The sequence below is a fragment of the Leptodactylus fuscus genome, chromosome 8, assembly GCF_031893055.1.
Source record: "Leptodactylus fuscus isolate aLepFus1 chromosome 8, aLepFus1.hap2, whole genome shotgun sequence".
NCBI classification, from domain to species: Eukaryota; Metazoa; Chordata; class Amphibia; order Anura; family Leptodactylidae; genus Leptodactylus; species Leptodactylus fuscus.
Genome location: NC_134272.1, coordinates 19,280,713 through 19,350,271, shown reverse-complemented (window position 1 = coordinate 19,350,271; position 69,559 = coordinate 19,280,713). Strand labels below are relative to the sequence as shown.

At 46.0% G+C, this 69,559-nt stretch overlaps 6 protein-coding genes across 9 annotated transcripts in view; 4 read left to right on the top strand and 2 right to left on the bottom strand.

Annotated features, from left to right (window-relative positions):
- Window positions 1-13,447: 13,447 nt before the first annotated feature.
- Window positions 13,448-25,454, bottom strand: APOBR (apolipoprotein B receptor). Its single transcript, XM_075285353.1, has 6 exons — window positions 25,393-25,454; window positions 25,119-25,256; window positions 21,123-21,219; window positions 14,675-20,958; window positions 14,229-14,536; window positions 13,448-13,553 (listed from the first exon to the last, which is right to left on the bottom strand). Exons 1-6 carry the CDS (start codon window positions 25,447-25,449, stop codon window positions 13,481-13,483), a joined length of 6,957 nt encoding a protein of 2,318 aa, XP_075141454.1. The 5' UTR covers window positions 25,450-25,454; the 3' UTR covers window positions 13,448-13,480.
- A 1,548-nt stretch (window positions 25,455-27,002) lies between these two features.
- On the top strand, window positions 27,003-40,019 carry CLN3 (CLN3 lysosomal/endosomal transmembrane protein, battenin). Its single transcript, XM_075285576.1, has 15 exons — window positions 27,003-27,080; window positions 27,393-27,471; window positions 28,170-28,260; window positions 33,003-33,053; window positions 33,226-33,305; window positions 33,476-33,561; window positions 33,640-33,712; window positions 37,528-37,671; window positions 37,812-37,924; window positions 38,011-38,057; window positions 38,179-38,247; window positions 38,327-38,382; window positions 38,761-38,854; window positions 38,930-39,076; window positions 39,162-40,019. The coding sequence occupies exons 1-15, from the start codon at window positions 27,026-27,028 to the stop codon at window positions 39,279-39,281; spliced, it is 1,305 nt and encodes a 434-aa protein (XP_075141677.1). The 5' UTR covers window positions 27,003-27,025; the 3' UTR covers window positions 39,282-40,019.
- A 2,295-nt stretch (window positions 40,020-42,314) lies between these two features.
- Window positions 42,315-47,807, bottom strand: LOC142216675 (sulfotransferase 1C2-like). 3 transcript variants are annotated; one of them, XM_075284690.1, is made up of 7 exons: window positions 47,629-47,807; window positions 44,865-44,990; window positions 44,676-44,773; window positions 44,175-44,301; window positions 43,008-43,102; window positions 42,748-42,928; window positions 42,315-42,445 (listed from the first exon to the last, which is right to left on the bottom strand). In XM_075284690.1, exons 1-7 carry the CDS (start codon window positions 47,798-47,800, stop codon window positions 42,333-42,335), a joined length of 912 nt encoding a protein of 303 aa, XP_075140791.1. In that variant the 5' UTR covers window positions 47,801-47,807; the 3' UTR covers window positions 42,315-42,332. The 3 variants fall into 3 exon arrangements, with proteins under 3 accessions (XP_075140791.1, XP_075140792.1, XP_075140794.1); XM_075284691.1 differs by having other exon boundaries at window positions 44,676-44,770; XM_075284693.1 differs by lacking the exons at window positions 44,175-44,301; window positions 44,676-44,773.
- A 3,331-nt stretch (window positions 47,808-51,138) lies between these two features.
- Window positions 51,139-60,095, top strand: LOC142216674 (eukaryotic translation initiation factor 3 subunit C). Of its 2 annotated transcripts, none has more exons than XM_075284689.1 (21): window positions 51,139-51,242; window positions 53,073-53,201; window positions 53,292-53,357; window positions 53,462-53,651; window positions 53,995-54,120; window positions 54,239-54,299; window positions 54,391-54,503; window positions 54,584-54,708; window positions 54,885-55,059; window positions 55,149-55,252; window positions 55,341-55,482; window positions 55,567-55,692; window positions 56,028-56,124; window positions 56,328-56,515; window positions 56,600-56,824; window positions 56,903-57,266; window positions 57,347-57,506; window positions 57,590-57,655; window positions 58,385-58,472; window positions 58,838-59,003; window positions 59,907-60,095. In XM_075284689.1, exons 2-21 carry the CDS (start codon window positions 53,101-53,103, stop codon window positions 59,990-59,992), a joined length of 2,769 nt encoding a protein of 922 aa, XP_075140790.1. In that variant the 5' UTR covers window positions 51,139-51,242; window positions 53,073-53,100; the 3' UTR covers window positions 59,993-60,095. The 2 variants fall into 2 exon arrangements, with proteins under 2 accessions (XP_075140790.1, XP_075140789.1); XM_075284688.1 differs by having other exon boundaries at window positions 58,838-59,015.
- A 1,436-nt stretch (window positions 60,096-61,531) lies between these two features.
- PRODH2 (proline dehydrogenase 2) lies at window positions 61,532-65,238 on the top strand. The gene is made up of 10 exons (XM_075284195.1): window positions 61,532-61,735; window positions 62,073-62,266; window positions 62,702-62,822; window positions 62,923-63,006; window positions 63,127-63,207; window positions 63,323-63,469; window positions 63,598-63,764; window positions 64,117-64,227; window positions 64,781-64,869; window positions 65,069-65,238. The coding sequence occupies exons 1-10, from the start codon at window positions 61,532-61,534 to the stop codon at window positions 65,236-65,238; spliced, it is 1,368 nt and encodes a 455-aa protein (XP_075140296.1).
- Window positions 65,239-66,838: 1,600 nt separating this feature from the next.
- The window catches only part of LOC142217087 (ADP-ribosylhydrolase ARH1-like), a 4,308-nt gene continuing 1,587 nt past the window's right edge, over window positions 66,839-69,559 (top strand). The window contains exons 1-5 of the mRNA XM_075285278.1: window positions 66,839-67,085; window positions 68,256-68,479; window positions 68,554-68,652; window positions 69,242-69,347; window positions 69,466-69,545. Of these exons, the coding sequence (XP_075141379.1) occupies window positions 67,075-67,085; window positions 68,256-68,479; window positions 68,554-68,652; window positions 69,242-69,347; window positions 69,466-69,545 (520 nt within the window). The 5' untranslated portion in view covers window positions 66,839-67,074. The remainder of the gene's footprint in view (window positions 67,086-68,255; window positions 68,480-68,553; window positions 68,653-69,241; window positions 69,348-69,465; window positions 69,546-69,559) is intronic.

Sequence of the window (69,559 nt, the reverse complement as noted above, 5' to 3'; positions counted from 1 at the left end):
TGAGGTCACATGACTGTGATGTCATCAAAGGTCCTGTAGCCACTGGTATGTAACATCTGCAGATAAGGTTGAGTCTAAATCCTAGTAGCTCCGCCCGCACCGGAGTCTGATCAAATGGTCATGACGTCATCAGAGGTCCTTTAGCCCACTAGGATGTAGCATCTACCCTGCAGATGAGTGGCCAGGATTCATTGTGTCTTATGGAAGATGCCTGTTGTATGGAGGAGAGGAAGCTACTGTAACGTGACACACACAGGGACCTTCCTTTAGTTACTCTGCCTAGTAATATCAGGCATTTGGGGTTATTAATTTAGTTTCAGTAACTCCATGTGCCTCACATTAATAACAGTTAACCCCATCATGTCCCTCATATTAACCCCTGTGTGCCCATATAAGGGTTACTAATATGTAAGACACATCAGGGTACTAATGAAGGACCTTAATTATGAAGATACCTAATTATTACCTCCATATGTCCCACATATCAGTAATTCTTATGTGAGGCACACAGGGGGTTAATGTGGGACATGATGGGGTTAACTGCTATTACTATGAGGCACATGGAGTTACTGAGCTGTAATGCACATGACCAGACTTTTTATCTGCAATGGTGTATTCCCCCCCAGGCTTATACTCGAGTCAATACGTCTTCCCAGTTATTTGTTGTAAAATTAGGGGTCTCGGCTTATATTCGGGTCGGCTTATACTTGAGTATATACGGTAGATCTGTTAGTGCTATTAATGGGTTAATAAATGCACCCAAATACCTTTAGCAGTGTTTTGAGTGATTTCTGAGTTTCTCTGGGGGCTCCTAGCATCCTCTGCATTTGTTTAGCCTTCTCTCCTATCCTACAACGATCATGATACATTGCGCTTCACTCAGATCCCCCTCTCATTCCCTCCCCCTCCCTCTCTCACACCCCATCCCTGTTTCCTTAGTTAGTCCACGGACTACTAGCCCTAACTAACTAACTCAAATACTTACCTGTCTTCCTATCTGGATCTTCTGGGCATGGGATAATCCTTCTGTCCTTCTCTTCTCGTCTGTTGGAACCTGTGCAATAGAGCCAGAGTGCTCCGGCACGCCTCCGACGTGGGAGGCCAACTTCTTCTCTTCAAGTCCGCCGCCACCTGAGCAATAGAGCCGGCACTGGCAGAAGTGATGTTTCATGCCCAAAAAATCAGTACATGAAGACAGGTAAGTACCATATGAAAGGGGGGGGGGCGGAATGTGAAAATGTGCCTGGGGTTGTCACATGACTGTTTCAGTGACCTGGGCAAATATATATTTTTAATAATGTAAGTTAGTTAGAAGTCAGGTGGAGAGAGGTTGTTTAGTTTAGTGTTAAAATTTTATTTTATCCCAGACAACCCCTTTAAGACTTATCCCATACCTGTGGTTACTGAACGTTTCTGGCTTTGGTTTCTCAGAACTTATCCTGTTTTTCTTCTGATTCCCCGGTTACTGATTATGGTTTGCTCTCTTGGTTATTCCCTTTCAGCTGATTTGGCCTTATTTGTGACCTACTGGACTTGACCATGGTTTGGACACTGTTATTCTTCTGCTGTCATTTCAGATACTCTCCTGGTATTGACCCTGGTTTGTGTTTTACAATGTTTGCTGTAGGATTTCGTGTTTGGTCCTTAGTTTGCAAATGCACTGTGTTCTGGGAATGGACCTGGATCCCGAAGCAACCACGTCCATCCTGCCTCATATTGGACTGATTGGGATGACTCTGTGAACCAGCGCAGTGTTCAATTATAGATATTTTGTTTAACCCCTTAAGGACCCGGCCATTTTTTGGTTTCGCATTTTCGTTTTTCCCTCCTCACATTTCAAGAGCCATAACTTTTTCATTTTTCAGTTCACAGAGTCACATGATGGCTTATTGTTTGCGGGACAAATTGTACTTTGTAATGGCATCATTCAATATGCTGTGCAATGTACTGGGAAGCTGGAAAAAAATTCAGAATGAGGCGCAATTGGAGAAAAAAATGCATTTGCGCCATTTTCTTATGGGCTTAATTTTTACAGCGTTCACTGTTTGGTACAAATGACATGTTACCTGTGTTCTACGTGTCAGTACGAACGCGGTGATACCAAATTTATATAGTATTTGAAATGTTTTGATACTTTTAAAAAAATGATAAACTTTGCAAAATAGAAAAAAATTTTTGTGTCATCATGTTCTAACACCTGTAACTTTTTCATATTTCCATGTATGGAGCTGGTTGTGGTGTCTTTTTATGCGGGACAAGATGACGTTTCTATTGATACCATTTGGGGAAAGATCTGATGGTTTGATCACTTTTTATTCAATTTTTTATAGGAGGCAAAGTGTTGAAAAAAACGCTTTTTGGCGGTTTTTATTTTTTTTGCCGCTACGCCGTTCGCAGTACGGGATAAATGTTTTAATATTCTAATAGTTCGGGCATTTTGGAGCGCAGGGATACCTAATATGTTTATGTTTAATGTTCTTTAATTACTTTTATAGCTAATCTAGGGAAAGGGGGGTGATTTGAACTTTTATATTTTTTTTATTTTTTTAATACTTTTAAAAACTTTTTTTTTTCTTCTGTTACATTTATGATCAGACCCCTTAGGTACCTTGAAACCTAGGGGGTCTGATCGCTCATACTACTCACTGCAATACTACAGTACTGCAGTGAATAGCAGAATCCCAGCACTTCTATTAGACGATGCCTCTGGCATCGTCTAATAGATCTAGTGCAGAGACAAGCCTGGAAGCCTTCAATAGGCTTCCGGCTTGACCGCAGTGTGTAAAGGGTTAACAGCAGCGATCGGCTCGGGCACCGACCGCTGCTGTTATTGGCAGGTCCTGGCTGTATGATACAGCCGGCATCTGCCGTGTATGGAGCGAGCTCAGCGTGTGAGCTCGCTCCATACATCCCCATGCGACCCATGACGTACAGTTACGTCAAAGGTCGCTAAGGGGTTAATAGCTGTCTTTTCTCTTGCCAGTTACCTGAAGCATATTAGGAAATTGCTTAAACAGTGATTCCATCGTCTTGAAAATTGCTTGAGCTCCAATTCCATAACCTACAGTCTCTTATGATGGGTGGCGGTAGAGCCATGGCTGCCTGAACGGCATTATGGGTAAACCCAACAGGCTACTGTCATGTTATCCTTCTTCTTTGTCTTCTTCTGACATCTAAAATAGTGGCCAAGGTTTTGGTAATTCAAGCAGAAAAATCTGAAAAAGTTTCAATTTCTCCAGAATCAGAAACATTTGGGAAATTCTGAAAAACTTTGATTTGTACTAAATTAATTTGCTCATATCTAGTTACTAGTGATGTTTGGCTTCCTTCCCAGTATTAGCATTAGCCAAAGATTGTCCCATCAATCTACTTATTGTTTCTTTATAGTCGGAGGACACTTCAAGTGCCCTAGGCCAGCTGGGATATTACTATTAACTTTTTCACTGCATTAGAGCACCCAGTATCTTACCATTAACGCCTTCACTTCTCTTAACCACCAAGACTGTAACCATAAGTCCCTTTACATATCTAGACCATAAGGGATGCTAGTAACAACCTCTTTACTAATCCCAGACCACCAGGGATGCTATCATTAAAGGGTTTGTCTGGGATAACTGGAAATCCCTACACTAATCTAAACACTCTCCCCTACTTGGATGAATGGGGTGACATTAAACCATGGGGGGGGGGGGGTAGCTGGAAGGGGACATGTCTGCCTCTAGTTGCTCCCAGTTTAATATCCCCCTCTAGTTTATGCCAATTTAAAGTGGGACTCAAGAAGAGGGACTTAATACTGTGGGGCACTTGGAGGGGAACATTAGAATGTGGAGGCATATAATGTTAGCGTGACTGTAGGAGCATTATACTGTGTGGAGGCACATGGAAAAATTAATGAGAATGGGCGGAGTCAACATATAAGTGGGTGGGGCTAAATTTGCTAAAGTGCGTATAGCCCTCTAGAACCATTTCAATTTCTCATATGGCCCCATAGGAAAATTAACTGCCCACCCCTGCTCTAGACCAACAGGGATCATACAGACCATGAGCCGCTACAGTCTAAGTGCTCAGAGTCTAAGATAAGATAAGATAATCCTCTAATAGTCCCACAGTGGGGAAATTTCAGCATGTTACAGCAGCATAGTAATACAGATACAGGATAATACACAGGAATATATTACAGTCATAGACACACATATGCTGAGAAGAGAAGATATACTAGGAGTCCATAGCAGCTAAGGAACAGAAGAAGAAAGAAGGAAGACTTCAGAATCATTTAGTTCTCTGTGCGGAGTGATCTTCACTTGGGCTGATGTAGATTATACAGCCTGGTCGCGGTTGGAAGGAAGGACCTGCGATAGCTCCTTCTCACACTTGGGGTGAAGCAGACGGTCGCTTACAGTGCTGCCAAGTCCCATCAAGGTCCCATACATGGGGTGGGATTTGTTCTCCCGCATGGAGGTCACCACAGACAGTATCCTTCTGTCACCCACCACTTGTACTGGGTCCAGGGGGCTCCCCAGGACAGAGCTGACCCTTCTGATCAGCCTGTCAAATCTATTTATGTCCCTGGTTGATATACTGCTCCCCCAGCAGGCCACACCGAAAAAGATGGCTGAGGCAACCACAGAGTTGAAAAAGGCCCTAAGTGGCCCCTGGACTCCAACGGCCCCCAGCCTCCTGAGCAGGTAGAGTCTGCTGTGGCCCTTTCTGTGCAGCGCACCCAGGTGATCAGCCCAGTCCAGCTTATTATTGCGGAGCACGCCCAGGTACTTATAGGTCCTGACTATCTCAATGCATGTCCATTGGATTTCCACGGAGGTCAGAGCACCTCTCCATTTACTAAAGTCCACCACCATCTCCTTGGTCTTTCCAGCATTAATCCTGAGGTGGTTCTGCTGGCACCATTCAACAAAATCCCGGCTTAAGTCTCTGTATTCCCTATCGTTGCCATGAGTGATAAGGCCAACTATAGCAGAGTCATCGGAGTACTTCTGTAAGTAACAGCTGGATGAGTTGTGCCTAAAGTCTGCAGTGTACAGTGTGAAGAGAAATGGGGCAAGAACTGTACCTTGTGGTGCCCCCGTACTACAGATCACAGTGTCAGACACGCGGCTCCAGGCTCTCACATATTGAGGTTGGTCTGTAAGATAGTCTAGTATCCAGTTGGACAGGTGATGGTCCACTCCACCAAGGTTCAGCTTCTCCCTCAGTAGCCCTGGTTGAATGGTGTTGAATGCACTGGAGAAATCAAAGAACATTATTCTCTCAGTGTTCCCAGGTTTCTCCAGGTGAGAGAGAGCTCTAGAGATAGAAACAGAGTGGCACAGGCAGATGTACAAGCCACGGGAGAACAGACTGTGCCAACACTGCAACCAAGGGGCCCTAGAAGACGAGGCCAACTTCCTGCTACACTGCACCAAATACTCAGCTGTGAGGGCCGTCTACTTCCAAAGACTCTTTGCCCACATCCTGGACTTTACATCTGCAGACAAGAAGAGGAAACTCTACATCCTATTTGGAGAAGAGGAATCCATTGTGGAGATCGCTGCCCAATATGTGTCCACCTGCTACCAACTAAGGAGAAGAAGAGACCCTAAGGACTATTATACCCCAAATCATCCAATCTAATCCCACCCATACCCCCATGTCCATTGCCCACCTGCGACCAAACGAGGAGAACAATGACACCCCAAGGACTATTGTACCCCAAACCACTCACCCTGATGATTGCGCTTTAGACTACCCTAGACCAGAAGGGATGTTACTATTAAACCCTTCACTACCCCAGACTTCTAAGGATTTAACTATAAAGCCTTTCATTATCCTAGACCACCGGGGATGTAATCATTAACCCCTTCACTGCACTAGGTTACACTGTTTTGCACAAGGGCCCTTTGTTGCCTGTATCTGCTGCTAGTTGGGTAATATAAGTGACATCTCCTATCATGACATGATGTGTAATACTATCTGTTTGCAGTCAATGTGACCAGAGCTTTCCCATAGGTCTCCATCACATGGTGCTATGGTTAATGGCGACCACAGAGATGGATCCAGGATAGATACACAAGCAAGACTAAAGCGACTAACTAATAAAAGTGTCAAGTCAAATTTCCCTAATTGTGAGTATTTTAATATGAGGTGACTTAATAATTTGGGTAGGAAATCCCTATGTGTGGGAAATGTAGAAGGAGGGAAACCCCACCTCCAGTTCTTCTTGTAACGAGAGAAGACGACATGAAGTATCGCTAAGTATTGAAAATGAAAGTGTAAGGGGGTATAAAATCCCAGTGATGGAGACTTTAGAGCACAGATACTCAAGGAGTAGATCCTGTGACACCATCTACACTCAAGATGAATACAGTGATTGCAGGTAGGAGGCTTCAGTACATAAGACATAATGGTGGGACTACCTGGAGACCACAGGGTGCCTACAAGGAATTATGTCGTCTTAGTAGAGTAGGTAGAAGAATAGGCAACGTCCAACCAAAATGTCCAGTCATGGAGAACATTCCTGGTCATATTCAACAGATTCCATTATCCAACCTGATCCCAACCATAAGAGACTGCGTTGAGCAGTAGATTGCTTCTTCTGTGTTAGCATCAAACTATTTGGCCAGGGTCGGTGGGGAGACAAGACAAAGATCTTTGAGTTACACTTCACTTTGTAAGCCTAGTTTCTTTAGATCTTAGGCAAGTGTCTGCGAGCAGACTGGCCTCCTCCTTTCTGTGGGTTCGTCCTCTTTCTCGAAAGGAAGGAAACTGTCAACTTCTACAGACTGCCCATAGATGAGTATGGAAGGAGATGAGAGAGTGTAGAGAAGGGGAAGGGAGTGCAAAAAGTAACAGGAGAGATGCTGACTTAGAAAGGGGGGGTTGGTGACAGTCTAGACATGAGGTGGAAAGAGAGTGGTGAAGACCAGTGTCTAGAGGAACAAACTGGAAATGAATTCACTATAAGGTAAACGGAGTGAGGTCTCGACAGAAAGAGGGCAGGGAGGTCTACTATATATACAAGTAGATTGTTGTGTCCTATGACAATCCGTTCTTTCTTCTACACAGGTGGGTTCTGGTTGCCAATACTATTCTCCGGCATGGTCTTAGACTTTGCAGCAGAAGGAGCTCCTGTAACTCACGGCACAACACTGAAGGACGTCAACCTTGGTCATGAATTCAACAAGACGTTAAAATTGTCCAGGAAGCTTCTACGGGAGAGTAGGCTGTTGACCCATCACTATGTAAGTGACCACCCTCAGCTATCGCCTTGTATCTGTGACTTCTTAGGATTTCATCTCATTTTTGGTAGTGACATATAAAGTTTTGCTACCTAACAATAAGTTCTTATAATATATTCTGTATTGTGTGAATTGTATAGCTACTTCCCCATAGGCTGCATAGTCTGTGCTGTATAGTCACAAGATTTCAACCATAAGGATTTAATTGAAGGGATTGTTAAAATACTCAAGACACAATGATGTAAAGATAAATGGACTACTAGTAGGAACCCCAAGAATAAGAATCAAATTAGTATAGCATTATCAATACGTAGAAAAATGGCTCATAGGCCATTGCCTAAAAGAACGTATCCAAGACCAAATATGGCCCGTCAGCATAAGGGATCAATAGAGCCACAATTAGCTGATATCATAAGGTTAAGAATATTCCCCGGGAGCAATCTCCTGCTGATACTGTTTTCATACCATGGATCCTCGGGTTGATATAAAGTGGTGGCCCTTTATTTGATAAACCAACTGGTCACCAATATGCAATGGGTAATATATCTTAATAAGAGCGTGTATGTGTCCATGCCCCAATATCTGCTATCTATTATCCCATTGATCTCTCACCAGATGGTGTACATGTTTAATAATGGGACTACATTAGGGATATAGTTTAATGTTCAATGGCATATTAGCCACTGGGTAGCGTATAGAAGCCAACACACACATATAGTAGAGTAGTAACTGGAGCCACGCACAATCTAGCTGAAGGGTCAGACAAAGACCGATCCCGGGATCATTGCTAAACCTCTACTTGGAGAACTTACATGATAAATTCTAGGTAAAACACTCAAGCATGTCGAAGCCCGACGCATTTCTGCTGAGGATAACCTGAGCTCCTCAGAGGCATAACACAGGCAGCCCTTTTCATGAGCAAAACCCTATATAAACATTTCACGAGTGGAGGTACATGTCCTGGCCGGCCGAGGAGATTCAAACTGGACTTTGATGTAACCAAGACGTCATATTCATAGATCCATATCCTACATGTTACGTACCAGGTAACCTCAGGATTGGCCATAGTTACATCCCCTTGTCCCAGAATCTGTAGTGTAGATGTTCTCCTTAAAGTTTTTGCCTGGTAAAGGTTTTTTGTTGTCTTAATAACAACGTTCTCTTGTTTTTAGCGAATGTGGAAATTGCCTGGGTCACACTTGGACTTCACAGGGACCTCTCATAACCTCACCTCCGTTGCCATCAATGTTAGTGCTTGGCTGGAGCTACAGGTGAGTCTTGGACGTTCTCCAACCATTGCTTCCATTTCTTAACACTTAATGCCTTATCTACAGTTCTAACACCTTCTACTTTCTTCAGCCAAGTGACCGTCTCAGGTTCCTCAGTGAGGCTCTTCAGGTCTACCCAGTGTATTTAGAGGAACTAGAAAAGATGGAGAAGGAAGAGATCAAGGAAGGCTTACCATCACCTCTCAAAAGAAGCATCGCTCATGTACGTCTAGATCTTCGAGATCTACTACTTCACATCCATAGACAGGTCAGTAACACAACCATAGAAATGACTACATAGGATCAAGTAAAATTAAAGGAAGGATCTACTCCTCATTTGGTGGTCTGGCCAGTTTGACCTCCAGACCACCAGATTGGTGTCATCATGGGTGAAGGGGTCTATCCTGTCATTCTGTATATTTAATAATATGCTGTTCTTTATAGATGTCACTACTTGGACTCAGTCACACCAAAATTTCAGCCCCGGAGCCCCAAAGGACTGGCGCCACTGACTGGCACAATTGTCTGAAAATGTACCAAGTTCTTCGTACTATGGAAAAAACTCTGCTCCGTGCGGTGAGGGAGTACTCCATACTGCAACGTTTTCATGGTTGAAAGTAGGGAGAATTTTGGGTGTGGGGAATGATACTCATATTATGTGGATGTATTATCCCCCCAAATACTATGAACGATACTGCTGACTAATACACTATTACACCTCTGTACTGTAAGCTGTGGAGGGCGAGAGACGAAACTAGGCTGAGAAACTTGTGAAAGTGCCAATGTGTCATTATCCTGTAACCTAAGTGTCAGCATGTCATTGTCCTGTACCCCAAGTGTCAGTGTGTCATTGTCCTGTACCCCAAGTGTCAGTGTGTCATTGTCCTGTACCCCAAGTGTCAGCATGTCATTGTCCTGTATCCGAGTGTCAGCTTGTCATTGTCCTGTACCCGAGTGTCAGTGTGTCATTATCCTGTATCTGAGTGTCAGTGTGTCATTATCCTGTACCCTAAGTATCAACATGTCATTGTCCTGTACCCCAGGTGTCAGTGTGTCATTATCCTGTACCCGAGTGTCAGTGTGTCATTGTCCTGTACCCGAGTGTCAGTGTGTCATTGTCCTGTACCCGAGTGTCAGTGTGTCATTGTCCTGTACCCGAGTGTCAGTGTGTCATTGTCCTGTACCCGAGTGTCAGTATGTCATTGTCCTGTACCCCAGGTGTCAGTGTGTCATTATCCGGTACCCGAGTGTCAGCATGTCATTGTCTTGTACCTGAGTGTCAGTGTGTCATTGTCCTGTATCCGAGTGTCAGTGTGTCATTGTCCTGTACTCGAGTGTCAGTGTGTCATCTTGTACCCGAGTGTCAGTGTGTCATTGTCCTGTACCCGAGTGTCAGCGTGTCATTGTCCTGTACCCGAGTGTCAGCGTGTCATTGTCCTGTACCCGAGTGTCAGTGTGTCATTATCTTGTACCCGAGTGTCACTGTGTCATTGTCCTGTACTCCAATTATCAGTCTGTCATTGTTTTGTACCCCAAAGTCCAGTTTTTCATCTCAGGGATCTCACTTTCCCGTTTCCCCGCCTATGGACCTCTCTTGCCCTCCTGCCACTTCCGTTATCTGCTCTGACAATATTTATTCTATTATTAATATTATATATGATTATTTATTATTATTTATTGTGTTCTGGATATTGCACTGACATTCGGATGTTGCTGTGATGGGTAACACTCTACAACATCTCTACTTGTCACTGAATATGACAGATGGCAGTGGTTGAGGCTCTGCCAATATCACAGGAAATCCTGTGCAGATCTGTGAAGGTTTAGCTAGTTTTATAAAATATTTTTATATATTTTTACAGTTTTTTATATTTATATAAGTCTATTTGGCAGCTGATGTCCTTGCGTGGACAGACTTCGTCTTTGAACAATGTGCCCTTGGTGTTTGCTGCTATACCATTTACTAGCAGGCCTTACCAAAATGTCCAGCTTATCAATGTATGTCCTATCAAGAAATCCTCATCTAGTAACCTCATATCCGAGTCACCGCCAACTACCAGACTATTGTTCTAGACTGTTACAATCTTTACCAGCAGTTCTTGAGGACCACACACTCATCCATCATTTGTTTTGAAACCACATTGCTCATCATCAGGTTCTAACTAGTCATCTCTTCACGTACACTGTCCCACCATTCACCGATCTTGTAATAGCTCTCTTCCTTCTAAGAAATGAATCTCTTACCAATGTATTTTAGACTCTACTCCACCATTTCCTAGTCTACAAGACTGTAGTTGTTGACAACATCTAAAATGTTAATACCATTATAGATATGACCCTTCCATAACATGTTGTAGACTCCAAGAACCTTCATCAGGTTCTTTAACCAACTCTTCCTAGTCATGTTCTTCCTAGTTGTAGATAACTCTCTACCAAGCTTTAGATTTGTGTTTTGCACCATTTCCCAACTGCAATGTCCGTCATGATCATTTCCTGGTTGGCCAACTCTTTTTTCATTGGGCACTCAAAACTTTTACAATTTTTTTTAGAAAATTCTTAACCAACGTGTCCTACTTCTGGATTGTCCCTGACTGACAGACTCTTCTTCATTTCATAGTCTACAACCCTCCACATCCACATACCCTCATTGTCTTCTTCATTGCACACTCAAAACTTTTACCAGTTTTACCAACTTTTACGAATTTTACCAATTTTGTAGAAAATTGTTCACCAATGTATCCTAGTTCTGGACTGTCCCAGACTGATCGACTTTTCTCCATCATTTCATAGTCTACAATGCACCTCATCTACACGCCTTCATTGGCCAACTCTTCTTCATCGTACACGCACAACTTTGACAAATTATGTAGAACATTCTTAACCAACATGTCCTAGTTCAGGATTGTCCCAGATTGATAGACTCTTCTCCGTCATTTCGTAGTCTACAACCTTCTTCTCTCCATGTCTTAGTTGGCCAACTGTGCATCAACACATGCCAAATTTGTCATACACTACCCCGATGATGTACTGAACCTCATGTTTTTTTTTTTTTTGCCTTCCCCTGGATCAACACTGTAGGGATTGTAGGGTTATAGGTTGGACTTGATGGACTGATGTCTTCATCCAACCTCATCTACTATGTAACACTGTAAATGTCCAGTCCCAAACTAGTAACCCAAGTCATTTAAGGTGACCTAATATCTCAGAGTTGTCTTCTCATGTGTGTTCCAGCCATTTTCCGTTTGTAGACCAGTTCATGTGCTCCGGCCTCAAAGTGGTTAAATTCACACAATTACACAATTCTGTTAAGTCACGGTCTCATTTTGTGGAAGTGTTTTGTTGTTAGGAAAGGCAGTGACTACACCATGGAGTTTTCTGCTGTTCAAGGGCTCCTTCCAAAACTCAGCGTTTCATCCCGTCACGCGTTTCGAGATGATTTTGCATTCCTGTTCATAAATGTGTGAGATTAATTTATGGTAAATTATGTTTTTGGTACATTTTGTGGCCATTGTTACGACTTTATACATTTACATTTTGTTCTTCTTTTTATTCTTAATTTAAATAAAGAAAAATTCCACATTTGGAAACTTTTGCCACTTTTTGATTTGTACAATACTGAAAATGTCATTAAAATACCCACAATTAATGGGGCACGTAATGCTCGCGTTGTTACATCTTTTGTATCATGTTCCTCATTGCCCAAAAAATGCTCCTTATTCCTTTTTCCTTAAAAGGAAGGATACAGCGAGGGTGTGGAAGATCCCTGATGGCGCTGCCCAGAAGACTATTTGTTTTTGAGTCACTGAATGATAGGGGGAAATCCTAGTCTTAGTAGAAACACAACTCGTATCCTTCCCTTCCAAATAAACAACTGCCCATCCCCCATGTTTACATATATATAAATCTGTTTCACATAGATTTATATAGTCCCTGAGGAGCGCGCAGTAGATGGATATATCCATGATGAGATATCTCATGTCTAGTGTCCGCAGGGTGGTGGATCCATAGGGGGTCGGGATTGTTGTATTGGGGTCTATCTCTGACACTCTTGTCAGAGGTATTGTTAGGGAATCTGCGGTTAGCACAGGCTATAGGGGTGGTAGCTGGAACTGTTATGGGGATTCTGTGTTTGGTACTGTATGTGCGCTCTGTGGCCAGCACTATATAGGCGTTGGTAATATTGTGGCTAGCACTATTGGGGGGGGTTGTATCTACAGCAGAAGGGGGCTCTGCAGTTCGCTCAGTTATGGAGGTCTTGGGGGTGCTGTACCTAGCCTTCCATGGTGACATGGTGTGGTGGGCACTGTATGGGATCTCTGGTGCTGGCATTGTTATGGGGTGCTATATAATGTCTCTGTAGTTAGCAGTGTCTCTGGGGCTGTCACTGTTATGGGGGCACCATAGCTAGATTTTCATTGAGGCTCTGTGGATGTGTTTGGAGAGATTATGAGTACATTGACTATGGCTGGCAATGTTATGGGGTCACGTTTATGCACCTCCATCAGGGCGGGTTCACATCTGCGCCCCGGTCTCCGTTTTGCAGGTTTCCGTTTCCTGCCCGAAACTGGACAGGAGACGGAAGCCTGCAGTGATTTTTCAAACCCATTCATTTGAATGGGTTTGGAAAGTGTCCGGCCATGAGCGCCTGTGAGCGTTTTGTGTTCTCCGCGGTGAAACTGTTTTCTTTATAACCAGACACAAAGTCGGACATGCAGGATTTTGTGTCCGGTTTAAAAAAAAACAGGTTTCGCTGCGAAGACCACACAACGTTCACCGGTGTTCACGGCTGGACACTGTCTGCCAGAGATCAGGCGTAGGTGTAAACCCGCCCTCACCCTATAAAGCAGAAGTAAGTGAACCTAATAGGGGTCAGTCACAGTGATGGCGGCACTCTGGTCTCATCGTACATTTCATAGACAATCTTTATTATTTATCACTATATACAATACATTAAGTACATTCACAAGGATCCCCCTCCGGTCACTCGTTTGGTTTCTTCTTCTTCAGACGGGCCTGTAGCTCCTGCATCATCTTGGGGTGTGGGATCCCGAACCTGTTTATACAGAGATGGATAAAGAGTTAATGACAGGAATACACCCCGCCGTATTACTATAATAACTCATCATTTTATGGAGTAAACATCACATGATCAAAACATAATGTCTCCCTACAGGCCGGGCGGGGAGGTGGGGATGGTGGTGTTTATGCCACAGTCAGATCCCATTAGGGTTTCCCCCGATTGTGGTGATTGCTGGAAGCCGCACAGGGAAATTCACAGCCCTCAATGTCATTACAGAAGTTCCGATTCTCACTGTTTGTCATCGTGCCTGTGAAAAGTGTAAAATTATCTTTTGGGCTGAGGAGTCGACCTGCAGATCCTCCCTCGGCCAATGATAGGGGGGCACTTACTTCCTTTTTTAAGTTGCTTTACATTTACAAAGGAAAATTCCCTCCCATTATGATGTATCTATCTGTATATACAAAGCTGAATATTGGGGTGACTGCAAATACTGGATGGAGTGCCCCCTAGTGAGACCAAGTCTCAAATCCATTCACATTATTGACCCATTCCCATATTGAACTTGCCCAATTTCGCACCTGCCTATGACAGACATGTCAAACTAGTTGTAGGGCTTTGAAATAACGGCCTTATATCCAAGAACCAGGAAGCTAAGGATGAACAGATAAGGAGGATCCATAATACCGAGTAGAAACTAACAATCTTTACCCGCCATGCTTAGGTATCCCCTTCTTGGGCTTCACCAGGAGATCCTCCTGCACAGGCTTCTCTTCCTTCCGCTCTTCTTCAGGATATGATACTTCAGGTGTCATGGTGGGAGGTATTGAAAATATTGGCATGTTTCCAGGAAATATTGCTACTCCCATTGGCCGAGGCCTTATGACTGGCTGTGGTCGTTCGATGGGTTCACTCTCAGGTGTAGCTTGTCGCTGCCCCTGCTTACGGCGAATGGAGGTTTTTCTACGTAATTGTACACGGCTCTTCTGGGCGCTGACGTCCAGTGTGTTATGAGGGAGCTGATGGCAACACAACATATGACAACTGCATTATATCAAGTACTGCATAATGGAAATCTATGTTTAGAAAGGCATTCTCACTTTACAGCATGCTGTGAATACTATATAACCAAAGCAGATAAATGGCCAGACACTTACCAGGTTGTTGTCAACATCATCTTCTTCTTCTTCCATACTTGGTTCCATTAATGTTTCTTTGTGATGGCTAAATGAATCTCCACTCAATTCTATACGGGTTGGTGGCTCTATGACTTTTGATGGTTCTTCAGTGTGGATTGTGATGACATGCTTGGTTTGCCCCAAGTGCAAGACTTCGTCATTAGAAAGCTTTTCCTTACCTTCAACTTCAATTTCCTCCTGACTCGTATGCTCCAGTAGCTGAATCTCTGATGTTTTTGAGGATTCATTTATATCAAAACCAGTGATGTCTTCTGAAAAGGTCAAAGTTGGTGAGGAGGAAGCTTGCTCTAGGAGATTCTTCTCCAGTTCCTTACTTGGTTGTTTAGGATGCAACTCATGGGTGGTCTCCTCGGAACCTTCCTTATCATTCATTGTGATAGACTTTGGCAAGGAGTCTTTTTCGCTAGCTTCATCTGATACAACTACATTGACAGTAGACAAGATTGTTGTGATTGAGTAATCGGAAGTCATCAAAGATTGGATTTCTGATAAAAGATCCATTTCTTTATGCTCATTATCTTCTACTAGAACCTTCATACTTTCTTCTGTGGTATTGACAATGTCCAAACCAATGTGGGATTCTTCAGTGGAAACTGGAAATGAAGAAATGAGTTGATTTTCCTCAAGTTCTTTGCTAGACTCTTGTCTGAATCCAAGTTCATCTGCCTGAGAGATAACTGGGACATTATTCTGGATTTTCTCATGTTCATCTGAAATACCAGTTTCTGAAGGTATATCTGCACATACAGCTGATTCATCTAGTATATCACATATATTACTTGTGTCCAATAGATCTTCTTCATCAGAGGCAACTGTAATGACTTTTGGTGGGTGATCTACCATCTCTGCAAGAAGATCCCCTTTATCCTCAGATAGTTCTGAGGAGGATCTCAAAATTACATGAATATCATCAACAAGAGATCCAGTCTCCAACGGAATCACATGGTCATTGCCTTTAAGATCTTCAAATTGTCTTCTAGATGCATCATCTAGAGTTTCAGAAGATTGACTTATTTGATATTCTTTCTCTTTATTTTCAGAAATCTTCTCTGATGTTTGGTCTGGGATAAAGTTATTGTGAGTTTCTAATGAAGAATCAGTTTCTTTTGTTAGGACGCTGATGTCAGCAGCTTCTCCCTGAGTCATTGGGACGACAATGGTGGAATAATGTTGTTTCTCAGATGTATGTTCAAGCATTAAATTAGATCCAAGTTCTTCTGAATATGAGGAATCAGGATCTTCTTGGTGTGCTACAATGACTGTCTCAGACAAGATATCTACATTGGCTTCATCATTGGGTTGACCACTATCTTCCATTCCATTATCTGGCACATCTACATTCATAACAGATGTAATGACTGAGGGGGGAGTGTTGGATAAAAGATCACCACCTTTCTCCAGTGTTCCAGAATATAGATCTGGGACAGATACCATTTCTTCTCTGTTCACTTCAGCAGAAGATTCAGTATCTATTGGAATTTCCAGTTCCTTGACATTATCGAGAGGTTGATCTCCTAAATGTTCACTTGATTTCTCATATAGACTAGTGGAAGCTATATCTTCCACTGCTTTGTAATCTTCTTCCTTATTTTCCAAGATCTGTATTGAGGTATTGTCACTATCCAAACCAATGCCACATTCTATCACAGTCTCAGTGACAGTAGTTTCAATGAAAGGATAATGTTCTTCCTCAAGTGTCTGCTTAGCTTCTATTAGAGATCCAAGTTCTTCTGTAAATTGGTGACTTGAAGTATGTTTTTCAAGGTTTTCATGTACTTCTATGGCAATTTTCTCTGACAAGATCCCTGCAAAAGTTTCTTCATTGCATTGACTCACATCTTCCATCCCTTTATCTGACTGACCTACATTCATAGTAGACATAATTTCTAATTCCTCTGCTGGATGATCCATTGACATCATAGAAGGAACTTCAGTTAAGAATTCACCTCCATCTTGTGCCTCAGAGATGTCATCTACTTCCATTGTTTGGTCTAGCACTACTTCCTTGTGTTCTTGAGCAAGAGATCCATTGTCAAATGGAACCTCCAGTTCCTTAACCATATCTAGAGACTCATCTCTTGATGCTTCATCTGGTCTATCAGATGTTTGATTTTCTTCTGCTGGATCCTCTGAAATTTTGTCCACTGGGTATCCTGGTGTGACCAAAGTTTGGTCTAGAACTACTTCAGTGAGGTCAACGGATTCATTTTCCAATGCAACCTGGTGCTCATTGCCATTATTCAGAGGCTGGTCTCCTAACTGTCCACTCAATGTGTCATCTAGAGTAACAAAAGATTGATCTACTTCCTCTCGGCTCACTTCTTTTCCATCATTATTTTCTAAGATCTCTACTGAGGTATGGTCGAAGTCTATTTCAACATCAGAAACTTCTTGCTTGTTCTCAGGGACAGTAATTTCAATGGAAGAATACTGTTCTTCTTTGAATGTCTGCTTAGATTCTATAGGGGATTCAAGTCCTTCAGAAATAAGTTCTTCAAGGTTTTCATGTTCTTCTACAATAATTTCCTCTGACAAAATTCCTGAAGAATGATCTTCATTGGCATGACCCACATCTTCCATCCCTAAATCTGAATTACTAACATTCGTAGTAGACCTAATTTCCAAGACGTCTGCTGGATGGTCCATTTCCATCATGGAATGAATTTCACGTAAGAGTTCACCTCCATTTTGTGGCTCAGAGATATCATCTACTTCCAAAGTTTGGTCTAGGACTACTTCAGTGGGGTCAAAGGATTCATTTTCCAATGTTACCTGTCGCTCATTGGCATTATTTACAGAATGATCTCCTAACTGTTCACTCAATGTGTCATCTAGAGTAACAAAAGATTGATCTACTTCCTCTCGGCTCACTTCTTCTTCTTTATTATTTTCTAAAATCTCTACTGAGGTATAGTCGATGTCCATCTCAACATCAGAAACTTCTTTCTTGTTCTCAGTGACAGCAATTCCAATGGAAGAATAATGTTCTTCTTTGAATGTCTGCTTAGATTCTATTAGGGATCCAAGTCCTTCAGAAATAAGTTCTTCAAGGTTTTCATGTTCTTCTACAATAATTTCCTCTGACAAAATTCCTTCAGAATGTTCTTCATTGGCATGACCCACATCTTCTATTCCTAAATCTGGATTACTAACATTCATAGTAGACATAATTTCCAAGACTTCTGCTGGATGGTCCATTTCCATCATGGAATGAATTTCAGGTAAGAGATCACCTCCATCTTGTGACTCAGAAATGTCATCTACTTCCAGTGTTTGGTCTAGAACTACTTCCTTGTGCTCTTGAGCAAGAGTTCCATTGTCAAATGGAACCTCCAGTTCCTTAACCATATGTAGAGACTGATCTCTTGATGCTTCTTCTCGTCTAACAGATGTTTGATTTTCTTCTGCTTGATCTTCTGATATCTTGTCCACTGGGTATCCTTGGGTGAGCATACATTGGAGATCTATATCTGTCACAACATTATCAGTCTTGAAGCTTTGTTCTACTGTGAAATTGCCTTCGGTAAATTCAACTTCCATTTCCCCACTTAAGACAGCACCATGAGTGACCTCTGATCCCTCCATTGGTTCAGAGCTATTCTGCTCTGACTGATTTGTATTGATTACAGATTGAACTTTTGATAAGAGATCAAATCCTTTCTCTGGATGTCTACAGATAACTGCCAACTTATCGTCTGACCCCAAGCCATCTTCTGGATAAGTAGAGACACTTGTTTGTCTAGGTTCAGTCTCAGGTATGATATTTAGATCAGTGACCGTGGTTGGGTTTTCATTTGAGCCACTGACTCTCTGATTGGTTTGTCCTTTCTCTTCATCTTTAGACATGACTTCATTGTCAGAGTCCTCATAGTCTAACTGTTCAGACAATTCCTCCATCTCCTGTGTAGGATTCTGATCTTTTTGAGATCCTAGCTCCTTGTTGCTATCACTGAAGGTACCCAGGCCTTCACTCTGATCCAACATGTCATCTTCTATTCCTTGTATTTTATGTCCATTCTTTCCACTCACATGTTCTTCTATTTGCTCACTTATTTGCCTCATTTCTCCTATATCTTCACATTCCTTCCCAATCACGTCTTCTTCTTTTTGAATCTCGGTCATCATGAGGGGGTTTCTTCCTACAGATGGTTCATTGTGTTCTCCTGGGTCTTCTCCTTTTTGGACCTGGTCAGCAGTTGATGAGTCAATTCTGATGATGTTATCTTGTGATTGCTCATATTTGGACATGTCACACACTTGGACAGATGTTTGATTATATCCTTCATCTACTGTATACTCTACAACCATGTTTTCATGTAGTTCATGGAGCTCGCCTTGCAGTCTGCTAACACTCTCATGTAAATATAATTCAGCAGTCATTGATGTTAAAGCACCTTCAGATGAGTCTTTGATTTCCTCTGCTGATGGGTGATGCCATAGTTCATGCTGTTCCTTTTTGCTATCAGCATATTCAATGTTACCATCTCCATGGACATGTTGTGTCAGTGACTCTTTGCCCTCATTTACCAAGAGCTCTACTTTGGTTTCATCAATTAGTTGACATATGGCTTCCAGAGATATTGATGTCACTTCATAGTCTCCAGAATTGGATCCTTCTTGTCTTGAATGATCTGATACAAACCCAGAAGAATTGTCAACCTTATTAAAACTCTGTGTACCTTCTTCATGATGACATTCCACTTCACTGTCCACTATAAAATTAGGTATATTATCTGAAGTAGACATTGAGTTCTTGGTGGGTTCCTCTTTGTCTTTTTTCATCTCCTCAACAGAAGGAACATCAGTGGAAAGCTCTTTTGGTGACTTCTCATCAGGATTTACAACAATAGTATCCTGTGGTTGAAAGCCTAAGGACACACTCGTGTAAGTCACATCAGCTCTGGAATTACATGTATCTTCATCTGTATTCATTTCAAGATCATCATACCATATAGTATGAATTGTGTCCAGTGGATTCACCTGGTCCTCCTCAGTGGTTGTATCTGTCATTGATGTCTTATTGTCATGGTAACTGCCAATGGATCCAAGATTGTTTTCTTCACTGTTGGGTTGTGGTCTTGATAGTGAATATGGTGGAAGACCTCTGTACTCAGTAATTGGCTCCAGAGCCCCCTCTTGTATAAAATCATCTAATGTTAGGCCAATCATTTGGTCTCGTTCTTCTGTACTAGGGGAAAAGTGAACTCTTCTTTTCATCTTTTCAACCTTCTGATCTTGTTCATCATGATGATTTTCTTCTTCTGGTCTTGAGAGACTGCTAACCTCTTCTGATTGTTCTTCATCTTCTGAAGGTTCTTTGACTTCCTTTGAATCATGTGATGTCTTTTCTAGAAGTTCTCCACTATTCCCTTGTTCAATGGGTCTACTTGAATGCATTTCATCTACTTGAATGGATTTTGGGGTCTCATAAGATTCTAACATATCAATCTCTTGATCATCATCTTGAAGTAAATCGCAGTGCTGCGCTAAACGAACAGCTGTCTCCTGGAGATGTTCCCAAGTCTTCCTCCCTTCTTCTCCTTGGTCACACGGAGAACTGTCTGCTGCACTGACTGGTGTGACTAACTTCTTATGTTGCGTTTTTATATCAGGTACATCCAAGTCATCGTATTCCATCATGACTGGTGCAGTTAGAACATCTTCTGGTGAACCTTGGTCAGCTTCTACATGACATATCAAACCTCCTTCCGAGATTTCCTGATGAATAATGATGATCTTCTCTGGACTTGGAGAAACATTCACATTACTTGAGCTACATGAATTTTCTTTCATTTCTAGATTCAGGTTGTCCTTTAGAACTTGATTGCTGGTAGATGGAATCTCTTGTTCTCGATATCTTTTTGGTTCTATGTCCCTCATCAAGTCTTCAAGACTAAAGGGGGAAGAATTCTCATCAGTCTTGATCCCTGTATATTCTTCATACACCAATGTTTCTTGGTCTAACGTCTGAACTTCTTCATTGACAACTGTGTGAACTTCAGCATGAAGTACTTCCCTGACAACAGTACAAGGAATATCATCTATGTCTTCTGGTTTTTCTGGTTTTTGATCATGTGTGGTGACTTTGCTTTGGTTTTGATCTTCATGTTTCTTAATTGTTATTTGGTGGGGACTGAATGTGTCTTTGCCATCATTGATTGTGTCATGCAGGTCATGAAGACTTCTGTCTACGTTTTCTTTCCGATGTCTGACCACTGTCTCCTGGGCTTGGTTCTCTACACCTGTCGGACAGAAAACAATATGATAGTCACCAACCTATGCAGATAATTAGGCAACTTGTTTATATTATTTTAAGGAAAGCTGGGTGGCCAGGTTAGTTTTTGTTGGTATTATTTTTGGACAATGGTGAGAATATTTTTTATTTTTTTGTTCTTTATAGGGTTACCTTGCTGGATCCCATATATCTTCATACTTTCCTCTGTGGCCTCCAGAGCAGCATCATCTAGTGACGCATCTAGGGATAAGGTCATGTGATCTGCACCCTGTCCAAAGATGAAACCGGAGTTTAATGCACAAGGTATAAGAATGATGATGTGCAGAGCAAACTATTATATTTCATCTATAAACACTGTGGTTTGCAGTCTACAGAGAGGCCATTGTTGTAATAATGTGCAGAATATATCACTATGTATCAGACAGGAGATAGAATGGACATGGCAATGATCTGTAGTGACTTAAAATTTGCTAATATTATTATTATGTTTTTGTATAAAGAAAGAGGAAGATCCCTTAAAGTAAACTCTGGTCTCGCCTCACTCCTCACATGTTTCTCTAGATTTCCAGCATTATATAATTCTTATTTCCCCAGATGCAGTAACAACAAGGCTCAGGAACACTGACTACACTTCCCCGACTGGAAAGATTATAAATCATACAACTCTATATGTAATAAAAATGCTTCCGCTTCTCAACTGCTGCCTGTGTCTTGTTATGTGTCAAGTGGTCAAATGACTCAGGGTGCAACAGGAACACACAGTTATATGTTACACAGACAGAAAAGCTACCGTAATGTATTACTGATCCTGAGTTACTCAGCCACTGTGTACATACATTACATTACTTATCCTGTACTGATCCTGAGTTACATCCTGTATTATACTCCAGAGCTGTGCTCACTATTCTGCTGGTACAGTCACTGTGTACATACATTACATTACTTATACTGTACTGATCCTGAGTTACATCCTGTATTATACTCCAGAGCTGTGCTCACTATTCTGCTGGTACAGTCACTGTGTACATACATTACATTACTTATACTGTACTGATCCTGAGTTACATCCTGTATTATACTCCAGAGCTGTGCTCACTATTCTGCTGGTACAGTCACTGTGTACATACATTACATTACTTATACTGTACTGATCCTGAGTTACATCCTGTATTATACTCCAGAGCTGCGCTCACTATTCTGCTGGTACAGTCACTGTGTACATACATTACATTACTTATCCTGTACTGATCCTGAGTTACATCCTGTATTATACTCCAGAGCTGCGCTCACTATTCTGCTGGTGCAGTCACTGTGTACATACATTACATTACTTATCCTGTACTGATCCTGAGTTACATCCTGTATTATACTCCAGAGCTGCACTCACTATTCTGCTGGTGCCGTCACTGTGTACATACATTACATTACTTATCCTGTACTGATCCTGAGTTACATCCTGTATTATACTCCAGAGCTGCGCTCACTATTCTGCTGGTACAGTCACTGTGTACATACATTACATTACTTATCCTGTACTGATCCTGAGTTACATCCTGTATTATACTCCAGAGCTGTGCTCACTATTCTGCTGGTACAGTCACTGTGTACATACATTACATTACTTATCCTGTACTGATCCTGAGTTACATCCTGTATTATACTCCAGAGCTGTGCTCACTATTCTGCTGGTACAGTCACTGTGTACATATATTACATTACTTATCCTGTACTGATCCTGAGTTACATCCTGTATTATACTCCAGAGCTGTGCTCACTATTCTGCTGGTACAGTCACTGTGTACATACATTACATTACTTATCCTGTACTGATCCTGAGTTACATCCTGTATTATACTCCAGAGCTGCACTCACTATTCTGCTGGTGCCGTCACTGTGTACATACATTACATTACTTATCCTGTACTGATCCTGAGTTACATCCTGTATTATACTCCAGAGCTGCGCTCACTATTCTGCTGGTACAGTCACTGTGTACATACATTACATTACTTATCCTGTACTGATCCTGAGTTACATCCTGTATTATACTCCAGAGCTGCGCTCACTATTCTGCTGGTGCAGTCACTGTGTACATACATTACATTACTTATCCTGTACTGATCCTGAGTTACATCCTGTATTATACTCCAGAGCTGCACTCACTATTCTGCTGGTACAGTCACTGTGTACATACATTACATTACTTATCCTGTACTGATCCTGAGTTACACCCTGTATTATACTCCAGAGCTGAGCTCACTATTCTGCTGGTACAGTCACTGTGTACATACATTACATTACTTATCCTGTACTGATCCTGAGTTACACCCTGTATTATACTCCAGAGCTGCACTCACTATTCTGCTGGTACAGTCACTGTGTACATACATTACATTACTTATACTGTACTGATCCTGAGTTACATCGTACTGATCCTGAGTTACATCCTGTATTATACTCCAGAGCTGCGCTCACTATTCCGCTGGTGCAGTCACTATGTACATACAATACATTACTTATCCTGTACTGATCCTGAGTTACATCCTTTATTATACTCCAGAGCTGAGCTCACTATTCTGCTGGTACAGTCACTGTGTACATACATTACATTACTTATCCTGTACTGATCCTGAGTTACACCCTGTATTATACTCCAGAGCTGCGCTCACTATTCTGCTGGTGCAGTCACTGTGTACATACATTATTTATCCTGTATTATACTCCAGAGCTGTGCTCACTATTCTGCTGGTGCCGTCACTGTGTACATACATTACATTACTTATCCTGTACTGATCCTGAGTTACATCCTGTATTATACTCCAGAGCTGCGCTCACTATTCTGCTGGTACAGTCACTGTGTGCATACATTACATTACTTATCCTGTACTGATCCTGAGTTACATCCTGTATTATACTCCAGAGCTGCGCTCACTATTCTGCTGGTGCAGTCACTGTGTACATACATTACATTACTTATCCTGTACTGATCCTGAGTTACATCCTGTATTATACTCCAGAGCTGCACTCACTATTCTGCTGGTACAGTCACTGTGTACATACATTACATTACTTATCCTGTACTGATCCTGAGTTACACCCTGTATTATACTCCAGAGCTGCGCTCACTATTCTGCTGGTGCAGTCACTGTGTACATACATTACTTATCCTGTATTATACTCCAGAGCTGCGCTCACTATTCTGCTGGTACAGTCACTGTGTACATACATTACATTACTTATACTGTACTGATCCTGAGTTACATCCTGTATTATACTCCAGAGCTGCACTCACTATTCTGCTGGTACAGTCACTGTGTACATACATTACATTACTTATCCTGTACTGATCCTGAGTTACATCCTGTATTATACTCCAGAGCTGCGCTCACTATTCTGCTGGTGCAGTCACTGTGTACATACATTACATTACTTATCCTGTACTGATCTTGAGTTACATCTTGTATTATATTCCAGAGCTGCACTCACTATTATGCTGGTGCGGTCACTGTGTACATACAATACATTACTTATCCTGTACTGATCTTGAGTTACATCCTGTATTATACTCCAGAGCTGCGCTCACTATTCTGCTGGTACAGTCACTGTGTACATACATTACATTACTTATCCTGTACTGATCTTGAGTTACATCCTGTATTATACTCCAGAGCTGCACTCACTATTCTGCTGGTGCAGTCACTGTGTACATACAATACATTACTTATCCTGTACTGATCTTGAGTTACATCCTGTATTATATTCCAGAGCTGCACTCACTATTATGCTGGTGCGGTCACTGTGCACATACATTACATTACTTATCCTGTATTATACTCCAGAGCTGCACTCACTATTCAGTCATTGTTGTACTGGATCTCAGTGTACGTAACTGGTATCATACTGATGTCTGTTATAGGGACAGGTTCCCCTGAAGAATGCATCCAACATTATAAAATGTCTCAGATTTTGTTGCTCCCTAGTGGATAATATCTAAACTGCAGCTCATTTGCACAATGACACGGAGAATACCTTTAAGAATACTTTTAGCTGGGGGTGGCTATATAAGGTTGAGCTAATGCATTACTGGTCTGCAATGTCAGGGCATGCTGGGAGTTGTAGTTTTCCCAATTCTACAGATGCAGACCTGAAACTATGAGTCGGACCTACCTGTACCTTGGCCTCTTCTTGTCCTGCTGGAGCCATTTCCTCCTCAGGCCTAAGAGGGGTCTTGGCCCTGGCATTTCCAGGCTGTGGCGCATTGGGTGGTGCTCCGAAAATCTGCGCTGTCACATTTGTTATGTAATCCTGCAAGTGCATCAGAAAGCATGCATCAGTTCTATATAAACAGTAGTCACCCAGCTTTACCGGATCCTGAATGTCACCATTGTTATATCTCCAGCGCCCCCTAGATATGACGGACGCTTTCATCCACAATCCTTACCAGCGCACTCTGCACAGCTTGGTAGACGCGGGGGAGATGTCTCTGCAGGAACTCCATGGTCTTGTCCCTTTGGAGGGTCTCTCGAGCGGCTCTGTTCGACTGCTTCTGTTTGACGTGACTCCGCCGCAGGAAGTGGCCATAAAACCGCAGGCAATGTGTAATGTACAGCGCATTTCTCCTTGTACAATATATACTTCCTCTTCAGTCCGTATAACCCCTTCACTGCCAGAGACACAGATATCACATGTGTATAGGGATCAGGAGGGACGTATCCCCTGGGATGGGACGTAGCCACCTTCTATATCCCCAATTCTGCCGACACTGTGGAGTGACGAAGCCGACACGTAGGTCTGTGGGGGTCGTATGAGTGACATGTCCTATTTTCAGGGTACTGTTCCTTTAAATTACTGAGCTTTCACTGGTATCTGAGTCATGGCGAACAAGAGGCGTCCCTTTAAATCGCACCTCTGGGCAGAGTCACGACAATTTCCCATGGCTATGGCTACGCCACCATGTAGTCACCCTATATAGCACCGTAGTGTCATGTGACTATGTCACGACTCATGATAGTGATTTGGGTTGTTATGTGACCTGTAAAGTGGCGCAAATCTGTAAGGGCGCATGTTACAGCTCATCACTTCGATAGAGTTGAGCTGCAATACCAGATATGACCTATGGACAGATGTGGTGCTGTTTCTGGGACAAAGCAGCCATTTTCCTTTTAGGGTCCCACGTAGGCCCCGGACCTGTTTGTCAGCTGCTGCTCGGACAAGTCCATGTTGTCACCCTCAGCGGTGTTGTCACAGGATGTGGCTTTTTTTTTTGGTCTTTTTTATACACTGACCACACAGCAGAAGTAAGGACGCTGAATGCAACGTGTAGGGGACCAGAAAAGAAAGGGGGTGTGGTCGTGACACCCCTTGTGGGTCGCCAGGGGGCGCTGTCCCTCAATGCAACGTGTAGGGGACCAGAAAAGAAAGGGGATGTGGTCGTGACACCCCTTGTGGGTCGCCAGGGGGCGCTGTCCCTCAATGCAACGTGTAGGGGACCAGAAAAGAAAGGGGATGTGGTCGTGACACCCCTTGTGGGTCGCCAGGGGGCGCTGTCCCTCAATGCAATGTGTAGGGGACCAAAAAAGAGAGGGGGTGTGGTCGTGACACCCCTTGTGCTATTAGTCATCACCAACCTGTAGGCCACTCGTATTGATAAAACTACAACTCCCAGCAGGCCGAGAGAGCGGCAGCATGCTGGGAATTATAGTACCCCCGCCGTATAGCCCACCACTGATATATACTACACAGATGACCACATCGAAAACCTTCGTGTCTGATTCCAGCAAAGCTGAGTACGGTAACAAGCGCTGTTATTACAAGACTAACCCAACTTTCCCAGACTCCTGAGCATGACACAATATCTAGATAAATTTGCTGTATCGGGATAGCAGAGTGGACAGGTGTAGAGCTGCGGTTTTGTCACAGTGTCTGGTTGCCGTAAATCATTTTTTGGTGATGTCCCTTTAAGGCTTCCAGTTCTTGGTTACAGTAACTAGGAAGGGGGCGTGGCTGAAGAAGCAGGAAGTGCTGGGGGAGCAGGAAGCTGAGGAGCCGGCTCTGGGGGGGGGCGGGGGCCACATATGGAGGAGAGAAGGATGAACAGCCGGGGCAGCAGCTCTGACTCTGACTCTGAAGGTGAGACGGCACTACAAGTCCCAGCAGTCCCTGAGGACTACAGATCCCAGCTCTCCCTGCCAGCTGTAACCTCGCACGTGACTACAAGTCCCATCATTCACTACAAAGTGCAAGCCGTATACTGCTGGAGAACTACAAGAGCCAGCAAGTCCTACTGTACATCTGCAACGCCCATCAGTCTGTCCCAGGGACCAGGTTTAGTAGAACCGCAAGTCACAGAAATGACAGGGAAAGCTGATGTCTAGTGGGTAAAGAGGTTCTGCAGCAGCAGCAAGGGTTGTTATGTTAACGCTTATGTGTCCTGTCTTACAGAGGAGGTGGATGTTGGCGCAGCGCCACCTGAACCCCAGCCGGAGGGTCACTCTCCCTGGAGGAACCTGTCCGCTTTCTGGTAAGTACCCGGCAAGGGCGTCCTACAACAAAGGATAAAGTCAGAAGTGTGCATGCAGCTCTGGAGGTGACTAGAATATGAGGGCTCATTCACACGGGGCAAGAGGGGGCTGAATCCTCCTCAAAATCTGCCCCCTCACAATAGAGGTCTATGAAGACCGTTAGCGGAAAAAAGAAGCGAGCTGCCCTTTCTTCAGGCGGATTCCGCGGCTGATTCAGCCCCGGCGTCCGCCTCGCGACAGCACCCTCCGGACTAGGCTCATTCATTTGGGGCTACTCCAGAGCGGGAAGCCGCGACAGTCACGGCAGGCGCATTTTGGTCCTATTCTGACGCGGCTTCCCGCGTCAAAATCAGGACCAAAATACGCCATCCTGTGCCCCGTGTGAACGGAGCCTAAGAGATGATACAGTAGAATTCTGACTGCAGCTCTAGAGGCGGCTGGAGTATAAGACATGGTACAGTAGAATCTCGAAGGCAGCTTTGGAGCTGATTGGAGTAGAAGACATAATATACTATTCTGACTACAGCTCTGGAGGTGACTGGAGTGTAAGACACGATGTAACAGTAAAATTCTGACTGCAGCTCTGGAGGTGACTGGATTTCAGACATGATATAACAACGTCTTTCTGACGGCAGCTCTAAGTGTGACTGGAGAATAAGACATTATATATCTCATGTGCTCGCTCTCCTTCTCCTAGGTTACTGGGTCTATGTAATAACTTTGCCTATGTGGTGATGCTGAGCGCCGCACATGACATCCTTAAGACGGAGACCAATCAGACGGCAACCGTGAGTGTCCTCGTAAGAGACCTCTGGGGGACAATCAGCTCGATTATTCGGTGACCCCCAATCATTGGGTGAATGGAGCTCGCCTCAGACATAATGCTGGGGTATGAGCGGATAGGGGCAGCCTGTACATAGTGCTGAGGTGTGAGGGGATAGGGGCGCCCTGTACATAGTGCTGAAGTGTGAGGGGATAGGGGCGGCCTGCACATAGTGCCGAGGTGTGAGGGATAGGGGCGCTCTGCACATAGTGCCGAGGTGTGAGGGATAGGGGCGGCCTGTACATAGTGCTGAGATGTGAGGGATAGGGGCGCCCTGTACATAGTGCTGAGGTGTGAGGGGATAGGGGTGCCCTGCACATAGTGCTGAGATGTGAGGGATAGGGGCGCCCTGTACATAGTGCTGAGGTGTGAGGGATAGGGGTGCCCTGCACATAGTGCTGAGATGTGAGGGATAGGGGCGCCCTGTACATAGTGCTGAGGTGTGAGGGATAGGGGTGCCCTGCACATAGTGCTGAGGTGTGAGGGATAGGGGTGGCCTGTACATAGTGCTGAGGTGTGAGGGGATAGGGGCGGTCTGCACATAGTGCTGAGGTGTGAGGGGATAGGGGTGCCCTGCACATAGTGCTGAGGTGTGAGGGGATAGGGGCGGCCTGCACATAGTGCTGAGGTGTGAGGGGATAGGGGCAGCCTGTACATAGTGCTGAGGTGTGAGGGGATAGGGGCGCCCTGTACATAGTGCTGAAGTGTGAGGGGATAGGGGCGGCCTGCACATAGTGCCGAGGTGTGAGGGATAGGGGCGCTCTGCACATAGTGCCGAGGTGTGAGGGATAGGGGCGGCCTGTACATAGTGCTGAGATGTGAGGGATAGGGGCGCCCTGTACATAGTGCTGAGGTGTGAGGGATAGGGGTGCCCTGCACATAGTGCTGAGATGTGAGGGATAGGGGCGCCCTGTACATAGTGCTGAGGTGTGAGGGATAGGGGTGCCCTGCACATAGTGCTGAGGTGTGAGGTGATAGGGGCGCCCTGTACATAGTGCCGAGGTGTGAGGGATAGGGGCGGCCTGTACATAGTGCTGAGATGTGAGGGATAGGGGCGGCCTGCACATAGTGCTGAGGTGTGAGGGGATAGGGACGGCCTGCACATAGTGCTGGGGTGTGAGGGGATAGGGGCGGCCTGTACATAGTGCTGAGATGTGAGGGATAGGGGCGGCCTGTACATAGTGCTGGGGTGTGAGGGGATAGGGGCGGCCTGTACATAGTGCTGAGGTGTGAGGGGATAGGGGCGGCCTGTACATAGTGCTGAGATGTGAGGGATAGGGGCGGCCTGTACATAGTGCTGGGGTGTGAGGGGATAGGGGCGGCCTGTACATAGTGCTGAGGTGTGAGGGGATAGGGGCGGCCTGCACATAGTGCTGAGGTGTGAGGGGATAGGGGCGGCCTGTACATAGTGCTGAGGTGTGAGGGGATAGGGGCGCCCTGTACATAGTGCTGAAGTGTGAGGGGATAGGGGCGGCCTGCACATAGTGCCGAGGTGTGAGGGATAGGGGCGCTCTGCACATAGTGCCGAGGTGTGAGGGATAGGGGCGGCCTGTACATAGTGCTGAGATGTGAGGGATAGGGGCGCCCTGTACATAGTGCTGAGGTGTGAGGGGATAGGGGTGCCCTGCACATAGTGCTGAGATGTGAGGGATAGGGGCGCCCTGTACATAGTGCTGAGGTGTGAGGGATAGGGGTGCCCTGCACATAGTGCTGAGATGTGAGGGATAGGGGCGCCCTGTACATAGTGCTGAGGTGTGAGGGATAGGGGTGCCCTGCACATAGTGCTGAGGTGTGAGGGATAGGGGTGGCCTGTACATAGTGCTGAGGTGTGAGGGGATAGGGGCGGTCTGCACATAGTGCTGAGGTGTGAGGGGATAGGGGTGCCCTGCACATAGTGCTGAGGTGTGAGGGGATAGGGGCGGCCTGCACATAGTGCTGAGGTGTGAGGGGATAGGGGCGGCCTGTACATAGTGCTGAGGTGTGAGGGGATAGGGGCGCCCTGTACATAGTGCTGAAGTGTGAGGGGATAGGGGCGGCCTGCACATAGTGCCGAGGTGTGAGGGATAGGGGCGCTCTGCACATAGTGCCGAGGTGTGAGGGATAGGGGCGGCCTGTACATAGTGCTGAGATGTGAGGGATAGGGGCGCCCTGTACATAGTGCTGAGGTGTGAGGGATAGGGGTGCCCTGCACATAGTGCTGAGATGTGAGGGATAGGGGCGCCCTGTACATAGTGCTGAGGTGTGAGGGATAGGGGTGCCCTGCACATAGTGCTGAGGTGTGAGGTGATAGGGGCGCCCTGTACATAGTGCCGAGGTGTGAGGGATAGGGGCGGCCTGCACATAGTGCTGAGGTGTGAGGGGATAGGGACGGCCTGCACATAGTGCTGGGGTGTGAGGGGATAGGGGCGGCCTGTACATAGTGCTGAGATGTGAGGGATAGGGGCGGCCTGTACATAGTGCTGGGGTGTGAGGGGATAGGGGCGGCCTGTACATAGTGCTGAGGTGTGAGGGGATAGGGGCGGCCTGTACATAGTGCTGAGATGTGAGGGATAGGGGCGGCCTGTACATAGTGCTGGGGTGTGAGGGGATAGGGGCGGCCTGTACATAGTGCTGAGGTATGAGCGGATAGGGGCGGCCTGTACATAGTGCTGAGGTGTGAGGGGATAGGGGCGCCCTGCACATAGTGCTGAGATGTGAGGGATAGGGGCGGCCTGTACATAGTGCTGGGGTGTGAGGGGATAGGGGCGGCCTGTACATAGTGCTGAGGTGTGAGCGGATAGGGGCGGCCTGTACATAGTGCTGAGGTGTGAGGGGATAGGGGCGGCCTGTACATAGTGCTGAGGTGTGAGGGGATAGGGGCGCCCTGCACATAGTGCTGAGATGTGAGGGATAGGGGTGCCCTGCACATAGTGCTGAGGTGTGAGGGGATAGGGGCGGCCTGTACATAGTGCTGAGGTGTGAGGGGATAGGGGTGCCCTGCACATAGTGCTGAGATGTGAGGGATAGGGACGGCCTGCACATAGTGCTGGGGTGTGAGGGGATAGGGGCGGCCTGTACATAGTGCTGAGGTGTGAGGGGATAGGGGCGGCCTGTACATAGTGCTGAGGTGTGAGGGGATAGGGGCGCCCTGTACATAGTGCTGAGGTGTGAGGGGATAGGGGCGCCCTGTACATAGTGCTGAGGTGTGAGGGGATAGGGGTGCCCTGCACATAGTGCTGAGGTGTGAGGGGATAGGGGTGCCCTGCACATAGTGCTGAGATGTGAGGGGATAGGGGCGCCCTGTACATAGTGCTGAGGTGTGAGGGGATAGGGGTGCCCTGCACATAGTGCTGAGGTGTGAGGGGATAGGGGCGCCCTGCACATAGTGCTGAGATGTGAGGGGATAGGGGCGCCCTGTACATAGTGCTGAGGTGTGAGGGGATAGGGGCGCCCTGCACATAGTGCTGAGGTGTGAGGGGATAGGGGTGCCCTGCACATAGTGCCGAGGTGTGAGGGGATAGGGGTGCCCTGCACATAGTGCCGAGGTGTGAGGGGATGGGCCCCCCTGCACATAGTGCCGAGGTGTGAGGGGATAGGGGCGCCCTGCACATAGTGCTGAGGTGTGAGGGGATAGGGGCGGCCTGCACATAGTGCTGAGGTGTGAGGGGATAGGGGCGCCCTGCACATAGTGCTGAGGTGTGAGGGGATAGGGGTGCCCTGCACATAGTGCTGAGGTGTGAGGGATAGGGGCGGCCTGCACATAGTGCTGAGGTGTGAGGGGATAGGGGTGCCCTGCACATAGTGCTGAGGTGTGAGGGGTAGGGGTGCCCTGTACATAGTGCTGAGGTGTGAGGGGATAGGGGTGCCCTGCACATAGTGCTGAGATGTGAGGGATAGGGGTGGCCTGTACATAGTGCTGAGGTGTGAGGGGATAGGGGCGGTCTGCACATAGTGCTGAGGTGTGAGGGGATAGGGGTGCCCTGCACATAGTGCTGAGGTGTGAGGGGATAGGGGCGGCCTGCACATAGTGCTGAGGTGTGAGGGGATAGGGGTGCCCTGCACATAGTGCTGAGGTGTGAGGGGATAGGGGCGGCCTGTACATAGTGCTGAGATGTGAGGGATAGGGGCGCCCTGTACATAGTGCTGAGGTGTGAGGGGATAGGGGTGCCCTGCACATAGTGCTGAGGTGTGAGGGGATAGGGGCGGCCTGTACATAGTGCTGAGGTGTGAGGTGATAGGGGCGCCCTGTACATAGTGCTGAGGTGTGAGGGGATAGGGGTGCCCTGCACATAGTGCTGAGGTGTGAGGGGATAGAGGCGGCCTGTACATAGTGCTGAGATGTGAGGGATAGGGGCGCCCTGCACATAGTGCTGAGGTGTGAGGGATAGGGGTGCCCTGTACATAGTGCCCAGGTGTGAGGGGATAGGGGCGGTCTGCACATAGTGCTGAGGTGTGAGGGATAGGGGCGCCCTGCACATAGTGCTGAGGTGTGAGTGGATAGGGGCGGCCTGCACATAGTGCCGAGGTGTGAGGGGATAGGGGCATTTATGGGGTACATGCTTTATGATAGCATTGGCTAATATGAGGAAGTGAAACTTGTTCATCCTGAAAACTGTGAACACAGCGCCATTTATGACCTGCGTTGACAATGTGTGGGGGTGTACAGGACGAGCCACTGCCCCCATATCCCATAGGTCACGAGTTTTTCACTTCTCATTTATTTTGTAGCTTAACACGACAAACTCCAGCCGATACGACTGCAATCAGATCTCCACCGCTGTAAGTACAAGACTCCGCCCACCTTAAAGGGGATCTCCCCCATTACAGCCACTGTACTCCATAGACCGCAGACCTGATTGTTTACTAGTAGAAGACCCCTTTAAAGAGGTCTGATTGATGTGACTGCCCCCCCTAGTGATTCCTGAAGGTATAACTTCTCTGTGTGTTGCAGGCCGTCCTCCTGGCTGATATACTGCCCACCCTCATAATAAAGTTTACTGCTCCATTCTACATCCACCAGATTCCATACAAGTAAGGGATAAACCAACTATATGCTTCATCCTATAGATATATCTATACAGCTGTCTCTTATGTGGTCTCCTGGTCATCTCCTGTGATGTCTCTTCTATGATCTCCCTGTCTTGTGCTGTGCTGTCTCTTTTGTGGTCTCCAAGTCATCTGCTCTCTCTTTCATGGCTCAGTTACAGGGTGTCTCTGTGCATTGTCACGGCATCTGCCAGCTTCTTAATTGTGTCGTTCTCTGCGCACATTGCTGTTAGTTTGCTGGGTGAGTATTATATTTATTACTGACTGATATACTAATAGCTGCAGAATCTAATAATCTATAAATCATCTTATATCTCAGGTGTGGTTTTCGCCAGTATATCGTCTGGTTTGGGAGAAATCACATTCCTCAGCCTCACCGCTTACTTCTACAGGTAACACTAAGTGTACATCATAGTTATATACAAAGCTGTAGTGGGCAGTATTATAGTAGTTATATTCTTGTACATAGGAGCAGTATTATAGTAGTTATATTCTTGTACATAGGAGCAGTATTATAGTAGTTATATTCTTGTACATAGGAGCAGTATTATAGTAGTTATATTCTTGTACATAGGAGCAGTATTATAGTAGTTACAGTCCTATGAAAAAGTTTGGGCACCCCTATTAATCTTAATCATTTTTTGTTCTAAATATTTTGGTGTTTGCAACAGCCATTTCAGTTTGATATATCTAATAACTGATGGACACAGTAATATTTCAGGATTGAAATGAGGTTTATTGTACTAACAGAAAATGTGCAATATGCATTAAACCAAAATTTGACCGGTGCAAAAGTATGGGCACCCTTATCATTTTATTGATTTGAATTCCCCTAACTACTTTTTACTGACTTACTGAAGCACAAAATTGGTTTTGTAACCTCACTGAGCTTTGACCTTCATAGCCAGGTGTATCCAATCATAAGAAAAGGTATTTAAGGTGGCCAATTGAAAGTTGTTCTCCTATTTGAATCTCCTCTGAAGAGTGGCATCATGGGCTACTCAAAACAACTCTCAAATGATCTGAAAACAAAGATTGTTCAACATAGTTGTTCAGGGGAAGGATACAAAAAGTTGTCTCAGAGATTTAACCTGTCAGTTTCCACTGTGAGGAACATAGTAAGGAAATGGAAGACCACAGGGACAGTTCTTGTTAAGCCCAGAAGTGGCAGGCCAAGAAAAATATCAGAAAGGCAGAGAAGAAGAATGGTGAGAACAGTCAAGGACAATCCACAGACCACCTCCAAAGAGCTGCAGCATCATCTTGCTGCAGATGGTGTCACTGTGCATCGGTCAACTATACAGCGCACTTTGCACAAATAGAAGCTGTATGGGAGAGTGATGAGAAAGAAGCCGTTTCTGCACGTACGCCACAAATAGAGTTGCCTGAGGTATGAAAAAGCACATTTGGACAAGGCAGCTTCATTTTGGAAACAAAGATTGAGTTGTTTGGTTATAAAAAAAAGGCGTTATGCATGGCGTCCAAAAAGAAACAGCATTCCAAGAAAAACACATGCTACCCACTGTAAAATTTGGTGGAGGTTCCATCATGCTTTGGGGCTGTGTGGCCAATGCCGGCATCGGGAATCTTGTTAAAGTTGAGAGTCGCATGGATTCCACTCAGTATCAGCAGATTCTTGAGAATAATGTTCAAGAATCAGTGATGAAGTTGAAGTTACGCCGGGGATGGATATTTCAGCAAGACAATGATGCAAAACACCGCTCCAAATCCTCAGGCATTCATGCAGAGGAACAATTACAATGTTCTGGAATGGCCATCCCAGTCCCCAGACCTGAATATCATTGAACATCTGTGGGATGATTTGAAGCGGGCTGTCCATGCTCGGCGACCATCTAACTTAACTGAATTTGAATTGTTTGTCCAAAATACCTTTATCCAGGATCCAGGAACTGATTAAAATCTACAGGAAGCGACTAGAGGCTGTTATCTTTGCAAAAGGAGGATCTACTAAATATTAATGTCACTTTTCTGTTGAGGTGCCCATACTTTTGCACCGGTCAAATTTTGGTTTAATGCATATTGCACATTTTCTGTTAGTACAATAAACCTCATTTCAATCCTGAAATATTACTGTGTCCATCAGTTATTAGATATATCAAACTGAAATGGCTGTTATAAACACCAAAATATTTAGAACTAAAAATGATTAAGATTAATAGGGGTGCCCAAACTTTTTCATAGGACTGTATATTCTTGTACATTGGGGCAGTATTATAGTAGTTATATTCTTGTACATACGAGTAGTATTATAGTAGTTATATTCTTGTACATACGAGTAGTATTATAGTAGTTATATTCTTGTACATAGGAGTAGTATTATAGTAGTTATATTCTTGTACATAGGAGGTAGTATTATAGTAGTTATATTCTTGTACATAGGAGCAGTATTATAGTAGTTATATTATTGTACATAGGAGCAGTATTACAGTAGTTATATTCTTGTACATAGGAGCAGTATTGTAGTAGTAATATTCTTGTACATAGGAGCAGTATTATAGTAGTTATATTCTTGTACATAGGAGCAGTATTACAGTAGTTATATTCTTGTACATAGGAGCAGTATTACAGTAGTTATATTCTTGTACATAGGAGCAGTATTATAGTAGTTATATTCTTGTACATAGTGGGCAGTATTATAGTAGTTATATTCTTGTACATAGGGGGCAGTATTATAGTAGTTATATTCTTGTACATAGGAGCAGTATTGTAGTAGTAATATTCTTGTACATAGGAGCAGTATTATAGTAGTTATATTCTTGTACATAGGGGGCAGTATTATAGTAGTTATATTCTTGTACATAGGAGCAGTATTGTAGTAGTAATATTCTTGTACATAGGAGCAGTATTATAGTAGTTATATTCTTGTACATAGGAGCAGTATTACAGTAGTTATATTCTTGTACATAGGAGCAGTATTGTAGTAGTAATATTCTTGTACATAGGAGCAGTATTATAGTAGTTATATTCTTGTACATAGTAGCAGTATTATAGTAGTTATATTCTTGTACATAGGGGGCAGTATTATAGTAGTTATATTCTTGTACATAGGAGCAGTATTGTAGTAGTTATATTCTTGTACATAGGAGCAGTATTATAGTAGTTATATTCTTGTACATAGGAGCAGTATTGTAGTAGTAATATTCTTGTACATAGGAGCAGTATTGTAGTAGTAATATTCTTGTACATAGGAGCAGTATTGTAGTAGTAATATTCTTGTACATAGGAGCAGTATTATAGTAGTTATATTCTTGTACATAGTGGGCAGTATTATAGTAGTTATATTCTTGTACATAGGGGGCAGTATTATAGTAGTTATATTCTTGTACATAGGAGCAGTATTGTAGTAGTAATATTCTTGTACATAGGAGCAGTATTATAGTAGTTATATTCTTGTACATAGGGGGCAGTATTATAGTAGTTATATTCTTGTACATAGGAGCAGTATTGTAGTAGTAATATTCTTGTACATAGGAGCAGTATTATAGTAGTTATATTCTTGTACATAGGAGCAGTATTACAGTAGTTATATTCTTGTACATAGGAGCAGTATTGTAGTAGTAATATTCTTGTACATAGGAGCAGTATTATAGTAGTTATATTCTTGTACATAGTAGCAGTATTATAGTAGTTATATTCTTGTACATAGGGGGCAGTATTATAGTAGTTATATTCTTGTACATAGGAGCAGTATTGTAGTAGTTATATTCTTGTACATAGGAGCAGTATTATAGTAGTTATATTCTTGTACATAGGAGCAGTATTATAGTAGTTATATTCTTGTACATAGGAGCAGTATTGTAGTAGTAATATTCTTGTACATAGGAGCAGTATTATAGTAGTTATATTCTTGTACATAGTAGCAGTATTATAGTAGTTATATTCTTGTACATAGGGGGCAGTATTATAGTAGTTATATTCTTGTACATAGGAGCAGTATTATAGTAGTTATATTCTTGTACATAGGAGCAGTATTATAGTAGTTATATTCTTGTACATAGGAGCAGTATTATAGTAGTTATATTCTTGTACATAGGAGCAGTATTATAGTAGTTATATTCTTGTACATAGGAGCAGTATTATAGTAGTTATATTCTTGTACATAGGGGGCAGTATTATAGTAGTTATATGCTTGTACATAGTGGGCAGTGTTATATCATTACCTTGTCTTTATTCCTGTCTTTCTCAGTGATGTGGTGTCCTGGTGGTCTTCTGGTACTGGTGGTGCAGGGATCCTGGGTGCTCTCTCTTATCTCGGCCTCACAGAGGCTGGACTGTCTCCCCGGAGCTCTTTGCTGGTCATGCTTATTGTCCCGGCCCTGCTCTTCATTAGGTGAGTAGTAGTGAGTGCTGGTGATCCTCAGTAGTGAGCGCTATTATAGGGTGGTGGGTATAGACCTCCACAACTAGTCACTGACGTCTCTCATCATACAGATTTCCTGCTCTGATGTTATTTGTTGTCTTCTCTCTCAGTTACTTCATCCTCCTGCTCCCCCCATCATCTCTACCTCGATGGAAGTTTCCTGCAGATAATAGCATAGTGAACACATCTGACCGGCGCCCCCTATTAGGGGAATCCTCCTCAGGTAATGGGGCAGGTCACATTCAGGAGCTGTACTAGTGTGAACTATGCACAGGCTGACTTTGCTGTATTTTTATCCGATTCTTACAGAGTTGGACTCCCATCGGACAATGTCTGACAAGTGGAAGATCGTCAAGGTCAGGAGAAGACGTGAATTATGTAGATGTATTCTGAATGTCAAACCTGGGGTCTGTGGGGTGACTGGTTTGGTCAGCAGAGTTACAGCCTTGATCGCCTCCATTTTTGTTTTCTATGCAGTCTCTCTTGAAGTACATGCTCCCCTTATCCATCGTCTACTTTGCAGAATACTTCATAAACCAGGGCCTGGTAAGTAAGAAGAGTACGGCCATGATGGAGTACTATATACAGGTTGTCTTATCGGTCAGTCTTTTCCTCTTCCTCGCAGTATGAGTTGATTTACTTTCCAAACATCAAGATGAGCCATTCAGCACAGTACCGGTGGTAAGTAGTCAATGGTGGCCATTGAGGGGGTCTACGGAGTCTTGGTTTGTGCCATAGTGGGGTTAGACATAAGGCCTGCTCTAATTCTTTCTATGCTTTACATACAGAGGTTGGATGTTAGGCCTTTTCTAACTCAACCACTTGGTGTTGGATTGTGCGGTATCCCTAACACTGATGATCCAGGATATTTGTAGAATTAGGACAGGGGTTATTTATTACCCCATTGCGGTTCCTAGATCCAATAGCTAATGGAATTGTGACGGTAAAATGTAGCGAGGGGTCGTTCACTGCCAGGCCCACCCTCTATGACTCCCATGACCGCAGTGTATCCTCCCCTCTGACAGCAGCCATACTGACTCCCACGATCCTCTGTCTCAGGTACCAGATGCTGTATCAGGCGGGGGTGTTTGTGTCGCGCTCCTCAGTCCGATGCTGTAAGATCAGATACATCTGGATCCTCGCTTGTCTTCAGGTAAGTTGCCTGCCCGTCAGAGCTGGTAAGTGGCGGTCTTTGTGCTTGTACTAACTTTGTTGATTTTGCCCATAGTGTGGACTCGCCATCTTTCTCATCGTGGGAGTGGCCTATTTATTCCTCCCGAGCCTGACGCTGCCGGGCATCTTCATAATTATCATATTCGAGGGTCTGCTGGGGGGCGCTGCATATGTCAACACTTTCAATAACATTGCAGTTGAGGTAATGGTTGCCACAGACATCGCCATGTTATATTTGTGGGGCTGTGTCATAACATCACTATATAAACTCTTCCTGTCACCCATAGAGTAAACCAGAAGACCAGGAATTCGCCATGTCGGTTGCCTGCGTGTCGGACACCCTGGGGATATCATTGTCTGGAGCCATCGCTATACCCGTCCACAACTACTTCTGTGGCCTGTCATGATGTCCTCCTCCTGCGCTGACCAGATACTGATATATGACCTTTCTCTGAACCAGCAGGGGGCGCCTGCAGGATACTCTTTTATGGAGGATCCTTTATCTTGCCATATGCAACTGCCGGGACCTCACGTATCGGAACGGAGGGTCAGGAGAGGGCTGGCGACACTTACACTGCACAGCACAACCTCTCTGCTTGTTGGATGCAATTTCAGAATTTGCTCAGTACAACTTCTCCTGTATGTCATGTGACACTATGTCTACCTTTATGTAGAACATTCCACCATTTACCATCCTGTTCTATAGAGGGGGCCGCTCTCCAGGTTAATCTGGGAGTCCTTACAAAGAGGGTACAAGCCTTGTTTATAGGTTTGAGATCTCCCCCTGCAGGTAACTCTTAGTATTACAGCATATGATGTAACTCCCTTCCATAAGGGCTGACTTGTGATATCCTTGAGGTACGAGGTACGGACTGCCTCCTACCTCTATAAGTGATTCTTAATCAATGACGTATATACAGTAAATAGCTGCTCCTCCCCTTTGTCAATCACTTGCTGACTTTCTATTTCTCCAGCCTTGAATTTTTTAATAGATTTTGTCAAACTGACATTCGTTTTCACATAAAATCTAAGGATGAATTTGGGTCTTTTAGTAGGATGCGGATCAGGTGCTGCTGCGGGTGACTGTAAATATTCTCATGATTTTATTTAATTATTGGGGGGTATTTACTTTGTCGGGGAGAAAATATGACTACTAATTAATAAAGAAAATATAAAGATAATGGTGGCCTGAGTATTATTATATTATGCATGTATATGTCATATATATAAATCTGCACTGCACAGTACTACTCCTATAGTCCTGTATCACTGTACACTGCACAGTACTACTTCTCTGTCCCTGTATTAATGTACACTGCACAATACCACTTTTCTTATATACTGTATATGCTATGTATGTGTGTGTGTCTGCTGATGTGTATGCACAGTACTACTTCTCTGTACTGCACTGCTAGCAGCACATTTCTCTCTGCATCATAAATGCGGACACTGCGCAGAACACACACGGACCCCTTTCTAGTATATGGGGTCCATGTGGTTTCATTGCTCACTGCCTGTTAATGCGTTCGGTATTCTGTTCGGTGTGGTCCACAAGCGAACTCCCCAAATGGAATACTGAACGCAGATGTGAACCAGGCCTAAGGGGTGATTCACACCTATGCTCGTTGTCCAGTTTGTGCAATCCGGATGGTTTCCATCTTCTGTCCAGCAAAACAGGACAGGAGACAGAAACCCAGCAGTCAGTTTTCAAACCCATTCACTTGAACGGGTTTGCAAAGGTGACCGCCCGTGTGCGTCTTCTGCCCGCCCGTGGGGAAACAGTTTTTTGTTTTTTTTTCAGCCGGACACAAAGTCGTACATGTGTGTCTTTGTGTCCGGTTAAAAACGGTTCCCCGTGGACAAGCAGAAGACACACATGGGCGGTCAACTTTGCAAACCCATACACAAAATCTCTGGATTTCCATTTACTAACCACAGGTAGTAAGTGGCTGATCACTAGAAGTCTGACTATTAGGACACCCCCTGATCTTGTCTTGGTATATATATATATCCACAAATGCAGTATCAGGCCCCATTTACACAGTGGAATCTGCGGCTGATTTTGCAGTGGCGTTCACCATAAAAATCAGCAGTAGATTCTGCCCTCATTGTTTTTAATGTGAGGCAGTGATTGGAGCAGGACATTGAAAAAATAAGCGTCCTGCTCAGTCTGGCCTCGGATTCTGCAGTTGATTTAGACACATAGGCCACAGCTTGAGACTCCTCACTGATTAGATCCAGTCATTTGGGCCTAGTCACTGATGGAAAGCCACAACGGCCTGCTGATGCTCTGTATGCCTCTGCATCCACCACCATGAGCCGGTGACAGAAAATAAAGACAAATCTGAGGCAAATGTCCGCCTCAAATTCCTCTTTACTTTCCTATGTCTAAACAGGTTCTAGTTAATTGTATAGAATGGGCTGTATTTTAATACACTCCAGTAGGTCCGCCTCAGCAAAAAAACACCCAATTTTGATTATTTTTTGTTGTTGCGATATGCATAAGTTACTCCAAAAGGGACCCACTGAGGCTCTGTCGCCCAAGGGCCCATAAAAACCTGGAGCTGACCCTGACCGATATCACTTTACTGTGAGCTTTAATTAAACAATAGTTCAAACCCTGACCACTAGGGGGAACAAGTGCAGGAGGGGCTATTAGGCGTCACTGGTAAGTAGTGAGGGGTTTAGTAACATGTTGTTTTCATTGGTGCCATCTTGTAGTGGCCAAATAACAGGTATTTGTCTCTAGAAAAATGGCAGCAGCATCTACTGCCACACCAGTCACAATGTCTCTGTCACATTTTTATCCGTTTTCTGAATATAATATTTGCGTTGGATTCAAATTAAATTATTACATGTAAGAATCCATAGCTCCCAACCGTCCCGCTGTGTATCTAATTTTATCATGTGTGATACTGTCTGCTGAGATGCTGTATCTAATCCGATCATGTCTGATACTATCTGTAGAGCTGCTGTATCAAAAGTGTGATGCCAGATACTTCGTTGAATTACAGGGGAGTACAGAGTGTACTGCGTATGCTCGCGTAAGCGGCCACAAAAAAATGGCCGCCGGCATTTGCAGTCAGCTCTGCGTGAGGCCCGATGGCAGAGCCGACTGCACAGGCATTGAAATGTGACCCCAGCTGGAAGACGACGAGTGAAGAGGCGGTTGCTGAAGAAGATGGAGGCGTCACTGGAGAGAGTTCTCTTGCAGTATTGGGGACACCCCCAGTGCTGTTTGAGCGCTGAGGCCCGCCCCCAGTGCTGTGAGAGAACTCATTTGTATACTGACAAAAACCAGGATTTTAACCGAACGGCGGCTTCTATAGGTAGGACAAGAATAGCCTTTCTTAAGACTATTCTGATGTGTTAATGAGAAAAAAAAAATGTTTTAATGGTAGAATCTCTTTCATACACAATATAACAAACGTGTGTCAGAGCAGCCATTTTAGTTTGTCTCATAGCTCGGTGCGGAAGTTGAGCCCGCTCCCCTCCATCCTCTTCTTGTATTCTTCATCGAATATTGTATTTTGGGTCACCAAGAAATGATTCTTCCAGTCACCAACTATACCTGTCATGAAAATGGACACAATGAGGGGTTAATAATGAGTAATTAAAAATATATCCCATCACAAATAAAATGCTATAATCCTTGTCCATGTAAAAAGCGGGGACGCTCAGTCACAGATACTGATGGTGGGCAATACCGTTCCTATAGGGGTTATCACAGGCTGTAACTGTAATACATGTATAGACTGTTACACATATACATCCTCATGTGTACATTACTGTGGAGGATGTGGCGGGGTATATGTCAGTCTATACTGATGTTCTGGCATTAGGTTCATGAACGTTGGCATTTTAGATTCTCACCTTTCCTTATGAAGGACGAGACGGACTGGTCAAATACAAATGATGGCAGGATGCTGCAATTGGTCATTGGGTTCTCCTTCATGGCATTGAATGACGTGTGGTGTTGAATAATATCCAGAACTTCTTCGGTCAACTCCTTGCCTAGAAACTTTGATATTTTTCTTATTTCTCTCCTTGGGTCCTGGTGACACAAATTGTAGGAAAATATAAGACGCTGAGCTGATTGTTCATGTTCGTTATGTGGAAGTCACTGTCCTCACCTCGATCATGTCTTCATAGAAGACATAGAGAATCTGGTGTTCGTCTTTTGCTTTCCACCATCCGATGACATGGTCAAACCAACTTCCCCAAGGAACTGAAAGAAGGGAACAAAATTAGGAACAGGAACATGGTGAGGAAAGGCTAAGGAAGGAGTTGCGAAAGAATGAAGAATAAGGAGGGCAAATTATGAGGGTAAGATGAGGAACTGCTCAGGATCATGGATAGGAAGTAGTGAAAAACAGGGTGAGGAAATAAGAAGAGATATGGTGAAGAAGTAATGAGAAACAATGTGAGAAACAGTGAGGAAGATGGTGAGGAAACAGTGGGGAATATCGTAAGGAAATGCTGAGAAATATGGTGAGGAGACAGTGAGGAAACAATGAGGACCATAGTAAGAAAATGTTGAGGAATGTGGTGAGGAAACAGTAAGGAACATGATGAGGAAACGGTGAGGAAACGGTGAGGAATATGGTGAAGAAACAGTGAGGAAGATGGTGAGGAAACAGTAAGGGATATCATAAGGAAATGCTGAGAAATATGGTGAGGAGAAAGTGAGGAACATGGTGAGGAAACAATGAGAACCATAGTAAGTAAATGTTGAGGAACATGGTGAGGAAACAGTAAGGATCATTGAAGAAGTAGTGAGGAAACTTAGAAATGTAAGCTGCATATAGGAAAATTGGAAACACTGAGGAATATGGAAGGGAATGATAAAGAATTTGAGAAAACAGTAAAGAACATGGTGAAGAAATGAGGAGGAATATTGTTATGAAAGACTGGGGAACATGGTGAAGAAATGATGAGGAAACATGAAGGAACATGGTGAAAAAATATGGAGAACATGTTGAGGAAAGAATAAGAAATATAGTGAGTAAAAAGATTGAGGAATATGGTGAATTAACTATTGAGCAAAACAAAGATGGTTGGTAAGCAGTTAGAAGGTGGTGAATATGGAATGAAGAAAGTAATAAGAAAACGGTAAGCAGAGGCCGAGGAACACGATGACGAAAGGCTGAGGAACACGATGACGAAAGGCTGAGACTGTGAGGAAAATATGGTGAGGAAACAACAAAGCACTGTATATGGTTAGGACTTAGGACCTCGGTGACTAAGTGAGAAAACATGGTGGAAAAGCCTGAAGAACAAGTTGAAATTCTTTTTCTCACCATTTCCAGCCGTGAATGCTGAGAAGTATTCATTCCAGGTCCCAGGATCTGGCAGACTCTTGTTCATCCTCTGGAAGTAGAAATAGGACACCATGCAGTCTTTGGCGTTTCGAGCTACATAAATTACCTGTGAGAAGGAGAAAAAAAAACATAAGTTAGAGACCAGGACAAAACATTGTCCAAAGACGACATTTTTAGGCCATCTTTTGGGCTTCCCATTAGAACTAGAAGATACGCAAGATGAATCATGGCATCACTTATGATGGTGGATGTTGGAGGTCACCTCAATGTAGTTGGACAATTTATGAACTAATATGATATGATATGATACCGTTTTAACCCTTTACTCTGACCACATGGACATTGAGAAGGCTCGAGGTCACGTGGATGATGATCTAGGATAGAGAACCTCCTACAAATCTTGTTAGAGTGTGCTTTATATTTTCAGACAGAGATATCTCAATTTGAGGAGTTCCACTTGTTCAGTATTTTTATGTTCACCTTGACATTCTTCTCCCAAAAAGATGGTGGCATAAGCTGTATTGGAAAATGAGTTTTTATGATGCGCGGTGACTCCATGGCATCAGCGGAGTCCACTCCTAAAACAGATAGAGATCAGACAGAGATGACATCTTTGTTACAGTAGAACATTATTGCTACTAATAGTTGTAGGTCAGAGGTCTCCTATACCTGACTTCATTGGCTTTGCATTTAGGTCTATGAAGGGCACCTTGACAAAGCACGGAGCCCGCATGCTCTTCTCTACGTCTCCGTTTAGCATTATTAGGTCCACAATCTCCTGCATCCATGTAGTCCCTGTAAAAACACAAACACTTCAGCATTTCCCCTTTAAATCTTAAAGTGACAGTAACTAGAGTATAATTCCCTAATTTTTAGTCTTCCTAGAAATTTTTAAGTAGGTTATTTGAGTGAAACCCACCAATGGCTGCCATGAGAGTACTCTCAGTGAAAGGCATACATCATGTCATATTACTATGTATGGTACCGTCCCTTTAAATATCTTACAAGGCTCTTGCAGTGTGCTGGGGTGTGACCGGGTACAGCTGGCACTGCTGGTAATGGAGTAGCAATGAGGTAACTGGTTGGATTTTCTTCTCTGAACCCATTATTAAGATACCGTCACCCGTATCAGGTTCCTTAGAGCTTCATCTGAGATTGTATAAAACCACAATGAGGGGGAGGGGCAGATAGTTTACTAAGGATTACAGGACTATACCCAATTACAATACGTTTGATATACAACACCCTATACTGTGACATCACTGTGTATTATCCCTGTACTGTGACATCACTGTGTATTATCCCTATACTGTGACATCACTGTGCATATTATCCTAGTATTATCCTGCACTAATACAGAACACCAGTGACTGTCTCTCTGCTGTCTCTAATATCATGTCCTCACTCTATCTGAAACTAAATCTCTCTAAGACTGAACTACTACTGTTTCCACCATCTAATAGATCTGTCCCTGATATATCCATTGCAGTCTCAGGCCTTACTATAACTCCTAGGCAGTATGCCCGCTGCCTCGGGGTCATGTTTGACGCAGACCTTTCCTTCACCCCTCATATTAAATCAATCGCACGATCGTGTCATCTCCACCTCAAAAACATCTCCAGAATACGCCCTTTCCTTACCATAGATATATTAAAGACACTTATTGTCTCTCTGATTCATTCTCACCTTGACTACTGTAACTCCGTACTAATCGGTCTTCCCCTCTAAACTAAACTCTCCCCTCTACAATCTATTCTGAATGCAGCGGCCAGGCTCATCTATCAGTCTAGACGCTACAGCGATGCCTCTGGTCTGTGCCAGTCGCTACATTGGCTGCCTATTCATTATAGAATAAAATATAAAGTTATCACCCTCATCCACAAGGCTCTCCATAATGCCGCACCTCCATACATCTCCTCCCTCATCTCTGTCTACCGCCCAACCCGTGTTCTCCGTTCACTCAATGACCTAACACTTACATCCTCTATTATCAGAACCTCCCACGCTCGTATACAAGACTACTCACGAGCTGCACCACTTCTCTGGAATGCTCTACCCCGGACAATCAGTTTAACTCCCAATTTCTATAGCTTCAAACGCAAACTAAAGACACATCTTATCAGACAGGCCTATCACAAATCCTAACATAAACCCTTCCGTACTATAATTAGAATCCCCAAAATGTAACCTTCCTCTGTCCCCGCTCCCACATTTCCCCACATGATATGAGGCCTTTTCAGGCTAACTTTATATGTCCAAGCTCCATCCACATGTTACAGGACACGACTAGTGACGGCTCCTACAGTTTTATGTTTGTGTAATGACAGTCACCTCTATTACAGAATTGTCTGACCACTGTATAAGCAATGCCGCCCCTGCTACCTCTTGTGTCACCCTCTCTACCTCATAGATTGTAAGCTCTTGCGAGCAGGGCCCTCAGTCCCATTGTATGAAGTGACTATTTCTTTGTTAGGTATCTTTCTGTCTGTATTTGTACCCTACAAATTGTACAGCGCTGCGGAATATGTTGGCGCTATATAAATAAAATTTATTATTATTACTACATGTGTGATATAGTTTGCCAATGGCATACATAAGACAGTGGCAGGGCCTATGAATGTTATGGAGGGGGTGCAGCACTGAATTGCTTCCCCTGCAGGCTGCCTGCTCACATTTTTATATAGCCCTCATTGACGCCAATATCAGCTGTGTATGTATATATATATACCCACACCTTTGCATTGTGTTCCCCTTAGTATTGACAGCAACCAGAGTGATATAAATTAGCATAATACTGGTTTAGCAGGACGGGGCTCATTCTGTGCATCCCCCCCCCACCCCCAATACTGGTGTAGCAGGACGGGGATCATTCTGTGCATCCCCCCCCCACCCCCAATACTGGTGTAGCAGGACGGGGATCATTCTGTGCATCCCCCCCCCCACCCCCAATACTGGTGTAGCAGGACGGGGATCATTCTGTGCATCCCCCCCCCCCACCCCCAATACTGGTGTAGCAGGACGGGGCTCATTCTGTGCATCCCCCCCCCCCCACCCCCAATACTGGTGTAGCAGGACGGGGATCATTCTGTGCATCCCCCCCCCACCCACCCCCAATACTGGTGTAGCAGGACGGGGATCATTCTGTGCATCCCCCCCCCCCACCCACCCCCAATACTGGTGTAGCAGGACGGGGCTCATTCTGTGCATCCCCCCCCCACCCGCCCCCAATACTGGTGTAGCAGGACGGGGCTCATTCTGTGCATCCCCCACCCCCACCCCCAATACTGGTGTAGCAGGACGGGGCTCATTCTGTGCATCCCCCCCCCACCCACCCCCAATACTGGTGTAGCAGGACGGGGCTCATTCTGTGCATCTCCCCCCCCCACACACACACCCGTCTGAGTACACTTGTGTTGTCAGGACCCTCACTCACCCGCTTTAGGATAGGTAGCGATCAGGATATCGTCTTCCCGTGCTTGGAAGTTGCAGATCTTCTCCCAGATCTCAATAGTGCTTTCGGGCAGCATGATACCCTGGATCTCCCCCATTTTAATGTTTATGTTCTTCATCTCCTCTTCTATTTTCTCCAATAATTTTGGATCCATCCTGGGGTCGCGGAGTGGGTTTAGTTGTTTTTTTTATAAAACGTTCCTGGGACTGGTGATCCAAGTGATAGGTGTAATGACCTGCCAGAAATGACTGTGGCGTCCTCTCCTACCTGCTGGTGGTCTCCTCCTTGCTCCTGTTCCACTTTCGTTGCAGTAATTCTACTTGTCTGGAATGTCATTCTAGTTTCTCACCTCCTGTTCCCTCCTAATTTTGGCCCCCTCTGTAGCTCCGCCCAGGACTGCACACTCAGCCCCTCCCATTCTTGCCAAATTCTTGGCCTTGCCCTTATCCAGTCCTGAGCCTGCCATAGCACTTTGTGTTTGTTACCTGCCTGTCTCCTGAGTTACACCCAAAGCTGCAGCCCTATTTCTTTCTTATTTATATTAATAGATGGCCAATTTCACCCAGCTTTCCCAGATACAGATATCACTAAGGACCAGCCAGTAATCTAACTATGCTCCGGGTGAAAGCTGGAATGGAAGGGGTTAACACTTTATACAATGGTCCCATAAGCTGTATATGGGCTGTAGGTATTTCAGGAGTTGCTGATGTCAGTGAGGCATGAGGCACCGGGTACCTCGCTCTTATCACAGTGTATTACAGGTTACTACTCCCTATTTATATGCAGAAACCTTCCACCCCTATCCTGGTCCTAAAACCTAATCCTGCTCACAGCTGAGGGATTATGTCAGTCTTTAGGGAGAGACCACCTTCTCAGGTGTGTGGAGACTTATACAGCCATAGTTGCTCCACTGCAAGGGAACATGGGAAGAATATGCAAATCTGTCTCCCAAGATGTAAACAGGGAGACAGTGCCTCTGTTATGCTGCCCTCTATTGGGAAGCACCCTGAACATCATGCCCGACTTTCCCAGAAGTCTTCACTGCATAATGCGGGGTTATAACCAAATCAATTTCTCAGCTACGGCACTGATGAAAAATTGATTATGCAGTAAAGACTTCTGGAAAAGTTGGGCATGATGTTCAGGGTGCTTCCCAATAGAGGGCAGCATAACAGAGGCACTGTCTCCCTGTTTACATCTTGGGAGACAGATTTGCATATTCTTCCCAAGCTGAGGGATTTGTATAAACTCTCTGTCAGGGCCCATTCACATCTGTGTTCAGGTTTCCGTTCCGGGAGTCCGCTTGGGGACCCCTGAACAGAAACCTATACGCATTATAAAGTGGTTACCTGGGAAAACACGCGGACCCCATAGACTATAATGGGGTCCGTGTGGTTTTTGCTTGGAAATATGTGGAGAGAAAAGTCTCTCCACGTTTCAAGCGGAAACCACATGGACCCCATTATAATCTAAGGGGTCTGCGGGTTTCCTTAGGTAACTGCTTATTAGTGTGTATAGGTTTCCATTCGGGGGTCCCTGAGAGGACCCCTAGAATGGAAACCTGAACACAGATGCATATGTTCCAACCGTCCCAGATTCTGCTGGACATTCCCAGATTCAGGGTCATGTCCTGCAATCCCGTTCGGCGGGATGTATGCCCTGGTTGCAACTCATCTGCGTCCTACAGAGGGGGTCAAAATTAGGAGGGAACAGCAGGTGAGAAACTAGAATGACATTCCAGACAAGTAGAATTACTACAACGAACGTGGAACAGGAGCAAGGAGGAGACCACCAGCAGGTAGGAGAGGACGCCGCAGTCATTTCTGGCAGGTCATTACACCTATCACTTGGATCACCAGTCCCAGGAACGTTTTATAAAAAAAAAAAACCAACTAAACTCACTCCGTGAAGTTGTGCTCTGACTCTGGGTGCAATGTGATGATCGAGGGGATCGAGGAACTGACGACAAATTGAGGAGGAACAGTAACCTGGGTGCAGAGATGGAAGGGGGACATTATACTGGGGGCAGAGATGGAAGGGGGACATTATACTGGGGCAGAGATGGAGGGGGAACATTATACTGGGGGCAGAGATGGAGGGGGGACATTATACTGGGGGCAGAGATGGAGGGGGGACATTATACTGGGGGCAGAGATGGAGGGGGGACATTATACTGGGGGCAGAGATGGAAGGGGGACATTATACTGGGGGCAGAGATGGAAGGGGGACATTATACTGGGGCAGAGATGGAGGGGGAACATTATACTGGGGGCAGAGATGGAGGGGGGACATTATACTGGGGGCAGAGATGGAGGGGGGACATTATACTGGCGGCAGAGATGGAGGGAGGACATTATACTGGGGGCAGAGATGGAGGGGGGACATTATACTGGGGGCAGAGATGGAGGGGGGACATTATACTGGGGGCAGAGATGGAGGGAGGACATTATACTGGGTGCAGAGATGGAAGGGGGACATTATACTGGGGGCAGAGATGGAGGGAGGACATTATACTGGGGGCAGAGATGGAGGGAGGACATTATACTGGGGGCAGAGATGGAGGGAGGACATTATACTGGGGGCAGAGATGGAGGGGGGACATTATACTGGGGGCAGAGATGGAAGGGGGACATTATACTGGGGCAGAGATGGAGGGGGAACATTATACTGGGGGCAGAGATGGAAGGGGGACATTATACTGGGGGCAGAGATGGAGGGAGGACATTATACTGGGGGCAGAGATGGAGGGGGGACATTATACTGGGGGCAGAGGTGGAAGGGGGACATTATACTGGGGGCAGAGATGGAGGGGGGACATTATACTGGGGGCAGAGATGGAAGGGGGACATTATACTGGGGGCAGAGATGGAAGGGGGACATTATACTGGGGGCAGAGATGGAGGGGGGACATTATACTGGGGGTAGACAAAGGGAGACATTAAGCTAGGGGGATTATAAGGGACATTATAATGGGGACAACTGGACGGGGATATTAAACAATGGGGGTCACTGGAGGAGGGCATTAAAGTGTGAGAGTAGCTGGAGGGGGACCTGTCTGCCTCTAGTTGCCCCCAGTTTAATGTCTCCCTCCAGCTGCCATTAATCTATTGCCCCCTCCTACTACCCCCACTGCTAATGTCCCCCTCCAGCTGCCCCAGTTTCATGTCCCCTCTAGTTCTCCTCAGTTTACACTGGGGCACCAGGAAAGGGCCTTAATACTGAGGGGCAGTTGGAGGGGACATTACAATGTGGGGCCATATAATGTACAGGTGACTGTAGGAGGATTATACTGTGTAGGGGAACATGAAAAATGAATGAGAATAGGCGGAGTCAATGAAACAGTGGGCGGAGCTAAGTTTGCCACACTTGTCCCCCGGGAGATATGAAGCATCACATAAACACCGGTATTACAACAGGACGGCTGCGTGTATGAGAAGTCGCAGGGGATGCCGGGGAATGTAGTCTAGTGACAAACAGGAAGTAGAGGCTCACTTCCGATGAGCGTGTTGCCGGGTGTGCGCATGCGTACATGTCTCCTGGCTCAGTCTTTCTGCGCCTTCGCTATCCAGGCCTGCAGCGTGTGTGGAGCTCCAGAGGTAAGTGCGGCACCGGGGGCTCAGGCGGGGGCACAACCGGGGACCCGGGGTTGGTGCGTCTACTCTATGGTCTGAGGGCCACGGGACCGGTTCATAGAGGGACGGGCGGGGAGTAGGACGGAGGCGGGGAGGCTGCTATCAGTAACATGGAGGTGGCAGGCAATATGGAGGCAGCTGGAGGTCTGTGCACACCCGGCTGTGTGGCCGGCACCCCAACCCCAGAACTGGACAATCTTCTGGGTGTATCACTGTGTACAGGGAGGTGACCCCGAGAGTTGGTGATTTACTGGGTGTATCAGATCAGTGTATACAGAGAGGTGAGCCCAAGAGCTGACAATCTAGCGGGTATATAACTTCAGTGTATACAGGGAGGTGACCCCAAGAGCTGACGATCTAGTGTGTATATCACATCAGTGTATACAAAGAGATGACCCGAAGAACTACTGATCTAGTGACTGTAACAGTGTGTACAGGGAGGTGACCCCAAGAGCTGACCATCTACCCGGCGTATAAAGAGAGGTAGCCCCAAGAGCTGACGATCTACCAGGTATATAACTTCAGCGTATAACGAGAGGTAACCCCAAGAGCTGACGATCTAGTGTGTATATCACATCAGTGTATACAGGGAGGTGACCCGAAGAACTAATGATCTAGTGACTGTAACAGTGTGTACAAGGAGGTGACCCCAAGAGTTGGTGATTGACTGGGTGTATCAGATCAGTGTATACAGGAAGGTGACCCCAAAAGCTGACAACCTACCTGGCATATCACGTCAGTGTATACAGAGAGGTAACCCCAAGAGCTGACAATCTTATCAGTGACCCCCAGTAGTTGGCAATTTACTGGGTGTATCTTGTTAGTGTATACAGGAAGGTGACCCCAAAAGCTGACAATCTACCTGGTATATCACTTCAGTGTTTACAGGGTGGTGACACCAAGAGCTGACGATCTAGCGGGTATATTACATCAGTGTATACAAGGAGATGACCCGAAGAACTGAGGATCTAGTGAGTGTAGTAGTGTAACAGTGTATACAGGGAGGTGACCCCAAGAGCTGGGGATCTACCAGGTATATCAACTCCGCGTATCCAAACTCTGAGAATCAACGCAGAGACAAAGTTTTCACTAAGCTGATTCCAATTTATAAAAACAAACCTGATTCCATTTATAGGGCTGCGGACCCTGCAGTACAAAGCCGAGTTTCATTTTGTGTTATTTGACATTTACCATTATTAGTCTATACAGCATCGTGTTTAGCGCCTGATTTTTTTGCATAACCCGAGCGCACTCTTCTGTCAGATATGTCATCCTTGAAGCTGCTCAGCAGAGCATTACAAACAAAATACAGGAATATAATTCAAGCAGATAGCAGTTAATACTGACACCAAGATCACATATTAGTATTTTCATGCAGTTTTGAGGTCTTTTCTACTACAATTGTAACCCTAAGAGTCAATCTACAGGGTGCGGTATTGTATACCAGGGTCAGCAACTTTTGGCACTCAAGCTGATGTGAAACTAGAACTGTGCATGCTGGGAATTGTAGTTCTATAACAGCTGGAATGTTGAAGGCTGCTGAGCCCTGACTGCGCATACAGTGTGTGACCCCCCCCTTCCCCCAATACCTGATGATATACTGGCCATGTCTGATCCACTGTAACAAACCCTCAGCTATGAGAAGTCTTAGGTCTGGCAGGTTTTTATCCTCAGTACAATCTGTTGTTTCCGCTCAGCAAGAGATCTTGAAAATGCAGAATTGTAAGATTAATAAAGTTTTGTACAGTCAGTGAATTTTTGGGGTGACTCTTGCTGCCTCTGTTTCCCCCGCAGTGTTGAGTGACCAGTAACAGCTGCCACTATGTCCCGTTTTTTCGCCACCGGCTCCGATAGTGAGTCGGAATCATCGCTGTCCGGGGATGAGATCCTCCCCAAGCCAGTAGGAGGCACTTTCGGCAAACAGTGAGTAGCTTGACCCTCTGGGGTGATGGTTTGATTGTTTTTTTGGGTGTTAGTAGGGATCTCCTAATCTCCTCTTGTTTCTGTATCCAGGCCGATCCTCCTCAGTGACGATGAAGAGGACACAAAGCGTGTGGTGCGCAGTGCCAAGGATAAGAGGTCAGTATCGGAACGTCTGGTTATCCGGCTCCTTGATGAGTATTAGGAGACTCAGCCCCCTGTGTTCAACCCTTTAACCCTTTCTCGTATTTCCCCACGCACAGGTTTGAGGAGCTGACCAACTACATCAAGACGATCCGTAACGCCATGAAGATCCGCGACATGACCAAGTGTCTGGAGGAGTTTGAACAGCTGGGGAAGGCGTACATCAAGGCTAAGAACATAGTGGACAAGGAGGGAATCCCTCGCTTCTACATCCGCCTGCTTTCTGACTTGGAGGACTACCTGAATGAGGTGAGATCAGCGGTGCCCCCTAAAGACAGGGATGGGTAAAGGGGAACTTCAGCCTGGTTTATTTTTCAGCACTGAACATAGATCTATCCCTGCCACTGAAGCGAATGAGAATGGCCTGACAGCCACCGATCCCCACTGGCAGCGCCTCCTGTGGTTTCTCCTCTTCTTGGCAGCAGCGCCCCCTGTGGTTTCTGCTTTCCCTCTGGTGTAAATTACCACCACACCATGTAAACAATGCCCTCATTGTGAATGTGGCCCTTATCTTGGGTCGCCATATTGTACCTGTACAAGTTCTGTATGTCGCTCTGACTTACCTCCCTCTCTCTTGCATCTTATTTTGTAGCTTTGGGATGACAAGGAAGGCAAGAAGAAGATGAACAAGAACAACGCCAAAGCCCTGAGCACCCTGCGTCAGAAACTGCGCAAGTACAACCGCGACTTTGAGGCCCCCATCACCGCTTATAAACAGGTAAGATGGCTGATGTGACCGAGCAGGAAGCTGCCGTACGTCTGTTCTTCAGTATGGCGGCTCCCCAGCTAGAGCAGAAGCTGCAGAGAGTCTGAGTCTTCATATTTCCTTTTCTCAGAATCCTGAAGAGTCAGCGGACGAAGATCAAGACAAAGATGATGATGAAGACGACTCAGATGGTGAGTAGTGTGGGAAGCCATATTGGTTTCTTATATTTCATTGACTTCCATTAAAGCTTTTGACCCTAATAATGCTCCTCCTCCTCTTCAGCCTCATCGTCCAGCGATGATGAGCAAGAGGAAGGTATCAGCGCCAGCAAGTTCCTGAAGAAGGCTGATGCTGCACCTGCTGACGCCCGCAGCAAGTTCCAGAAGAAAACTGAGGTGAGGAGGCTTCTGGGTAATGGTTTGTGCTGATGTCATTCTGAATTTTGTGATGTCATCGCTGTATGTGTCTGGTCCAGGACGCTGAGGATGATGAAGAATCTTCTGACGAAGAAATCTGGGAGTCGGACTCTGAGGACTCAGACTCTGAATCTGAAGATGATGATGGCAAATACACAACACTGGCAGCCAGATTCCTTAAGAAGTGAGTAGGGGCGGGGGTTTAGGAATGGAGACCCCGTCCTGATTATGTATAGTCAGGAGAGGGGCACAATCCTGCTACAGTCTCTAGGGAAGTTTTGCAGCACTCGCTGTTATTAGGGAACCTTTTGAGGGTCCGGCCTGATACTGTTTTAGAGCTGACACTTTGCTACATTGCAGGATCGTACCATCAGGAGATCGTCAGACCACAGAGAAGAAGAAGGAGGAGAAGGCCAAGAAGAAGCAGCACCGCAAAGTGAAAAGTAAAGCCGAGGAGGGAATGGAAGGGGAGATGGATGAGGGCGAAGCTGGTGGAGAGTGGGAGAAGGTCAAAGGGGGCGCCCCAATGGTCAAGGTGAGGTCTGGAAGAGTTTCTGGAGGGAGCGCTTTGTATGTCTGGGGGGGCTGCTTCTGTTCTCACACCATTCCTTTTCTCCCCTTCAGGAGAAGCCCAAGATGTTTGCTAAGGGTACAGAGATCACTCCCCCCATTGTGGTCAAGAAGCTGAACGAGATCCTCCAGGCCAGAGGGAAGAAGGGCACAGACAGGTAATGAGTCTGGGGGTGACAGGGAAGTGGAGGGGGTTCTGTTTCTAGAGGTTCCTCCCTCTTACCTCCAGTCTTTGCCTCCTTCCAGAGCTGCACAAATCGAGCTCCTGAATTTGCTTGTTGGAATCTCTGAAGAAAATAACTTGGGCCAGGGGATCGCCGTCAAAATCAAGTTCAACATTGTGGCCTCTCTGTACGACTACAACCCCAATCTGGCTGCTTACATGAAGGTAGTGTGCCCCCCCTACTGGGCATGGACTGGTCTGGGTATTAGTCACATGATCTTTTAATCCCGCCTCCTGTTCTCTCCGCAGCCGGACATGTGGAAGAAGTGCCTGGAATGTATCAATGACCTGCTGGACATCCTCTTCTCCAACCCAAACATGTTCATAGGGGAGAACATCGCTGAAGATTCTGAAAATCTCGTAGTCTCAGAACAGGTACACCCCTCCTCCCCCTTATCTTAAACTACAGGATACCTATAGGATATATTGATGGGCTGATTCCCGTGGCACTGCAACGTTCAGCATACCCCGATGGCCTCTGCATTTGGCACTGTTTTCTGGGAGTTGTAGTCTCTCAGTGGTTGGAGAGACAGGGGTTGGAAACCACTGCTCTGTGTAGTGTCATAAGATACAGCATGGAGTTACTGCACGATCAGGCATCACCGCACCAAATTGGGGGGCGAGATCTGCAAGAAGGTTCTAGGAATTGGGGATTTATGCAAGTAAATTTTTGTTAGTGGGCACTCTATATGAAATTCTTCTCTCCTCAGCAACCTCTCCGTGTACGTGGCTGTATCCTCACCCTGATCGAGAGGATGGATGAAGAGTTTACCAAGATCATGCAGAACACAGACCCGCACTCGCAAGGTATGAGGACCCCCGCAGGAGTCTTTAGTCTAGGTCTTATATGGCAGCTTTAACTGGCAGACAAGCAGAGACGTTGAAAATGTTGCTAAATTGCCTTTGCACCTCCCTCTCTCCTCTTATGCCCCCTCCTATGGACCTCCTTCACTCCCCCTGTCTCCCAGTACTCGTTGTCAGATTTTCTTAGTTGTCGCCTCTTTCTACAGAATATGTGGACAATCTGAAGGATGAAGCTCGTGTGTGTGAGGTGATCGAGCGTGTGCAGAAATACCTGCAGGAGAAGGGCAGCACGGAGGAGATCTGCCGCGTCTACCTGCGCAGGATCATGCACACTTACTATAAGTTTGACTACAAAGCCCATCAGAGACAGCTCAGCACCGGCCAAGAGTCTAAGGTGAGGGACGCGGGGATCTTCAGAGTTGGGAAACCCCTCATTGTCTAGCACCTCCTTATTAACCATTCCATCTTATCTATGCAGTCAGAACAGGACCAGGCAGAAAACGAGGCAGAAGACAGCGCCGTCCTCATGGACAGACTATGCAAGTACATCTATGCCAAAGACAGGACAGACCGTATCCGTACCTGCGCCATCTTGTGCCACATCTACCACCACGCTCTGCACAACCGCTGGTTCCAGGCACGAGATCTCATGCTGATGTCTCACCTGCAAGACAACATCCAGCACGCTGATCCTCCTGTACAGGTGAGGGGGCGCTCCAGCACTCGTGTCTAGTAATATGTGTCCCCTGCCCTTATAACCCTGTCTCGCTGTTGCCTCCAGATCCTGTATAACCGCACCATGGTCCAGCTGGGCATCTGCGCCTTCCGGCAGGGAATGATCCGCGATGCACACAATGCTCTTCTAGACATCCAGTCCAGTGGCCGAGCCAAGGAACTGCTGGGTCAGGGCCTGCTGATGAGGACCATGCAGGAGAGGAACCAAGAGCAGGAGAAGATCGAAAAGCGCCGACAGATCCCCTTCCACATGCACATCAACCTGGAACTGCTGGAGTGTGTCTACCTGGTGTCTGCCATGTTGCTGGAGATCCCCTACATGGCCGCACATGAGTTTGATGCTCGCAGGAGGATGATCAGCAAACAGTTCCACCACCAGCTTCGAGTGGGCGAGCGACAGCCCCTTCTGGGTGAGTCTGGCTGTGTCCACAGGTGGCGCTGTCTGTAAGGGGTTTGCTTAGGTCTTACCGCTTTGTTGTCTGCCCCTTAGGCCCCCCAGAAAGTATGAGGGAGCACGTGGTGGCCGCCTCCAAAGCCATGAAGATGGGAGACTGGAAGACCTGCAAGAACTTCATCATCAACGAGAAGATGAATGGGAAGGTGTGGGACCTGTTCCCAGAGGCGGACCGTGTGCGCAGTATGCTGGTCAGGTGAGAATGGGGTCCAGCGGTGGGGGGTTGGGGGGGACCTTTAATTGATGCTTTATACTGATGGTTTATTATCTCCTCTGCAGGAAGATCCAGGAGGAGTCTCTGAGGACATATCTGTTCACATACAGCAGCGTGTATGATTCCATCAGGTGAGACCCCAGAAGTTTCCCTTTTATGCTGATAGTTTGTTGCAATGTATTAGTACAGATATAATCTGTTTTGGCTGTTTAGCTCACAGAGCATTGTCTAGACTGAGTAGTTGTTACTAGTGATGGACAAACCTTCTGAGATTTGTTTTGCGAACATATGAGGCTTTCAGGGAAATAGTTTGTCTGGACTGGAAATGCAGGGTAAAGGTATTGATTATATTTGGTAGTGGGTCCAGGGAAGTTGTGATTTCCCATGGCGCCCACCATCGTCTGAGCCTTAGTTGTTGACTGAGGCCTGTTACATGGGGAGGCATAGACGTCTCCAGTGCAGTGAAGACGTTGATGCCTTCCTTTGACCCTCAAAAGGTCACATCACAAGCCTCAGTGGTTTTCTTGGGCCTGGAAGATTGGATCACATATCGGTAAGCCAAGGTGCACCCCAGGAAAGGCACGTAAAAAATAACTATATCAAAAATTTGGGGTAGAATCCAAAATTTTTGGAAAATTTGTAATAAAGCCAGCTCATCCAACACTAGTTGTACCAAACCTTCAGGAGTTTTAGGTCAGGACAGGCTTTCAGGCTCTTGGGTGTAAATAGGTTTCCATTCAGATGAGGAATTGAGAGGCAGGCTATAAGGAAGTCTTCCTGGGCGTTTTCCTGCACCCCTGTCTGGATACACTTGGGGTTCAGTCACTCCTTGTCCTCACCTTGTATCTTCCTCCCCATAGGATGGGCATCTTGGGCGACATGTTCCAGCTGGAGATCCCCACAGTCCACAGTATCATCAGCAAGATGATCATCAACGAGGAGCTCATGGTGAGTGCCCCCTACTGGTTCAGCGTCATCTGCCCCCTGTGTTATAAGATCCTGTTAGACTGCGTTCACACCTGTGCTTGATGTCTGTCAGAAATCCTGGACAATAAGGTGCTACAAGCTTTGACGTTTTCGATTGTCGACGTTGAGAAAAAATGATGGATATGGGTTTCTCGGGATCCGTTGTCTATCATGAGAGCACCTGGTTTTTCTGTTCTTCTGATCCCTGTGATGGACGCAGACGTGAACATGTCTGTCCACAAGCTTGCTGACTGTTTCCAGTACTGATGAGCAGTGTATTGTACAATTGCACCATTATTCTATAGAAGTTCCTTACAACCTCTCTTGTCCTTTTTTTCCTCCCGCAGGCTTCATTAGATCAGCCAACCCAGACAGTGGTGATGCATGGGACCGAGCCCAGTTCCCTCCAGAACACTGCTCTGCAGCTGGCTGAGAAGCTGGGCAACCTCGTGGAGAACAACGAGCGCATCTTTGACCACAAGCAGGGCAGTTATGGAGGATATTTCAATCGCGGTGAGGACAGCTGTATGTGTTGTAGGCTCCTGCTCATCATCTCTCACCATCCTCTACATGACCTGCTCATCTGTAACCCTCATCATGCCCGTAACGTAAGGCCATGCCGCCTGGCCCGCCGCTCTCCAGCTGCTGCACTACTACTGCTAGCATGTCTGCTCCTGCCTGCTGGGAGTTGTAGTTCGGCAGCAGCTGGAGAGCGGCGGGCAGGTGGCGACCGCTGTGAGGGCTTCTTTGCATGTAACATTTCACCTTCTTCATCAGTCATTTTCCTCTACAGTGTGTGTCCATCATCCTGAGGGCGGATCAGTGCTGGAGACGTAGGGGAAGCATTTAAGTGGTGCACACTGACTTCCTGCCTTTGTCACTTCCACCTTGTTATGAGCCTTCGGTGCCAAAACTAAAACTTCCAATATGCCCTGTCAGGGAATGCTGGGAATTGTAGTTTTACAACAGGTTTTAGATCAGTATTGTAATGTAATGGGGACAGCAGCACTTAAAGGGGTTTTCCAGGCTGATTAATTGATGACCTATCCTTAGATCAGCAGTGGGCCAACACCCTGCCCCGACGAACCTGACATCACATGGCCTGTGAAGCCAAAGCTTGCAGCTAACTTGCACACTTGGCTGAGCGGAGCTTTCAGGGGAATTTCTGTACAATCCTTGTGTTTTAGGATCAGGCCTAGGGGGGAGGTGAAGCTGCACATGAGGGTCTGGACAGACTTGTACATCAGTCGTCAGCTGCCAGTATTTCTGACTACCCCATACACTAGCAGGCTGAGCTCAGCCAAACATGCTGGTGTCCTCTATGGGCAGAGGGGAATAATCCCTCTAGTGGCCATATTGAGTAATTGCACCCCTAACCTCTTTGACATTTTCTCTTGTTTGTTTCTAATTCTCCAGACCAAAAAGATTCTTACCAGAGGAAGGAGGGCGGCTACATGCGGCGCGGATACCGACGAGACCAGCAGAACCAGAACAACTACTAATCCGTCTGCCATCATTCCCGGGTCTGTGCTGACCCCGCTCTTAGTATTATTATTATATTTTTTGCCATCTTGTCTCTTAATAAAGATATTAGAGTGACCTCGACAGTGTCTGTATATATTATGTAGTCCAGGTATATACTGCAGGTGTGTCTGTATATAATATGGGTGTACAGGTCTATACAGCTTGTGTATGTATGTGTGTGTCTAGGTGTGTCTATATGTAGCATATACTGTAGGTGTGTCTGTGTACAAGCCCAGGTGTGTCGGTATATAATGTGTGTGTCCAGGTATATACTGCACACTGTTAGTATATAGTCGAGATGTACAGATATATACTGCAGCTGTATCTGTATGTAGTTTGGGTGTACAGGTTTATTACTCCTGGCGTGACTGTATATAGTCCAGATGTACAAATATATACTGTAGCTGTCTGTATGTAGTCCAGGAATAGACTAAAGGTGTGTCTGTATATACTCCAGATGTACAGGCATATACTAAAGGTGTGTGTGTATAATCTGTATATATGTAGAGTCTGGGTATATACTCTAGGCGTATCTAGATCCAGGTATATCCTGGCGTATACTAGTACTGAGTGTTAATAACCTTACCTTTAAGGGGTGGTTCAGAGTATTCTCCTCCCTCTCCCCCTATAATGTGTGAGCTGTGCCCAGTGCCGCAGTCAGTGCCCGGTTATCTGGTGAGAAGTCTCAGCTGCTGCTGTGCGATAAATCTTCGGGTTCGCTCCGGACAGATGTCTCTTCTCAGGGACCATAAAGTCTTATGGATTGCTCAAATCCCTCTAGTGGTGAAACTGAATGACTACATGTTGCTGGGGGGGGGGGGGGGGGGCTTGTGTCTCCTTTCCCCTCTGGCAGCTGACAGTATAACCTATGATGCTATACTACTGAGTGTGTGTGAGGTGGTCGTACATGGATGTATACACTCTCAACTCCAGGTGGCGCCGTACTATGCAAGGTCTTCACTGGATGGTATTTATAATGTGAATAACAGACATTTATGATATTTACTGTTAGGGCGGCCCCTAGATGAGGCAAACCTGGTGCTGGGCCCGATATAATAGTCACTAATGGTAAATGTGACCTCACTACTGGGTATACTGGTCTAGCCTGCACTTATCTCACTCCCTTCTGCTGCCCCCTGGTGTTGTGTGCTGGTACTGCACCAGATTTGTGTCATCCCAGGACATGGCTGACCTTTATTATGACACTTTGCTGGTCGGACCTCTATTTACTGGATGATCTGCGCCTGGTGAACCGTTTATCCTGGACCTGTGGCCCGGCACTGCAGAGTTAATAAGTTTGGGGAAGTTAATGTAAAACGGCCACGCTCATACCTGCAGAGTATTGCACTTTTTTGTCGTATTAACTCCTTCATTCCTCTGCTGTGTATTGATTTTGGTGGGGGTCAGACTCCTGTGTACTCAGCCAGCAGCTGCCGCCGTCCCACGTCTGCTGTCATTGGTCGCTGACTACTACCGCCAGCACTTTCACTCTCTGGAGTTTTCGGGTGTTGGAGAACATGTGGAATGTCGCCCGTTTGCTGCGTTCTGGGTCAGCACTGGTGTGGTCTTTGCCCTGTAGGGCTTTTGCTCACGGGCCACAATCGGCCCTTAGTTTTTCTGATAGCGAGGTCTTCAGGCTGAAGAGCCGCTGGGAGGTGGTGCGGGGGCTGCTCATATTCCGCCTCTGCTCGGTACCCAGTCTGGTCAGGAACTCCGAAAAGGTGAGTGACTATAATACCAACATCACGCCATTGTTAGTGACCAGCGACAGGCAAGAAGATATTCTCATGTACATCCAGAGGATGAAAACCCCTCCTGACCCCGCACTTATCACAGCTGAGGGTCTGTTACATTGTATTCAGTCTAGTACATCATCTATGAACTCATCTGGACACATCTGCTCTGTTACAATCTGTCCGCTATGTGTAACTCAGAAAGGATTGTCTAGACAAGATTACAATAGTATCCTGAGCTACTCACTGCTGGTATTTGTTACAGTGTATCAGACCCCCTATGGCGCTGTACCCATTACTAGCCATGCTCCTCTTCTCCCCGCAGCTGCTCTCCCTCTCCCGCAGGCTCCTGGGCCGCAGACTCTTTGAATGGAGTATGAGGGTCTCAGTGTACGGACAGTTTGTTGCTGGAGAGACCCTCCCCGAGATCCAGGCCTGTATGGACCGGCTGGCCAGGCTGGGCATCCGACCCATGTTAGCTGTACCCATTGAGGAGGACTTGGGCGAAAGTAAAAGCGGGTGAGTCCGGATGACAATACCTTGACCGCTACATGTGTTATGGGTGGTGATACAATGGCTGACTGGTGATGTCTGGTATATACTACAGCTAAGGGGTACAGAGGCGGCAGCTGTGGTATTATAAATGACACATGGTGGACGGGAGGGGCCCTAAATTTTGCATTGGACTCCTGGTGAAACCTTTGGTTACAACTAGTGTAGATGGTAAATATTTATTATTTTAATTAACTAATTTAATTAATATAATTGTTTTATATTATAAGAGAGGTGCAGTTCCAGTTATTGCCAGCAGATGTCATGGCTTTTACTCCTATTGATTCCCACAAGAGTCACGCTGCCACCTGCAGTCTATATGCGGTACTGCCTGGTCATACAGTATATTACACGTACGCAGTATCTGTATAACGGCTCCATTTTTTCCATTTTATTTGGCAGGGAGCGCTGGTACGAGCAGAATGAGGAGATCATGCTGCGATGTGTGGACCTGTCCTCGGCTGGGGGCGACCGCCCTATGATGCAGCTGAAAATCACTGCCCTGATGAGCGCAGATCTGTGCGTGAGTACGAGAGAGACAGAATGTATATAACATAGGGTGTTGGAGGGGTGGTGACAACTTTTCCTAAAACTTTTTCTTTTTTTTCCGATGATGTCATCAGAAAGTTCTGTCCACTTGTCTGTCAGATCCCTCCAAACAGCCGGAGCTCAGTCCTGAGAGGGTGGTCTCCATCATGGAGGGCCAGGTAGGTGGGGCGTGACTGACTCTAGAGGTTCCTCTAGGGCTGTATTCACATTTGCTCTCATATTGCCGCAGTGATGTGTCAGGCTGAAGAGCGAACACTTATCACCAATCCATGTTCCAGGGCTCAGACTTCCCGTTCCTGTCGGATGAGGAGAATCAGCACCTCCAGACCTCTGTCCGCCGCCTCAGCCGTGTCGGGAAGGTGAGGACGCTGCATATACAGTGGGCTATTGGAGGGGTAGTATAATGTTGCCTGACTTTCTCTCTGGGTGACCACCAGTCACACTCTATTCAGTAGACGCCGTTTCTCTCCTCAGCATGCTAAGGCTAAGCGTGTCCGTGTCCTGGTGGACGCTGAGTACACGTACATGAACCCTGCCCTCAGTCTGGTTACCATGTCAATGATGGCGCAGTGCAACACAGACGAGCCCTGGATCTGGAACACCTACCAGTGCTATTTAAAGGTAAGATGGCCACGGACGAGTGACGGGACAGTCGTCCAGATCAAAGCCTCAGTCTACCAGTGGGTGCCGCCATCTTGGACAGGGCGTTCTGTACCTTTAAGTGGCCAATTTTGTCTTTCTTTCTGGAGGATTCCTACAAAAACCTGAGCCAGGATCTGGACTGTGCCGACCGCCTGGGGGTCTGTTTTGGGGTGAAGTTGGTCCGAGGGGCGTACATGGACAAGGAGCGGAAACTGGCCAAAGAGAAGGGTTATAGCGACCCCATACAGCCCGACTGGAGCGCCACCAACAGGAGGTGAGGGGCCACAGCGATCAGACAGGTTATAGGGACCACAGGGGTCAGATAGAACAAAGAAGCCAAGGAGGCACAGTGACCAAATGGGTTATAGGGGCCACTGTGGTCTGACAGATTAAAAGGGCCACAGAGGTCAGAAAGGGGTGGGAGAGGTCAAGCAGATTAAAGGGTCAGATACTTTAAAGGGCTCAAAGTTGTCAGATAAATTAAAGGGGCGGCCCAGAATCTTATATAATGTAATCGTAGTAGAAGATATAGTTAGAAAACCTTTTATTACATGGAGCAGACCCTAAAGGTGACATGAAAGCAAAATGTTCATGACCTCTGACCCCCCCCCCCCCCCAATCCCCAGTTATCAGCACTCCCTGGACAAACTGCTTGATCTGATTGGACAAGGCGGTCAGCGCTACAACCTGATCATCGCGAGTCACAACGAAGAGTCCGTACACCATGCCGTGCGGAGGTGAGTGTACCACACTGGGTGAGATTAGATACACGGCTCAGCAGAGAGTATCACACATGATGGGATTAGATACACAGCTCAGCAGGCAGTATCACACATGAGAGGATTAGATACACAGCTCAGCAGACAGTATCACACATGATAGGATTAGATACACAGCTCAGCAGACAAGATCATGGATGATAGGATTAGATACACAGCTCAGCAGACAGTATCACACAGGATAGGATTAGATACACAGCTCAGCAGACAGTATCACACATGATAGGATTAGATACACAGCTCAGCAGACAAGATCATGGATGATAGGATTAGATACACAGCTCAGCAGACAGTATCACACAGGATAGGATTAGATACACAGCTCATCAGACAGTATCGTACATGATAGGATTAGATACGCAGCTCAGCAGACAATATCACATGATAGGATTAGATACACAGCTCAGCAGACAGTATCCACATGATAGGATTAGATACACAGCTCAGCAGACAGTATCACACATGATAGGATTAGATACGCAGCTCAGCAGATATTTTTGTGTCCCTCCAGGATGTCAGGGCTTGGTATAGATCAGCGCGGTGGTGCGGTATGCTTCGGGCAGCTCCTCGGGATGTGTGATCACGTCTCGCTCACTCTTGGTAGGTTCTCTGGGATTTTGTTACTTTGGATGATAAGTTCTCTTGTCTTCACTTTCAGTTGATAACCAATATGGCCACTGTGGCCGGTCTGCAGAGACTGTTGCCCGCCTAGGTGACTATACCTGGCAGCCATATTGGTTTCCTAGAATCAGATTCTTATATTGGAGCCTCCATGTGATTTAATCTTCCCCTTCCTCAGGTCAGGCGGGGTACCTGGTCTATAAATCCATTCCTTATGGCTCGGTGGACTCTGTCCTTCCATATCTGGTTAGGCGGGCACAGGAGAACCAGAGTGTCCTCCAAGGAATCCGCAAGGAGAGAGACCTTCTGCGGCGAGAGCTGAGACGACGACTGCTGGGCCGAAGCTAAGATGTCTGATTGTGGGGGAGATCTGCTCAGTGACTGGTGGACATGGAACCTGACAACCTCATACAAACTGTGTTGTGTGTGGGGGGGAGGGGGCACATACTTATCTACTTATAGATATGTGTCCCGCTGTCTCTGCTGCTGCCAATAATAATAATAATTATAATGATGAATTTTCTAAAAATCTTTCTGGCGGATAAAATCCCTCTATAAATAAAACACCCCTGAAATTCTTTATAGAAGACGCCCCCAAATTTACGGCACTCCAGCAGGGGGCAGAATGGTGTGTGGTATAATGTGTCATTAGAGATGAGCGAATCAAAGCTCACGAAGTGGAATTCGATTAGAATTTCAGGAAGTATTAGATCTGCATCGAATCTGGATTTCCTCGCACTTTGTGCTAACAAATAGCTGTCAGTTACAGCCCCTCCCGCCTGCGAACACCCTGCTCCATAACCCCCCAGTCAGAGCACAGCTCTGATTGGTGGTTTTAACTCCTTGAATGGTGCAGTCAAACATGGCTGCGACATCCAAGGGGTTCTGCCATGCTACATATCCCCCTTGACAAATCCTGCGGTGAGATGGGGGGGTGCCGCAGGACTGGTATCAGCATCCAGCGTACCCAGGCAAGTGTTGGGACCGCAAGCTCCTGAGGTGGCCCACTTAGCAGTGGCGTAGGGTACAGGGCCCACGGCCACCATGATAGTGGTCGGGGAAAGTCTGGTTCTCCAACCACTATACATACTGCTAATGGAGAGGGGCCTGGCGATCGCTGGATTAGAGGCCAGGCTACCGGAGGTGATTAAAAATAAAAAATAAAAATACTGATACTCACCTGTCCTGGGCTCAGCATCCACTCTGGAGATTTTCCAGCTGGTAACTGAGGTCCTGCTCCCCAGGCCTCACTGCTGGTGTCTGTGATTGGGCCCCAGTGGTCACGTGGAGCGTGCCAACGTCATGATGTTACCACTGAGGCCCAGTGACAGGCCCCAGCAGTGACGTCTGGGGAACAGGACCTCAGTCGCAAGGAAGAAGCTGAGCGAGGACGCTGCAGATGGCCAGGTATACAAAAGAGGTGAGGTAAGGTGAGTATAAATGTTTGTTACTTTTAATCACTTCCCCTGGGTCTCTGATTATTCTCTGGGGTCTGAGGAGACCCCAGAGTATAATAATAGCATCAGCTCTGGGGGAGGGGGGTGTTTTGGGAGCATTTAATACAGTATGGGGGCCACTGTGGAGCACATAATACTGTGTAGGAGCCACTACTTTTTTTTTTTTACATTTTTCTTTTTGCCCCCATAGGGGATTGAAGCGATACTCTAATCACACTGCAATATGGACTCTTCTCTCCGCTGATTTTAGGTAGAATCTGTGGCTGAGACCCCAATTGCAGATGTGAACCTCGCCTTAGTTATATCTGTTTCTGGGAAAGCTGGGTGACAGTCTCTGTGAGTGTTGTGAAGTTGGCTATCACTGTACAGTGAGAATGGTGAGGGGGTTAATTACATGCGACAGCCGCACCGGCGCACCATGTGACCCCGGCGTACAGTCAATAATAAAACTGTATCCGGTTAATAAGCAGCCATGTGACCTTTGACCTGTATCTGGACTAATATAGACCGGGAATGTGCTGAGCTTATAGAGAGGGACACAACAAGCCCCAGCAGTGAAAGGGTTACACTGGGGCTGTCCAGACTGGTCACATGACACCCAAACAGGACCGGGGTGAAGACTGGCAGAGCACAGGGCATTCTGAAGAGGACTCTGCACCGTAAACAGCCCCTGCACTGCACCCTGGGAGACCCCGACACAATACAGACTGGCAGAACAGGAGACGTCATGGAGTGCAAGTAAGAGCCCTGAACTTCAGAGGTGCCTCAGACCCCTCCCCTAAAGGGACGGTAACCCTGCAGGCATCAGGCACTGCGAATACAATCTATTGCTCCCTGTTATCAGCCATTAGAGTGGGGATGAGTGATGTAGAAAATATGGGGAGACCACAGAGCGATCACAGGGTCACCCCCCCACATGGTGCCCCCAGACACTGCACTGCCTCTGTAATTTAGGGGCACATTTATTAACTCCATCAACAGTGACATTTGCTGGTCACATGGAGACACTGCAGGTAATAGAAATTGTCTCTCATTTCCTACAGTTTAAAGGGATTCTACCATTGAAATGAATTTTTTTGGCGATCACACGTCGGAATAGCCTTTAGAAAGGCTATTCGTCTCTTACCTTTAGGTGTGATCTCCGCTGCGCCGTTCCTTAGAAATACCGGTTTTTACCGGTATGCAAATTAGTTCTCTGGCAGCGATGGGGGCGGGCCCCAGCGCTTAAAATGCGATGGGGGAGTCCCCACTGCTGCTCGAGAACAGGATCCTGCGACGCCTCTATCTTCGGCTGGATCCTCCCCTTTTGTCGTCTTCCTTTGCGTCACCTCCGACGCCTGCGCAGTTGGCTCTGCTAGTGAGACACCAGCAGAGCAGAGTGCGCATGCCGGCCGGTGGCCATTTTTGGGAGGCCGCTCTTGCTCTTGTAGTTCAAGGTGACGCAAAGGAAGATGACGAAAGAAGGGGAGGATCCAGTCCAAGATAGAGGCGTCGCTGGAGCGTGTTTTCGAGCAGCAGTGGGGACGCCCCCATTGCATTTTCAGCGCTGGGGTCCGCCCCCATCGCTGCCAGAAAAATGGATGAGAATGGGCGGAGTCATACATAAAAATGGGCAGAACTAAAGTTGCCACAGTGCGCATAGCGTGCCGCAAGTTTTGTCCTTCTTTCTGTTCTTTAAAAGTTGTGACATATGAGTACAACTGCAGTGTAAAGCATGGAGGAAAGACAGCCAGCCATGCGAGTCTCTGAGGAGAGAGGAGGCGGGTCTTAGACTACCTCAGACTCCAATAGACAGTACAACTAGGCCCGAGTCCCGGATCACAGCCTTGTCCTGATGGAGCTATCCATTACAGTTTGGGTGATTGTTTGAGCAGATAGGAAGGGGCTTATATAATGTCTCTGTCTCAGGACGATGTCACGTGACCGATATGTAGCCGCCATGTTGCTGAGCGGTGCAGGAGATGCTCTGGGCTACAGGAACCAGCTATGGGAATACTGTAAGTCTGGGCCGCAGATTCACACAGAGCTGCAGGAGCTGGGAGGACTGAACAACATCACCGCAAGCCTACCGGCCTGGCCTGTCAGCGATGACACTGTGCTCCACCTGGCGACTGGCGAAAGTCTAGCAACCGGTGCGTCCTTTACTGTATGACCGACAGGACCCATTAAGATCACTGACTGAATGATCCCAATCCTCTTCCTGCAGGAAAGCTGGGTGAAGAGCTGTATCATGACCTGGCGGCAAGATATGTGACTGCCATGACCGACATGGAAGGGAGGAAACCTGGACCCACCAGCATTCTGGGTAAGACACAGCCTTAGGACTTCTACTCTAGTCACATCCAGAGCTGCAGTCACAATTCTGCTGAAACTGTTCAGTTGTTGAGCATTGTTTCTGCTGGTTCTGGGCCTTTAGAGAGCATGCTCTGCTGCGGTGCATTGTGGGAGATGTAGTCACACAGTTGATCTGATGATGTCCTCACCCCCTGCTGGAACGTGTAGACACTACAGCTCACACAAAATCGCACAGCAGAGCACGCCCACTATAGTTACTGAACAAGCCAGGGGTGAGGCAGAAAAATATAACAAAACTGTGGGTGTGGCTTTGGTTGTGACTAGAGTATAACACACTGGATGCAGCTCTGTGTGTGACTAGAGTATAAGATGCTGCGGATGCAGCTCAGGATGTGACTAGAGCATGAGATGCTGTGAAAGCAGCTCTGGTTTTGACTAGGTATAAGATGCAGCGGAGGCAGCTCTGAGTGTAACCAGAGTATCAGACACTGTGGATGCAGCTTTGGGTTTGACTAGACTATAAGATGCCATGGATGCAGCTCAGGGTGTGACTAGAGTAACTAGCTGTCTCCCTCCTGTGCCCCCTCTTCTTTTTTTAGGTACTTCCCAGCTGCGTCCTGGTGAACCTGGTGGATATAAAATCCCCTTTAACCCCTCAGCGACTGGATGCGGTGCCGCCATGAGATCTATGTGTATAGGGCTGAGGTGAGGTCTAGCTCTCTGGTTCTGACCTATTGGGCAGGAGGGGGTCCATTAATGCGCACCCATCAGATGGTCTATAGGAACCACACTCACATTTAGGCGACCCTGTCTCTCTCCGCAGGTTCCCCAAACCATCTGAGCTGTCTCTTCTGGTCGCTGTCAGTGTGGAGAGTGGGAAGATGACACACAACCATCCGACAGGTCAGTGCTTTATA

What these genes read in the sequence shown, in the direction of transcription:
- APOBR (XM_075285353.1), bottom strand. Translation starts at nt 25,449, where the DNA reads ATGGAGTTCCTGCAGAGACATCTCCCCCGCGTCTACCAAGCTGTGCAG. An exon ending in AAGCTGTGCAGAGTGCGCTG is followed by an intron (nt 25,257 to 25,392) that starts GTAAGGATTGTG and finishes ATGCACTTGCAG; the next exon opens with GATTACATAACAAATGTGAC. An exon ending in GGGATACCTAAGCATGGCGG is followed by an intron (nt 13,554 to 14,228) that starts GTAAAGATTGTT and finishes CTGTATAAACAG; the next exon opens with GTTCGGGATCCCACACCCCA.
- CLN3 (XM_075285576.1), top strand. Translation starts at nt 27,026, where the DNA reads ATGGAGGAGAGAAGGATGAACAGCCGGGGCAGCAGCTCTGACTCTGAC. An exon ending in CCGGCCCTGCTCTTCATTAG is followed by an intron (nt 37,672 to 37,811) that starts GTGAGTAGTAGT and finishes CTTCTCTCTCAG; the next exon opens with TTACTTCATCCTCCTGCTCC. An exon ending in TCAATAACATTGCAGTTGAG is followed by an intron (nt 39,077 to 39,161) that starts GTAATGGTTGCC and finishes TGTCACCCATAG; the next exon opens with AGTAAACCAGAAGACCAGGA.
- LOC142216675 (XM_075284690.1), bottom strand. Translation starts at nt 47,800, where the DNA reads ATGGATCCAAAATTATTGGAGAAAATAGAAGAGGAGATGAAGAACATA. An exon ending in CGCTACCTATCCTAAAGCGG is followed by an intron (nt 44,991 to 47,628) that starts GTGAGTGAGGGT and finishes GTGTTTTTACAG; the next exon opens with GGACTACATGGATGCAGGAG. An exon ending in TTTGGGAGAAGAATGTCAAG is followed by an intron (nt 44,302 to 44,675) that starts GTGAACATAAAA and finishes TCCTTCTCACAG; the next exon opens with GTAATTTATGTAGCTCGAAA.
- LOC142216674 (XM_075284688.1), top strand. Translation starts at nt 53,101, where the DNA reads ATGTCCCGTTTTTTCGCCACCGGCTCCGATAGTGAGTCGGAATCATCG. An exon ending in ATCTCGTAGTCTCAGAACAG is followed by an intron (nt 55,693 to 56,027) that starts GTACACCCCTCC and finishes TTCTCTCCTCAG; the next exon opens with CAACCTCTCCGTGTACGTGG. An exon ending in AGCGTGTATGATTCCATCAG is followed by an intron (nt 57,656 to 58,384) that starts GTGAGACCCCAG and finishes TCCTCCCCATAG; the next exon opens with GATGGGCATCTTGGGCGACA.
- PRODH2 (XM_075284195.1), top strand. Translation starts at nt 61,532, where the DNA reads ATGTGGAATGTCGCCCGTTTGCTGCGTTCTGGGTCAGCACTGGTGTGG. An exon ending in TTGGGCGAAAGTAAAAGCGG is followed by an intron (nt 62,267 to 62,701) that starts GTGAGTCCGGAT and finishes TTTATTTGGCAG; the next exon opens with GGAGCGCTGGTACGAGCAGA. An exon ending in GCCTCAGCCGTGTCGGGAAG is followed by an intron (nt 63,208 to 63,322) that starts GTGAGGACGCTG and finishes TTCTCTCCTCAG; the next exon opens with CATGCTAAGGCTAAGCGTGT.